We start from the raw sequence: 70,381 nt of genomic DNA, 5'->3' as shown, positions 1-70,381 counted from the left end.
GGCTGCATCCACAGCCTAGTTCATCCCCGCCTGCCCTAGTTTCCTCCTGCTCACTGTTGAGCACCAGCAGTGCTGCAGATTCCCTCAATACAGGCAGCTCTGCACAAGCTGGGGAAATTTCACTTTTATTACAGCAGATGGAGTCCAAAGCCTGATGTCCAGGAGAAGAGGAGTGTGCCCACTGTCCTCTGCAGTTACAGCTTCCGAGGGCTGGCCAGTCACCCCACCGGTCCAGGGCACAGAGCATCACTGGGCACGGGACCATCCTCTGCATCCCCCAGGGTCAACACCTCTGCTCTGATAACTGCGATGTGGGCAACCAGAGGTCATCCCCAGCCATCCTTTTGCACACATCAGCTATTCACCCTTTGGTACACAAATCTCAGCAGTATGGGATAGTGCTGCCCCTTCGGTTAGGACATTTCCAGTTCCAGAACCCCTGAATTTCCCACCTGAACTGGACCCTCTGGGGCAGCTCCTGTGTCTGAGTGGCCACAGCTGACATTGCCTCATCGCACCACTGATCTTGACCCATGGGAGCACCAACCACTATCAGCTGGATCTGGGAGAACAATGAGACAGCCTATAAAGCCTGGCCACAAGAGCCAAGAATGATAAATTCATTTTGAAAAAAAAAAATATATTAACCATCCTGGGCCGGTAGGCTGGCTAATTGCCGGCTGTGGCTGGGACGGTCACCTTGCCCTGCATGTCCCACCAGTGACTCCAGTCCAGTGGATGCTGTAGGAAAGCCATCCCCATCCCCGGCGAGGCTCCAGCAGTGGGCCGGGGCAGGCAGGTGGGGAGGAGTGGGGTGGCCAAGGAAGGCAGAGGCAAGGGAGCAGAGGCAGCATGATGATCCTGCTCTGCCGCTGCTCCCCAGGCTCCGACAAGCACAGACCACTCACGCTGGCTTTAGTGTGATGGCTGGGAGAAGGATGAGCCCAGGGAGCTGCAAGGGAGAGTGTATGTGTCAGAGAAACCCCTGGCCGCTCGCTGTGTTGTGCCAGCAATAGCGTGTAAAGCGCTGTCTGCGAGAGAGGAATCGCGTGTCAAGTGCTCCCCGGGGCCGCGGGATCGCTGCCGCCTGCCCCATCCCTGCCCTCCCCACAACGGCAGAGCAGCAGAGCGCGGCTGGGAGCCGCATCCCGCCGGCAGCCCCCCTGCCGGGCAGCGGGACCGCAAAGGCTGCTGCGGGGAAGGGCTGCGTCCCTGCGCACAGCCCAGGCTCTACCAAACCGGTGGTGTGCTCCCAAAAACAGCCACCTCAGGGCAGGAGAGCTGGTGGGTTTGGGGTCAAGAGCTGGGTCAGTCCTTTGGAGCATGAAGAGCTGAAGTCAGTGCGTTTAGGCTGCTTTACTGTGCCCCAGCTCTTGGCCCATTGCTACTCCAGTTATTTCAGCAGAGTGGGTTATACCTGTTGTGCGTTGGAGGCCACTCCTGCTCCATCGTGTTGCTTCTCCTTGGAGCGTGGAAACCTCCGTGTCCTTGGTGAAGGGGCAGCACAGGCACAGAGAGCTGGTGTGCGCGATCCACCCATATTAATGGTGCCACTACTATTCCTCAAACTGCACCCAAGGAGTCATGCCATGTGTGGACTGACAGAAAAATCAGCTCTGGAGCTAATTGCACCATCTTCTACATTCCACCTGTTGAAGGTGAATGAATACCTGGGTGTGTGGCTGTGATTGAAATCCACGTGTAAGAAAGGACACGGCTTTTCCCAGAGCAAAGCAACACCAGGAAGGATGGGCTGGATCATTCCAGCAGGGAAAGAGCAAAACCACATGGCCCAGAGAGCTTGAGTTGCCAGGGCTGTTATGAAATGAGGTTCAGCCAAAGATTTGGGCTGGAAGGGCTCTGTGGAGGTGCACAGTTCAGCCCCCTGCCCTGAGCATGGCCGACTTCAAAGTCAGATCAGGTTGCACTTGGCCAACTGAAAGCTGAAAATCTTCACAGATGGAGATTTTTTGGCCCCCACCAGTACTGTCTGGGAAATTTTACGCGTGCACATGATTAACAGCACAGATGCAATTCAGAGATGCAAAAGGCAAAGGGAAAGTTTTCAGCCACAAAATTACACAGCCCTTTCCAGATAGTCAAGCATTTAATTTTGCCCAAAGTTCTGGTGTCTTTGATGCCTCCCGCAGCTGCTTGTGCGGGAAAGAGACAACCAAGATCCTGCTGAGCATGAGCCGCGTGCTCATGTGTGGGGACGAAGCCAGGGAGGAATGGCTGTGCTTGCACAAAGAAAGCTGAGGCAATTTTGGATGCACAGTTTTAAAGCTGATGGTACATGTCAGCTTCAAGGTTAACTTGCAAGAACCCAGGGACAGAGAGGCAGATGCAATACAATCTTTCCTGTGTCCCCTTCTCCCTGCCCCACAGAGCAGCTCTGGGGAAGCCCGTTAGCACTCATGTTGTCCCAGATAACTGAAAAATTTGAACAGTAGGAACGTCCTTGCTAGGTACAATTAGCTGCCTGAAATAGCCCAGCTGAATTCTCAGGAGCCAGGCTTATTCTGCAGGCCTGGTCATTAGGAAAATCATCAAGATCTTGCTGAAGAGAGAGCATTTATCAGGCTGTTCAGGAGCATCTGAATCTCTGCCTCCAGAGCAGAAGCAGAAGCTGCATCCTTCACACGGGAGGTACCTGATCACACACCTTGACCTGTGGCCTCTGCACCGGGCAGGGTCCGACCACCATTTCCCTCAGCAGAGCTGTTCTGTGTGTGGCCCCATCACATTGTGACAACCGCTCTGCCTTTGGCATAGGCAGTGCCAGTGGCAAATGCCAGCCTGGAACGAGGGAGACAGCCAGATGCTGCAGCAGCAGCAGCGAGAGCAGGCTGTGGGCAGCAGGGCCACCGCGGAGCGGCAGGAGGTGGCGGGGGACAGCGGTGGGCAGGGACAGGGACAGGAGGGAGGGAGTGGACGGCCAGCCCGCAGGAGATGCAGGCAGGAGCAGCGGCAGGCAGCGGGAGGTTAATCAGCCGTCTGCTTCCGTGACTGAGCTCAGAGTTTGCAGCAAAGAGCTCCGGAGAGGAGAAAGCCTCTCGCTCATGAAAGAAACATCAGTGCTAATCGAATCAGGGTCCGGCCCAGCAGCACGCGACAGGCCGCGGCGGCTCATTCATATTTCATGCTTTGCTCCACTTCAGCAAGATAAAACCCAGTGCTAAAGGTGCAGGAGTCCTGATCGGCGTGGGTGGGACCCCAGGGCTGTGGCAGGTGGCCAGGGAAGAGGAGAACCAAGCGCTGAGCTTGGCATGGGCTGGGGTCGGGCTGTGGGGAGGTGGCTGGGACTTCCCGGCGAGTCAGTGATGTCTCAGGTAAGCTGAAGTCAGCGCTTGCCGGCTTTCAGGTTCTGGCATCTGAAGTTCAGTAAAGCAAGGGGGTTGTGTGGGGCTTTTCTCCATCTCTTCTGTGGCTGCTGGAGGTTTTTCTTGGCCCCTGGTTGAGGGGCAGTTACTGCTCAGTGCTGCCAGTGGTGGGTGGCAGCCCAGGGAAGCACAAGCTGCTCATGGCCAGCAAGATGAGGAGAAGACAGCACCCATGGCAGACAGTGATTAGGGTCTGGGTGTCCCCAGAAAGAATCTCTTTAGTGGTTTTGCCTCCAAAGCCCCTGCTGCTGCGGGGTGGGGTGCAGGTCCCACCAGCAGGATGCGCAGGGCCGCTGCCGGTGCAGGGCAAGCAGGTTGCACACAGGCTTCTCAGCCCGCGTCAGGAGATGAACCAAGGTCTCTGCTGCAAGAGTGAGGGGATGTGAGCGGATGTGTGGGGTCCTTCGCTGCAGAGCTCCCTGCAGGGACGGTGAGGGAGGCATGCAGGGGAGGTGAGGCAGATGGAGCCAGTGATTAAAGCTGATAAGCAAGAAGAGATAAAAACAGGATTAAAGGACAGGCAGGCTGGGAATTAAACAAATGGGTGGGCAGCCATCCACTCCTCTTGGAGATCTGGCTAGAGGGACAAAGGACCAAGACAGGAAACTCCCATATTAGATCCAGAGACTTGGCCCTTACTGGTGCCCATCCCCAGTATGACCAGACCAGTACACCAGCTGGCAGCAGCTGGTGAGCCTGTCACTGGGGAGAGTCGCCTGCCTTTCCCTTCCTTGTGCCAGTGTTCCACGTCCCAGCAGCACTTTCTGCTTTGGCCTTTCACAGGACTCAGGGACCTCGCATGGAGAAGTTTCTGGTTTTGGTGGGGATACCACTGGTGCTGGCTCAGAGCAACCTATGGGTGTCTGCAGGACACTCTATCCCTCTCATCACCCCTCACTCCCTGCCTCACTTCCACCCCTTCTCTGAGCCCATCGGTTCTGTCAAGAGCACACAAAATAGCAGCAATTCAGAGATTCATGCAGGTTCAGTAGCAGTTGCTGGGTCTTACCCTCCATGAAGAATTACTTGGCTGCGAGTCAGCTGTCCTGACTGCCCAGGCTGCACTCCAGGAGGGCACAGGCTGCCTGCTGCTGCCAGACCGGTGGTGCAGACTCCAGCACCAGAGTGTAGGCAGATGCCAGTGAAAATATGGGGGCCCCTGCACCTCCTTGCAGGCAGCAGACACTGCTGGCTCCCTGGGACTGCTCACACTGTATCCTGCTTTCAACCAGAAGTAATCTCCTGGAGAGAAGTGTAGGGGAAAGGGACCTGGGGATCCTGGGGACAGGGACAGCAGAATGACCATGAGCCAGCACTGGGCCCTTGTGGCCAGGAAGCCAATGGTGCCTGGGGTGGGTTAGAAGTGGGTGGTCAGTAGGTCAGAGAGGTTCTCCTGCCCCTCTGCTCTGCCCTGGGGAGACCACACCTGGAATCTTGTGTCCAGTTGTGGCCCCTCAGTTCCAGAAGGACAGGGAACTGCTGGACAAGAGGAGACTGAGGGGGGACTCATTCATGGGGATCAATACGGAAAGGGGCAGTGTCAGGAGGATGGAGCCAGGCTCTTCTGGGTGACAACCAGTGACAGGACAAGGGGCAATGGGTGCAGGCTGGAACACAGGAGATTCCACTTAAATACCAGAAGAAACTTGTTCCTGGTGAGGGTGTCAGAGCCTGGCCCAGGCTGCCCAGGGAGGTTGTGGAGTCTCCTTCTCTGCAGCCATTCAAACCCGCCTGGACCCCTTCCTGTGGAACCTCAGCTGGGTGTTCCTGCTCCATGGGGGGATTGCACTGGATGAGCTTTCCAGGGCCCTTCCAACCCTGACACTCTGGGATTCTGTGACCTCCTGGGGTCCCAGAACTTTTCACCTAAACCTGGTGAGGCACTTTGGCATCAAATAAAGAGGTCTGGAGGCATTGTCAAGCATCTGACCCCAGCCCTGTGGTGCCAGCAGGGTCACTCGCAGAGAAGATGCATCATCCCCAAGCAGACCTGTTCTGTACCAGGAAGATGTGGAGGCAGGGACATGGCTAATCCAGGCTCAGGGGCAGAAGCAGAGCAACGCACCACGGACAGTAAAGAAAAGACTGGCAGCTGAAGTTGCTGGGTCTGAGGCTGGTCAGGGTTGTTATGAGGCTGTGACACCCTTCACCTCCTACAGGGTCACAGAGGATCCTAGAACATCCCGGTCTAATGACTGACAGGGTGAGACACGGACTGAACCCATCAGTCTCCAGGTATCCTGCAGGGCTGGTGTGTGCGGCGGCATCTTACATCGTTCAGCCTGCACAGCCATGCGCAACCAGCAGGTCCCACGGTGGAACCTGTGCCTGAAGGAGGGTCTGGACCCAGGGGCCACACATAGCCTGTGGCAACAAGGGGCTCACTTGAGGGCGAACCCAGCCTCCTGGATATGACCTGGGTGAGGATGTACCTGTCTTGGCCACCACCTCCTTGTCTGTGCATACAAGAGAAGATGCTGAAACTGCAACAGGAAGAAGAAAGGTTTGGGGCAAACAAGCACAAATATTAGCAATTTCTTGCACAGACCTTCCAGATAGAGACCTGTCTGTCTGTTCTTACAGTCAAGTCTGGAGGGCAGGACTGAGACCCCATGCCCAAGGAGCAGCACTGGGGGCTTGGATGATAAAAGGAGGATGTGCAAAAGCTGAGGATCTTGTCAGTGGTGGGAGAAGTCCTGGGAGAGGATCGAATTGAAGGCGCTGCTTTGTGAGGGCAGAGTTGGCAGCCATGGCTGTCAGCACTGACCCCGGGGGAATTATCAAAGCACAGAGAGCCCCCCACAGCCCACCACAAGCATCGCTCAGCCCAGCCACGTCCATCTGTCCATCCTGTCCTCCTGGAGGTGGGCGTCTCTGACAGGCACTCTGCAGAGACAAAACAAAACCCAGGCTCCCCCAGCAGCTCCCCCAGCTCAGCGTCCCTCCCCGCTCCCCAGGGTGTGTGTGCCGGGAATTTCAACGAGGCTGCTACTCTGCTCTTCCCAGGAAGGAGCTCTGTGTTGCCACCCTCTTGCAGACAACACATTGTCCCCATCACAGCTGTCCTCCTTGGCCACTGCCTTACACAAAGGACATAGACAGGGGAGTGAAACTCCGTGTAACCCACAGCTATGAGCACCATGAGATCCTCTTGCCACCGAGGATGCTTCACCACCCTGCCCATTGTCCTCACAGGCTGTGGGACCAGCCCAGGCGGGCCCAGAGGAAGGTGAAGGAGCGGTGATGGAATGATTTCAGGGAGCAGCTGAAGACAATGTCAGGAGAGCAGGGGACAAGGGTTGTTTGGAAAACAAGATCACGTGAGCCTCGGAGGCACTTCCCTTCCTCAAGGCTCATTGCAAGCTGGAAGCAAAGCCTTGCCTGCAGTGGTCTGCCACAGGTCCCTCTTTCGTGCCATCTCCCGGACACATGTAGGCACAAGCTGAGGCTGCCACCGTCTTGTCTGCGGGGGCACTGCCACATCACATGCTCCTTCTCCAGCTGTCATCTGTTTCCACAAAACCAGTGGAAACACAAGCTCTTCTGTGCTCATCGTCCTCTGTCACATTTGACTGAAACCCATCTCTGCTCAGGGAGGGGGAAAGAGATGCAGGACAGGTGCAGGCTGTAGGGGGGATGCTGCCCATGACTGCATCACCACATCCTTGTTGGTAAGAGGTTCAAGACCTGGAAATGTTTTGTGAAGCTGTATCATAACATTTTAGTGCTTTATGTACAGCGTTTACTGATGAGATCCACTGCCTAGAGATATTTCGCTATCAGGAAATCCCACAGGATCCATCAGGGCTGGTGGAAGGGACCTCTGGGTTGTCCTGTCCAGCGCCTTGTTCACAGCGGGGCTGTTACCTGTCACAGATCAGCTTGTCCCACAGCATCACGTTCCCCTCAGACTGCTCCGGGGATGTGGTGTGTCTTTGCTGTGTGTGACCGGGGTCCTGACAGCCTCTCCTGCTCACAGGACCTTCTGCTGCCTCCCTCCACCAGCACCAGCCACCAGGGCTCTCTGAACAGCTAATCCAGGCCACTGTAAGCACAGATGTCTGGTGGCACCTGCACAGACACAGTGTGGGCAAAGGACCCACAGGCTGGAGATCTGAGCTCTTGGATCAGGCATGGGAGCAGGACTCGGAAAGGACAAGGGAAACTGAGGCAGGCAACAGCTCTGAGGAGACGCTTCATTTCAGGCTGGATGTCTCTTATCCCAGCAAAACCTAGGAGAGGCGGTGCTGGGAACCACAAGCCATGTATGTGCCTATTCCCTTAAGTATCATACGGTTGATAAAGAAGTGAACTGAAGTCAAACTGCCTGCAAAAGCGAGGATGTAGGGAAGAAGGTATCAATGGGAGCAAGGGATGAGAACGTGCACAGAGCTGTGCTCATGGCCAGAGAAGGGGCCACACACCAGCAAATCCAATTCTGGTTTCAGGTCTCTGAGCAGAGAAGCCAAAGCTGCAAATATTTGGTTCAAGATTTTTATTTTCATTGCAAAGTTTAAGAAGTCATTGCCTCTAGTTACAAAAAAACATTTTCCACACCAGGCAGGGCTTGTCCTGGCCTCGTATTTCGGCTCCTCGCTCAGACATACCTTGGCTCCCCTGTGCTCTCAGCTCACCCCAGTTCCTCCTCCTGCTTCAGCTCTTCTTCAAGTGTCTCAGTTCACCCAAATCTGCCATAGTCACACTCCTTTTCCCACCACGCATCCCCCCATCTTCTCTAGAAGATCCCCACCCCCTGCACAAGATGCTCCGGTAGGATGCTAACACATCGCGGCAAGGCTCAGCCACAGAAGAGCATTGACGGAGCTGGAAGGACCCATCTCTCCTCTGGAGCATCTGGAGTCAAGGAGGCTGTTGCTTCTCTCCCCAGGACCCTGCAGAACCCAGAGGTTTCCAGCTCCCCAGGTTCATTCCTCCCTGCACCCCAGCAGAGTCACATCAATGAGCACACCCTTTTGTTTAGGCCTGTTCAAAGTTTACTGCTAATTTTTGGTATGCATGAAACGGTGTTTTGGCTCATGCTCATTCCCAGAATAAATGCTCATTGCATTGCTCTTAAATGATTGGAGACCTCCAATTTTAATCTTTTATTCATAATCTTTTTTCAGCTCAGACACAGAAAAAAACATGTAAATTCAAAACCTGCGAGAATTGAAAATTTCATAAGTGCTGCTGACCCTTTGCTGGCAACTCTGAATGTGAGAGAAATGAAGGAATTGTAATGAGGAGCTTCAACTTCTGACAACAGGTTTAGAGGAGCCCAGCACTGAACAGGCTTCATCCCTCCCTGCTGTGTGTCCATGTGGGATGGGGTCAACCCTGCCGGGCACAGCGGTGCGAGCTGCTGCTCCTGCCTCCCCATCTCCTCTGCTCACCGTCTCCCCTGCACGAGGTGTGGGCTCACCCGCTGCCGCTGGAGCACACCCAGCCCGCGCTGCCGCACACACCAACCCCGAGCTCCTGCCCATCAGTGCACCGAGGCACAAGCACCCGCACTGCCTCCATCAGCCGTGCTCCCTCGGTTCCCGTGCACACACGAACAGCACCGCTCACCATCCTCTGCAGCGTGTGCCCTCACCTCTCCTGCTCAATACACCCCGGGTGATTTACACCCGCCTCTGTGTTTGGGAAGGACACAGACTGCTGCTTGTTGTCTGCCACAGCCACACTCTCTGTCCCGCTGCGCACTCCTGACAAGGGTCACTTTTCAGGACGACTTTGTGAGGGGAAGATGGGAAGGTGGGGAGAGAATGAAATGTAATAAGAAATCTATATGAATGAAGGACTGTGGGGTCAGGAAGACATCAGTGAGTGCCTGGGAAAAAGTTCATGTTCTTTCAGCATCAGCAGAATGAAAATCTCTAACATGGCACAGATGTGATTCTAGATCAACTGTTTTCAATGAGCTTGTCCTTTTCACAAGTTTCCTATGTATTGTGCAACTCCTTAGTCTTTAACTCAGTAAAAAAATTCTTACATTTCTTTACTTCCAAGAATAAGCAGCATGGTGTGTGAGGGAAGTGTTGGCAGCTTTGCATGCAGAAATCTTTCTGGCACCTGCAGGTGATCTGCAGTTCCCTTTCAGAAGGACCAGCATAAGCAGGAGATGCAACAACTGTGCACTTGGATTTCCCAAGAGGCAATTGCCAGGAGTTTTCATACAAGATATTTGAAAAGCTCTGTTGTTTGTCTGAATATTGTAGGTATTTGATAGCCTGCTCACAAGCACAGGTGTAACTGTGACTGGGTTGCTGGGTGAGGGACCCGTAAACTGACGAGAGTGCAGAGAGCCGAGGATCCTGCTGACGGGCTGCACAGCAAAACCAGCACCCCAGGTGGTGTGGGGTGGGTGGTGGGTCCCTGGGGAGCTGGGCTGTGTGCGTCTGGGGATCCCCTGCTGCTCCCCTTGAGTGAGATGCTTTAGGTTACACCCCACGGGTCGGTGGGACCGCCCTGGGTGCAGGAGTGGGACATCTGTCATGTCACCTGAGGTTAGGTCAGACTGATCAGTCCAGGTTCTCCTTTACAGCCAGCGGAGAGAAGGAGGCACCGGCACAAAACAGGTGATGAAGGGCCATTCTTTTCCTCCGTTTCCCACTCACTACATCAGACAACTGCTTGGGAGGAAACCTGGCAATCCGAGACTTTCTGCGCTGGAGCCTCTCCTGTGTTCCCAGCCCTGCAGCAGACGTCGGGGTTGCTGTGATCCTGACTCATCCCTCCCTGCCCTGAGCACAGAGCAGGCACTTCTGTCAGGGACAAACTGTGCTGCTGTCTCACTCCTGGATGGTGTTTTCCAGTGTGTTAACTATGGGATGCCCATGCAGATCTTAACTCATAACCCTTGCAAGGGTTAAAACCGCAGCTGTGGATGATATTTCTATCTTACATCAGATTATCCTGAGTAATTTGCTTGGACACGATGCACTTAGCATGACTGTGCTAAAAGCAGAGAGAGAAGGTGGTTTGGGAATACAGCCTTCCTTGGCAGACTGAGCTGGTATGTGATCAGACAGGAATCATATCAGTAAATACGAGGCAGAGTTCACCATCTGTTAACACCATCCACGGAGCGCGTCTGACCCCCGCAATCCTGCGCAAAGTTGGCACGACTTGCGCGTAGGTGCGGAGCTGAGACGGGGGCTCCATGCAGGGCTCTGCAGGTGCTCTGCAAGTCCAGACTGCCACCTCCAGGCACACAAAGCTCGCAGAACCTCATTCGTTAATGGCACAGACAAATCTGGCCTGGACAGCTGTAAATGAAATGCTTCGGAGATGGCTTATTGGTACCTTGGGGTAATATTGAGTGTGACTAGAAAAGGAAAGCTGTTTTACTGAGGAAAGACCAGGTCCTGAAGGTCCAAGTTGGAATAAAAGTCTCTTGGGGGGCATTTAAGAAGGTGTGGAAATCCTGATAGCTATTTTGTTACATGAAGGGGTACATAAAGGGGGGTGCAGAGTGCAGGGCTTGTGAGCTCAGCCCTCAGGGCTGGGGAAGCTGCAGCTCGTCCAGCCCGGGGGCTGGTGCTGAGCACCAGGGAGAGCAGTGAAAGGGATGGGGAGAAAGGATGCTCTGGGGGGGCTGGCAGGGTAACTCAGTAGCACATAAGCAGCTGGTGCAAGTAGGGCTGGGGTGCCTGGGAGAACCGGGCTGCACAGCACCGGGGCAGCCAGGATGGCCTTTCCCCACAGCCGGGATGCAGAGCAGGGCTGCACTATCTGGGGACCATCATCTCCATCCCTGATGGACTCCAAAGGCTGCAGGAGTGCGAGCAGGTTGTGGTCCCACCCTGTGGGGTTTATATGGCAAGAAAAACATGCTTTGTTCCTACAAATGCTTGTGTTGTCTTTGTCCCTGCAACTCATATGCGGGCAAATTCTTCACTGGAGGGCAGCTGAAACCACAGCTAAAAGCCTATAAGAAGGGTGTTGCAAGCTCACCTACAAGAATCTTCAGCTCAGACTTCAGGTGATGAGGGTCGAGGTTTTACTGGAGGGTTTTTTACCTTCTTGTTTTTTTAAACAGAATTTCCAAGATAGGACAAGTATGGGTCTGGGAAAACCTGCAGTAGACCCCTGAGGTTCAGAGAAGCTTCTGCGCACACCATCTCCTGTGCTTGGATGAGCTGTTACCCTGTGTAGACCCAAACAGACTTGGTGGTTTTGGGGTGGCTTTTCCTGGCCCACAGCACCCCCGCACTGGGACTCTATGAACTGTCAGCTTCTTGGCCACCCTCTGCACACAAAGGTCCATCCTTCACCTGCGGGAGGTTTTCTGGAGCAGAGGTGGCTATTTGGCTATCCCGTGCTGCCCCCCCATGTCTGTGGAGCAGCCATGGAGGCCCCTGCACCCTCTGCAAGTGAACAGTTTGCAGCTCAGGAACAAGAACAGGCAAGGAGACGGCTCATGGGAAGAAGGAGTTTTATTGTGAGGTGCACACTCTGAACATAAAAGGGAAACCCTGCCCCTCCATCTTCACATCTGGGAGCAGCCCAGTGACCTCATGCTGCAGGATCTGACCCATGAACCACCTGGAAAGGGGCCATCTGGCAGCTCCCAACCTCAGATCCTGCAGACCACGTTACCAGGGTTGCCCAGCAAACCCCAAGGTCTGTGGCACCAGCCTGACCTTTACTGTCCCTAGTTTGTCCATAATGGATTCACCCTCCTGGGAGACGCAAGTGTTGGGAAGAGAGGACACGGCCAGAACTCACGATCCTGTGCTGCAGGGCTGGGACCGACCTCTGACACTGTCTGCAGGGCGGGTGTGTGACAGGTGTGAGTGCAGAACGCAGGGTGCAATACAAATTTAACAACACATTGCATCTGTCCCCCATTACAAAGAGCTTCCATAGGAAGAAGTAAAGTGCCCGCCACAGTCAGAGAATGCATCAGGACATAAATGCCCCGGATGGAAAGCTAAGCCGGCCCCAGAAAGGCAAGTTTAGCCAGGATTATTGCAGCTGAGAAATGGCTTTAACCCTCCCCCCACCCGCGTTGTGCCCAAACGGCACTGACAGGAGCAGATCCAACCAGTACCTTCACTTGCGTGATGCTGGATTTACCGTGCCAGTGCTCAGGAGAGGGTGCGTGGGCCAGGCCGGTCCCTCCAGCAGCCCGCCTCCCCAGCCATGTGCCCAGCAGAGTTTTTTGCAGTGAGTTCAACCTCATGACTGAGGTTTCTGTGCTTGAGACCACTTTTGTGTACTTAACATCACATTCCAGTAAAACACTTCCCAATCCCATAGAAAATTGTATTTACACTCAAAGGAAACCTTCCCACCCCCAGCCTGCCCCCTCCCTGGCACATCTGCATCTCTGCATCCAGCTCAGCCCCTCAGACCAGCTTCCACAAGGCTTTGGAGGCCAGTGCTCTGCACCAGGCAAGGTCACCAGAAGAGATGCTTCTGTGGAGGAGAGAGGGGAGCTGTGGAGGGAAGGCCAACCTCCCAGTCACTGGGCTTATCATCTGGATAGTGCCGAAAATCCTCTTTGCCCAGAGCCCCTGTCTCCAGCTATACACTGTGTGACTGCAGCTGAAGGTATTGCTCAGGACCCCTCTTCTTCAGATGACATGGCAGCCCTGGCATGGGCAGGTAACGTGGTGATGGGATAGCTCTCGGGTTTCTCTCAGGCAACATCAGAACAAAGTGCAGTTTGGCAGAAGCCCCTCTGTCCCACCATTACGTGAGGCGGGAGTAAACTCTCCCATCACTCTCTGCTCTGGTAAAGCTTTGGTGGAGGCCAGGATGGTTGTTCTGCTGGGGGAGAAACCTGAGCTTGTAGTCCTAGAAAATGTGCCTGTACTGCCCTGGTGTGCCTGTGCTGGGTCTGGAGAGGAGCAGTGCTGGTGGGTTCAAGAGGTGGAGAGCCTCCTGCAGCACCCTGAGACTTCTTGAGGCTCCAGACAGCAGATCCTGGCCACCCCTTCTCCATGCTGAGGAAGTCTCTGCACACAGAGCCAGATGTTCCTGGCACTGCTGGCTTGTACTCTGTCCCCTGGTCTCCTGGGTTTGGTAGAGGTGACCACGAAGTCACCTGCAGGCTGGTGCAGTTCAGGAGGTCCAGGCTGGAGTACACTGGAGCTGGGAGGTGCTGGGAGCAGGGTTGTCTCTGCTGTGTGGCAGCCTGTGGGGGCTGCCTCAGTGCAGAGGTGCAACAAACTCCCCAGCTGTCAGGTCCAAAGGAGCCGTGTGCCACGGCAAGGCCAGTCCCACTGCTCCTGGTATTGCTGTTGTGTCTGATACCCCTCCACCTGCAGGTGCAGCTGGGGCCATCCCGCTGTGTGAAGGGGTTACCACCTGTCCTGCATAGTTGTGTGGGGACCCCCAGTCCCACAGGGATACAGTAGAGGATGGAGAGAGGCAAGATGTGTCCCCAGCCTGCTTGGAAGGCTGCTCCCCCCTTCAGATGGGGGAAGGAGGTAGCAGGACCATCAAGGTGTCTGGAAGGCAAGGTTTCCACTGACACTGAAATCAAAGAGATGCTGGAGGAGCTCCAGGTCCTGGTCTGGTGCCCCTTTTCCTGCTCACCACCCTGCTGCCCCTTTGCCAGGGTAAGTGTTAAGGAATGCCTGGTGCTGGTCTGCAAAGCTGGTGATCAGAGATGCCTCTTAGGGCCATTTGTATTCAGTAGCTGGGATCTCATGGCTTGGATGCTGCTCAAGATCTTCTTCTGGTGGCCCATCATGGTGATGCCCAGACTCCGAACATCCCTGGAGAACAAGGACACTGTCAGACACCCCATGGGCTGGACCTGTGCTGAGCCCCAGAGAGACACTTGTCCTTTGTGTGTGTGCGCCCCATGGACCAGCCCAGGACCCCACACCCGACTCCTCTCTGCTTGCCCACCGCCACAAGGCTGCTGCTGCTGAAGGTCCCTGCGCATCCTGCCAGGGACAGAGAGGCTGCCATTCGCTTGGGCACATCCTCCTGACAGGGCTGCTGTGACAGCCCCAGGGGAAGCAGGAGGGGGATCGCTCCTGACAGATGAGTAGGTGACAAGATCGATGCTCTGAAATTGGATTCAGTTTTAGCAAGATGCTCTCAGATAACCCAGTCAGAAAGACAGATGGATGATGAGCCTTCCCCACTCAAAAGCTTCCCCAATATACATGAGAAACAAGGATCAGTATCAGCTCAGTCCCAAGTACAGCCCCCGATCAATGCACATGACAATGCTCTGCCTGTGTCTCTCCATCTTCCCTTTCACTGGCTACTTCTCTACCTGCCCCACCTCCACCAGGGCGTGCAGTGCCACATCCTTCCCGAGCCATCAGAACTGATGTCTGGCAGCCTCTTGGCTTTGAAAGAAAATGAGTCTTCTCAGAGGCAGCAGAGTTTGTTGCCAGCCCTGGCACTAATGCTAGTACAAAGGGAGGGGGAATGTAAGCCCAGGGTAGGAGTGGGTATAGTTGCTGTCCTTTCTCGTTACACTTGGAGCATCAGCCACCTCAGAGAAGACTGGGGCAGGTAACAGAGCAAGCTCCCTACAGCAGGAGGATGAGGATGGGTGGTGGGACACATCTTCCCAAGCCCTCCTTAATCCAGCCTTGGTCACTTCACTATGACCTTTTATTCACACCAAGGCCCTGGATGGTGTCTCCCTGCCCAGCTGCACTGAACAGGGAGGCAATGCCCTGCACAAGGTCTGAAGAAGCTCTGAGGTGCCTTCTAGCTCCTTTTGTTTCAAGGTGATCCCAGAGAAGATGAGCAGTATGGCCCAGCCACACTCTGTTCCAGACATGCCTTTTGCAGGGGACACAAAACTAAGGGGAGACAGCGACACCATATCTGATCTTGCTTTGAGCAAGAGTTTGGATTAGATGACCTCTCCAAGGACCTTACAACTCTGAATTATCTGTGACCCTGTGATGATGTTGGAGAGACACCAAAGAGCACCAGAGGTGACTCGGTACTCACACCCTCTCACTATGACTCCCACACCTCATTTCAAAGGTTAACACACCCTTGGGCATCACCCCAGGTCTCAGCATGAACCTCATATGGGCCAAACACTGTTTCCTTAGGGGTCTGTCTCTGCCATGGGAGCTAACTAGGCTGAGCGAGCCAAGGCAGGATGACCACTGCCTGGGGCTTGTGGGATGGTGCAGGCAACCCCATCAGTGCTGTTTGTTCTCTGTACTCACTCGATGTTCATGCGCATCACCATGCCCAAGGAGGAGTACCCTGCCATGGCAAAGTTGTCCCGGTAGTGCCCCAGCCGGATGGACTCCAGCCAGTCCTCCACTGTCAGACAGCTGGACAGGTCAAGGAGACTCCTGTCGAAGCGCGTTTGGGTGAACCTGGGAGCAGGACAGAAGGGGTTAGCCCAGGACGTGCTGGTCCTGGGCGGCCAGGCTGCGAGGTCCATCTCAAAGAGCCTGTGACCCCACAGGTGAGGCCAGGACAGAAAGACACCTCACAGGCTGGTGGAAGCAGACATGTTGCTGCCTGGGCACTGCTGCACGTGTTTCACCAGACGCTGGCATGCGGATACTGTAGTGGGAGCAAGGCAGTGAAGTGCAGGATGGTCCCCACTGCCCACCACAACGTGTGCCCATGGGGCCTGTGCATGTCCATGATTGCAGGGAAGCCACTGCTGCTGGAGCTGGACAGAAATATCCCTTATTCACTGCAGACCACATGCTCTGCCCAGCACCACCTGTCAACTCCTGCTATTGCAGCAGCCATGGAAGCTCTTACCGGTTCACGGTGGCCGTGCACTTCAGGTTGTCAGGGTTGCGGATGAGCTTGTCCAGGATGCCCACGATCTGGGAGAAACGTGGTCTCTCACCGCGGTCCTTCTGCCAGCAATCCAGCATGAGCTGGTGCAGGGCGGTGGGGCAGCCCATGGGGGCGGGCAGCCGGTAGCCTTCCTCCACCGAGTTGATGACCTGCAAGGAAGCCACAGGCTGCACTGAGTGGGATCCCCACCCAGCCCCCAGCACCCGGGGTGGCAGCACATGGGGAAGATCCCTGGTGTGTGAGCTGCTGGGGCCATCAGATGGGGAAGCAGGGGTTGTGCACAAGATCCACGCTAAACCACAGGTGAATTGCCAGTGAGCTGTGCGCAGTCTCTGTGGAGAGCTGGAAGCAGGCTGAACACCATACACACACAAGAAATCACTGCTGTGTCAGCAGGTTTATTAAGTGGTCCAGCAGGCCTAAAATATTGCAGCTTCCCTCCAACAGACAAGCCACGAGAGCTGAACTCACACTCAGGTGTTCTACAACCGGGGCTTGCAAGACTGGAGGAAACCCTGCTCAAAGCAACTGTGTGAAGGAGGCAGTGTAACCCCTTCATCCATGCCCTGCTGTCACCAAAGCCACTTTCTAAAATAATAAAAAAGATAAGGAGAGAGGGGATTCTTAGGACTCAGAGCAGGGAGAAGGCAGATAGATTTGTAGTGCCTGTAGGAAGAAAAAATGAGTCCTCTGGTTCTGCAAAGTCAAAATATTCATTTTTTTTTGCCTCATTTTGGAAATTTTGTTCTCAGGTTATAGTCAGGAATATAACCTACGTTTTCCTACAGTTTTTATGTTATTCTTGAGGTAAGAGTGGCTCCACATAACTCTGACAAGCCCAAAGCTTCCTGCCAAGTGGTGCAAGCCTGGGGCTCTCAGCAGCCCCACGGGGGCAGTGGAAGGGATGAACACCACGCGCGGGGTGCAGGAGGGGTGGACGGGTGAATGCAGGGGGTGCAGTGATCCCGGGGAAGCCCTGACCCCTTCCAGGGAATGGGAAAAGTGACATAACACATGCTGAAGCTCTCTGGCCAGCAGAAAGGCTTGTGCAGGGCAGCAGAAAGGGATGGGGAGACACACAGTGCCCATAGCCAGGCACAGCCATGAGTCACCATGCTGCAAAAGGACAGGCTGCCTGGCGCAATGACAGGCAACACACTGATGTCCCCTCTGAGGGGACAAACGTGCTGTGCACAGCCCTGCAGGGATGTGAGGAGAGGCAAGTGCTGCTCTTTGGGTCCCTTTTCCCCAGATCCCCTGGTTAGGATGGCTTGGGTGAGGCCAGAAGAGGCCACCACACTGCTCCGCGTCCACTCACGTCCCGGTTGGTCATGTTCCAGTACGGGCGCTCGCCGTAGGCCAGCACCTCCCACATGACAATGCCGTAGCTCCACACGTCACTGGCTGAGGAGAACTTGCGATATGCGATGGCCTCCGGAGCAGTCCAGCGAATGGGGATCTTCCCCCCCTGAAAAAGCGAACAACGGTGGAGGCTCAGAGCATGCAGGGCTCAGGCATCCCTAACCCTCTGCATTTGGGACAGTGATATGCTGGGATGGCATCTCCTGGTGGAAAGGACTGAAGAGGCACAAGGTAAGCCTAGAGGTGTACCTGAAGAATGACTTTAAGGTATTTCCAGTAGAGAAAGAAGAAAGCTGTGCTGTTTTATAAGCTCTCCTTCATGCACAATTCTGGCCCTCAGTGTTCAAGAGAGAGGAATTCAAAGTCATGAAGCAGAGCCAAGGGCCACCAGAGCACAAAGCAGGGAGGTGACCCTGGGTGCAGGCAGAGGTCAAGGACTTGAGCAGATAAGAGCAATGGCACATGCTCCCTCTCCATTAGTGCTTTGGTAGACAAGCATTGAAGAGGAGAACTTGGTGAGCTAAAGGACCATTCTGACAAAAATCAGCAATATACAGGCTAAGAATACACTTAAGGTAAAATTGTGATGGCCAGCCATGGGAAGAGGAAAGTCGTGGGACATGGAATGTGGGATGAGTTCCCCAGAGCAGCTGGGCAGGTATGATGTGCCTGGGAGAGTTGCTTTCACCAAACTGTGTCCTGCCTCCTCTGCCCCGCTCCCTGATGGGGACCGAAGATGAATGATGTGTCCTTTGGGAGAGCCCATTTGGGGAAGTAATGTCCTGAGCAGGTCAAGAACAACAGTGGAGGAACACAGGATACCACCTTGTCACAAGTTTCTGAACAAGAAAGCATCGTCATTTTCAGGATAACCTGACCAAGATCTCACCAGAGACCTCGTGCTCCTGATCCTGTCACTGCATCCTCACAGTTCAGCTCTATCCAGACTCTGCACCTAGTCTTCCTCCAGAGCAAACATCTCTGGTGGGTTTCACTGTGCCAAGATGCCTCGAAGCCTCTGCTTGTGACATTCCTGGTGGCTGCTCCATCCTCTGGTGACCTCCCTGCTTGCATTCATACTGGGGACATGGGACAGTGTCTCTAGAAACTGGGCAGGGTCAGCACGTAGGTCAATACATGGGTCAGCCAGGTCACTGACACACTGTTTCCGGAAATTTGTTCACAAAGATTAAAAGCACTGGGGGAAATCTCAGAGACTGGCTTGGTGGGAGGAAGGCCAGCCTGTATGTGTGTCTATAGACCTGGCTTATGCTGAGCCCCTTCTTACTGTTCCTCTGAGACCCCCAAAGCCAAGATGCAGAAGAAGCTGTACCTGAGCCAAGCAGCAGGAACCTTACCCAAAATTCAAGGATCTGAAACATCAGCTTATTCCTTGAAAAATCAAAGGAGCGTCTGAACACAAAGACACACATGGGATACATTCTGGCTCACTTCTCCACTTGACTGAACCCAAGCCAAGAGCACGAAGGCCATGTTCTCCAGGCTGGGCCACTGTACACTCATGCCTCGGAACTGCAACCTCTTTGGACCCTGCTCTTCAGTGCCATGAGCTATCCCAAACTAGCCTGAGGCTCCTTCTGATTCTTTAGTCCTGGTCCTTCTGAAAAGTGGTGCTCAAACTCCTCAGCTGCAGCTCCAAACTGGCCTCCATAGAGAACTGCCATGTTTGCCCTGCCAGAGGTGTGCCTGGGGAGCACACTAATTCCCTTCATGGCCAGAAAAGTGCAAGAAGAGCATGTTCCCTAAATGCATTTCAATTGCCCTCTGACGACCTCCAGTGGAGGAGCACATCAAGCTCCAGACCTGTCAGGTTGGCCAGAAAACCTTAAAATGACTTCACAGAGAGAAGTGTCCCAGTTTAAACATAATCATCTAGGTTGCAAAGCCAATTCCCACCCTGAATGAGGCACCGTCACGTGGAAAAGTGAGTGTGTGGCCACTGAAGAGTGAACCATAGTGCTACCTGATGGCTCTAGGACAACCACAAGACTGGAAGGAGCTACGCAGTCTAGGGAAGGACTCTAACAGGGACATGGGAGTGTCCCTGTGTGGTGGGCCACACGTGCCCACGGGAACTGTTGGCTGTGGAGATTTGATCACCTCCCTGCTCTCCTACCCTGCTTCTCTTTGTTCACTCCACACTTCCATTCTGGGATGGCTCTGTATGAAGGACAATGCATTAAGGCCCAGAAGCATTTTGGATTCATGCTCTTGGCCCAGATATCAGCGGTGAGGTGACTGTCTCCACCCCTGCCCTGCCTATCTCGACTTGCAAGTGTCTAACAGCTGTCAATGGCCTGAGGCAATCACCGTCAGTAAGGATCAACGAGACTGACGTTAGGAGCCACGCACCGTGGTGGTGTATGCAGCGTCGGGGTCGTCCTCCAGGATGCGGGAGAGGCCAAAGTCAGACACTTTGCAGACCAGGTTGCTGTTCACCAGGATGTTGCGGGCAGCCAGGTCCCGGTGCACGTAGCCCAGGTCAGACAGATACCTCATGCCTGCTCCAATGCCACGCAACATGCCCACCAGCTGGATGATGGTGAACTGCCCGTCGTGTTTCTGGAGAGGAAATAACCCAGAGTTCATTCATTATTTTCGCCAGCAGTGTGTTGATGCTGCACTTGTCAAATTAACCCCGCAGTACCTCTCATCTTTGGCTTAGTGCCTCCTCTAACCCCAGTGGCTCTCTGTCTGCCCAGCCCACCTCCTGCTCTCCCAGTGCCTCTGATGCCGCTCACACAGGTGTCCCCATCTTTGCAGTGCCACTCTGGGGGACCGCAATGCCCCGGAGCAGGTGTCTGCTGCAGAGGTGAGAGCCTGGAGCACACCACTGTCGCAGTACCCGTGAGGCTGAGGAGCAGCAACCAGCCTCTCCTCCAGTTGCAGCCCAGGGGGATGTGCAGTGAATAAAAATACGAAAGAACTCCTTACCCTGAGGAAGGTGTCTAGCGAGCCGTTCTCCATGTATTCAGTAACAATCATTACCAATTTGCCTGCAGAAGACAAGGGAGGTCAAGTTAGCAGAGAAGTCACCTTCCCCCGAGAAGCCCAGTGCCACACTTTTACTGGGAGAGACATGAATCCAGGCCCGTGGATGTCCTGCAGCCCTGCGGAGCAGTCTCACCCCTGCACCGCACGGGACGGGCAGGACAGTGGGGATGTAGCAAGAACCCTGACACTCACCCCTCCCTCCAGGTGCTATTGATGTGGCTAGGTCAGCTTCCTTATCCCGCTGAAATTTGCATGCCATTAGCATAACGCTTTGCATCAGAATGTGCCTTTTTGAAGGAAGACTTCAAATTATGATTCAATACAGGCAGCCTTTAAAATAAACACTAATGGACAGGGCCTCTCCTTAACCAATAACCTTGACTTGGAGTGCACTGTGGAGAAAGGTAGGGAACTGCTGCATGGAAAGTTTGTTCTGCAAGAGAAGGCAAGGGGGTGGGATAAAGGGGATCCAGGGGACAAGCGACAAGCGAGCAATTGGGGCAGCCAAAGGATGGAGTGCACCCAAAGTGATTCCTGACCCCCATCTCCCAGGGTGCCCACAGGGAGATACATCCCAGCTCTGCCCCAAAATAGCGTCCTGTCCCCACTGGCCACATACTCCTGGTCACCACCCCCTCCAGGTGGATGACGTTGGGGTGGTCGAACTGTGCCATGATGCTGGCTTCGCTCAGGAAGTCCCGTCTCTGCTTCTCCGTGTAGCCTGCTTTCAGAGCCTTGATGGCCACGGGAATCTCCCTCTTCCCTGGCAGCTTCAGGCGGCCATAGCACACCTCTCCAGACTCCCCTGCAAGGCAAGGGAAGGTGAGGGCACAAGGAGTTCCTCCGCTTCTTCCACCGACCCACCAGCATTATGGATCACCCAGCCTGCTGGCACACTCACAGCATGCTGCAGCTCTCAGGAGCTTGCTCATTGCAGGAGAGTTGGACTAGGTGGCCTTTGAAGGTCCGTTCCAACCCAAACTGCTCTATGATTCTGTGATACTAACTTCTTGGCTCTTTGTGCATCGCTGCCTGTGAGTACAGAAAGGATTGCCCATCTCTGGCTTCCAGTGCCACCTCTGGGAACTGGGCAGAAACATCAGAAACCAACTCTCTCTGATGCCTTTTACTAAAGGCAGTGGGCCAAGAGTAGTGATTAGTGGCACTTGCTTTACAGTTTCTAATGAACAAATTTGGGAGTCTCTTACATCAGCAGGGGTGTCTTTCAGTCAGGTTTCCAATGCTGCTCTGGGGGTAAACCCTTGGGGTGCTCCTGCTGAAGTTCTAGCTCCATCTCTGCCCCCTGCTCTCCTGCAAGCCCCTGTTCCTATGCAAAAATCCTTTTTGTTCTGAAAATGTACAATTTGATTTGCAATTTCATTTGCATCCTGACACCTCAGACACTTGCACCAAGGTTTGAAAGCAGGGTGGCCACCCACAGGGGACAGGCTGAGCCATCTGCTGTACCAGCCTGAGCCATCAGTGCCACAGCAACACTGTGCACCAGGCTGCCTCAAAGAGTTTATTTCATGCACCAAAAATACCCCACTTTAGTCATTATTTTGATCTTGAAAGGAGAAGGAGTAGATGAAGCCCTGGCTCAGCACAGTGTCAGTGCTGTTGTGGTCCCACAGGGATGGTACAATCTCAGACCATGAACTTCCCTGAGCAGACGCAATGCAAAGAGACAGCTGGTCTGAGGACTCACCAGATCCAATGACCTTCTCAATCTTGATCCGGGAGGCCTCAATTTCACGGGTGAACTCATGTACAGCTTGGCAAGGGTCCTCATACGTGTGGGGGTCCACGTAGAACTTGGACTCAGGGAACTTCACTGTCAGGTTTCAAAGGGGAGAGAGGAGATAAGTTCTTTCAGGCAGCCCTGCAGAGAAGGAGGGGGACCCAGCAGGCAGGCGTAGCACGGGCAGGGACAGCGCTTCTTGGGCTGACGTGCTGAGGAGCCACAGAGGTTGCAGCCCCAAGGAAACCGAAGGCACTCTGGCATAGCAGTGTCCTCAGAGCAGTCCAGGACCTGGCTGCCCAGGTCTCCTCCATGTGATTATCCCCCTTCATCATCCCCCCAACTCCCACCCATCCCCTGTGATGAATTTTGCACTCTTCTGGTTTGCTGCTGTCTGGGATGAACCTGCCGCAGTCCCATCTCACACTGTGCAACCCTGCAACCTCATTACCAGGATGTTTCTGGGATCAGAGTCCCCGCTCAGCAATCCTAGAAGACTTCTCCCCAGAAGCAGGCAGTGGTCAAACCCCTTCACCCCAGAAACAACAGCAGTGCTGGGGGCACGGTCCAGCTCCCTGCCCATCCGCAGCCTCGAAGTCCTTCACACCCCAGGGGCAGCAGTGGGGAGGGTCCTACCTTGACCGTTCTGATAATGCATCTTCTCCTCATCAGAGTCCTGGAAAGCCTTGCTGTACCCGCAGTGCCTGCCACAGGGACACAAGTGTCAGTGGAGGTGCTCCTGTCCCACAAGCAGTCCAAGGAGAGGGTGGAAGGCAGCATGTGGCAGGGCTGCAGGCAGCCCAGGAGGAGCTTGGAGATGGCACTTGGCCCTCCACCCACTGCATCCCTGCGTCTTGCTGGATTGACACTGTGGCCTGGAGCAAGGCACTATCCAGGTGCTCTCCAAGGCTTGGCCGTGCTAAAAGCTGCAGTTCTCTTGTCTCCAATGGGCAGTGGCATTTGTGCTCCGTGCACCTGGCTCAGTCATGCTGAGCTGTGGCAGACACAGCCTCCCTCAGACCCCTCTGTTGGAGAAGAGTTCACTCCTAACCTACCCCCCAGCCTGCCCAGTCAGCCCACGTACCAGTATTCCTATGGCTCTTCCTATTGCTACTGTGCTTCAACCTGATGGCATGAGAGGAAGGGCTGGAAACTGGTTCTGCCTCAGGGAAAGTGGAGGTGGGGTGATCCCTAAATCTCTTGGTTGCTTATTAACCCCTGACCTATGAAAACGCTGGGCAAACTGAGAGCAGAAGAGTTGCATCCAAGTTCTCCCATCCCTTCTGCCCCACCTGGTGACAAGCCACACTGACCTCCAGAAAACACTCACCTCTTCTTGCAGATTAGGACCACCAGCAACGCGACGAGGCCAGTGATGAGTGTCAGGCAGATCCAGACAATTGTCATTGTGTCATACCGGAGAGAGACTGGAAGAAGCAGGGTAGGGAGGAGGCGAGCTGGAGCAGGGAGCACTCTGCTCAGCTCAGGAACTTCCCTACACCAATGGGGTCACAGTCTTCAAAGATATAGCACCATCTCCCACCCAGCCCCAGCTTTGGGGCTCTCCTAGTGTACAGAGGTCATTTACACATGGGGAAACCAAAGACAGGTCTGGGAAAGCCATGGTGATACAGTAAACCAGCACAGAGAGAGGTCTGGAGCCTCAGGACTTCACCAGATCTTCCCTGCCCTATCTGCTACGTCCCTCCTCCCTCTTCTTTCTAATGTATAAGCACATCTCAGGAGGGCAACATCAAACAAGGCCTGCAGACTGAAACCTCAGGAGATGTTCCTCCAGCCTCCCTCCCTGTGTGGCAGAGGAACAATGGCCACGAAGAAGGGCATCACCATCCCCCATGTTCCCTGCCCTGCACATCCCACATCCCATGGCTGCACACACTCACCTGGCTTCCCCGTTTCCACCTCCACGGTCTGACTGAACCTCCCACAGCCAGCGGAGGTGCGAGCTCGAACCTGGAAAATGTAGCGGGTTGCAGGCTTGAGCCCAGAGATGGTGGCAGTGGTGGCCTTGGATTTCAGAGTCGAATAGCTCTGCATTTCCTTGTCCTGGGGAAAAACAGCATCAAAAACCTTGCTGCATCAGCACAGTGACCACAAAGGCTTCCAAAATGCTCCTTTATGCAAGGCTGGGTGATATCAGCAATGGATTTAAGCTGAGCCATGCCCCTGTCTAAGTCTGCACCCTGGGACGGGTTTGCAGCAGCAAGCTCAGCGTTACCTTCTCGTAGTACTTGATCTCATACTCCAGGATGATGCCGTTGGGCTGGTCTGGCTCCTGCCACAGCAAGGTGACGCTGTTCTGGCCCGTGCTCTCCTGACGGACGACCACCACCTGCGACGGGGCTGGGGACGCAGAGCACAGGGTGTTACGTACCTGCTGCTGGGGTCCTGCACGGGTGGGGGCAGCAGGACACAGCAGCGTGGATGAGTGGAACTGGAGCCCCATGCGGAACCGCAGTTTAAACCATGTTTTTGTTTTAATTAAAGCCATTTGGAGTTGAGTGCTGTGAAGGGGCTCACAAACCAGCTTTTGTTCACTTCAGTTGCATCAATCTCTTTCCCATGGAGTGAGCAGGCTCTGAGGAGATGAAAGAAGAGGACATAGTCCCAGCATGGGCAGGAGGGGACATTAGTGCTTTGCTGTGATCTGGAGCCAGGAAGGAGAAGGGGCTGCAGCACTGGAGGTTGTGGAGACCCCTACCAGGACCCTGACCTCTCCTGCCCCACCTGGGGAAGGGGGAGAAAGACAAAGAGGGAAAGGGGGGATAACAAATGTCCAGAGGGGTGATCAGGGCCTGAGCATCAGTCTAAAGGTGCCCTGAGGGTGTTCTCCTGCCCTGTGGTACCTGTCATCTGCCTGGTCCTGAGGTGGGAGCCTGTGAATCAGTCCTTGTACCTCCCATGCCTAAACTGGAGCTGTCACAGCCGGAGGAGCCAGCTCACCAGCCTCTTTCCCCACTAAGAAAATCCCCCCTGGAAGAACCCCAGAGAGTGTGGTGGGTGCTGCAATGGCCAGGGGCAGCCACTGGATTCATCTCATGGGAAGGTTCAGGCATCGCTTGTGACCCCAGCTGTCAGATGAAAAGTGGGATGTGGCATCTCTGAGGCAGATGGAGCTTCTGTCTGCTGTGGCTGCAGCACAGGGGTGTCCTCTGGAGCAGCACAGAGACCAGAAGAGGCTGCAGGGGCTGTGGCAGAAGTGGGGCTCCCAGGGACTGAAAGGCACCAGTTTTAGCTCAGTTCATCTTCAGGCTGGCTCCTCTGAGAAGCAGAAATAACTGTTGGGACACAGGATCCCAGAGAGTTGGGACAGGGTGGGATGGTGCGAATCTGCTAAACCCCACAGGCATGTGTAACATCATCTCTACAAACAGCCCCAGGTGACTGGGGCCGGGGAGACAGGAGTGACCAGCACCCAGTGTGAACAAGCCACCCAGCAGAGCACCAGGGGTCCCTCGGCCCCTCCTGGCGCACAGGGATGCTCCGTGATGTGCAGCAGCTGGAGCACCACGCAGGCACGGCAGCTAAACTTCAATCACTACCACATTCCCAACCCTGCTGATTTTGCAGCACCTGCTCCATCTCCACTTTCCAGAAGAGAGGTTGAAATGGGAACATGCAGCACATCCCAAGAACATCTCCCTCCAACACATCTGGACAATGCCGCTCATTGGCATTTGGAGGCATCACGCAGTAGCGAGCCGGCAGGACTGAGCCATCTCTGCGTGGGCTCAGCAGAGTGCTGAAGAAGAGCTATGGGCAGGTGTTATAACAAAACCCCTCTTTCTCATGCCAGTCATGAGATAATCCCATGAGGGCCCCCAGGTTTCCCCTGCTGGCACCACCACCATTAGAGCAGAAGGGGCTCAGCACCACGGGAAAGTTCTGCAGGTTTGTTTCCAACAGGGAGGATTAACAAGAAGGGTCAGTTCCTGCCTGCAGCGTGGTCCATGGAAGGGGGCTCAGCTGGGCTCTGCTTTGCTCTGGGTAAATGCCCAGGTAAGCCTGGAGCGAGATCCTGGCCCACCTGGGCTAGAGCATTGCTCAGAAGGGTTTCCTGGGGAAAGAGTGTTTCACAGTAAGGGATTTGCAAAGCTGAGACATGCATGACAGAGACTTTTCCCAGCAAAAGTTGCTGTTACCTGCCAGGGCCTGGCCTTGGTGTGAACTAAGAGCACAACATGAACTGCTGCTTGGCCCTTTGGGAAGAGAGAGGAGGCTGGAGGAGCAGCCTGAAAGATTCATGCTCTACTTAGTGTTCCTGTTAACAAACAACTGTTCTCCGTGCCCTCTGTCTCCTGCAGAAAAGGAGCCTCCACCAGCAGCTGCAGGCTGAAGTGAGGGGAGAGGAAGGTGAACAGGGATACCCTGAATTAGAGAAGGGTAAGAGCAGCCTTGAGCAGCAGCTTGTCTCCAGCCCACCCCAGGTCCCTGCACCCAGCTCCAGCAGCAGAGAGGATAGCGGTCACACCTCCTGGGGGTCCTATGCCCATCTCCAAGCCAGTCACAGAATCCCAGCCTGGCTGGGGTTGGAAGGGACCTCTGGAGGTCATCTAGTCCAACCCACCTGCTAAACCAGGTTCACCTGGAGCGGATGGCACAGAGAGGTGTTCAGGCAGGTTTTGAGTGTCTCCAGAGAAGGAGACTCCACCGCCTCTCTGGGCAGCCTGGTCCAGGGCTCTGGCACCCTCAGAGTAAAGAAGTTTCTCCTCATAATCATTGCGCATGAAACAAGTTTGTATTATATAAGAAAAACCAGACTTAATGGGTCCAAGCCCCCTTATGCACACACACCCCACAAATAGTTACCCTGAATACAATAAATTAATTTAGGATAGAAATATTTTGTGCAGAGACACCGGCATGTCAATATTCAAACTCAAGTTATCTACTAGGGGCATTGAAGGTGAAATCACAGAATCACGCCTATTTACTTCTCACATCGTGGCCTATAGAGGGACTTCTTGTTTTGAAGCTTCAAAACCACATGGGAAGCAGAGAAGCTGACTGTTTTTCACTTGACCCAGGCATCTTGTCACTGGGACCCTGCCTCCCTTCCCTTGTCCCTGACCGCAGGGGATTTCCTGCCAACACTCGGTGTTTGTGCCCAGAGGCTCACACCCGTGGTACGTGGCCTGACGCCTCTCGCTGCAGCCCGCACAGCCAAAGCCTGGGGCACGTCTGCTCCTCCTACCTGCCTGGTTTGTCGTGATGTTGGCGACTGCGGCTCTCCTGGACTCCAGGCTGAGGTCGGAGACACCATTGACGGCCTCCACCCAAAAGGAGTAGTTGGTGTGGGCCAGGAGGTTGGTCACTGTCAGCGCTCCCTGCACCAGGCTCATCTGCTGGGGCACGAAGCGGATCCCGCTGCCGCACGCCTCGCACGGGCCAGCGTCCCCCGCGCAGCGTCTGCAGACCACGTTGTACACAATGTCAGCGCGACCCCCCTTGTCCAGGGGCGGCCCCCACTCCAGTGTCACCGAGGTGCCATTTACACTGGAGATCAGGTTCACAGGAGCAGAGGGGGGACCTGGAGAAGAAGCAGAGGTTCAGGTAGAGCCAGGACTGCTGACGTGTGTTGGAACTGGTGGATCATGAGACCAATGGAGAGGTGCAGCTCGGGCAGCAAGTACCTGCATGTACAACTTATGCTACTGGGAAGAAGGAGCTGCCCAGTAAGGTAAACGCTCCAAAAAGAAGACAGCTAAGACACGGACAGCTGAAATGCCATGAAATGCTCTGGATGCGGATGCCAAGTGCCAGGCAGGCAGGAGCTGATGTTTGCTCTGGGGAAAACAGGAAGCAAATGGGGATGCATGAAGCTTTTGGGGAAAGAGCCAAGGTGTCAGTGGGCTGGAGGGTGGAGAGCAGGACCTACTCGTCTAAAGGGAAGGGCAAAGTCACATTTCCTGGGGAGGTTAACAATCCTGGGTGGATGGATAGGCAAACACAAGCCAGATGTTTCTGACCTGCCTTTCACCCTGGCTGCAGCAAGCAGCTACGCATCTCTGCCTTCCTGGACCAACTGCAGAGAGGAGAGTCCTCCTGGGATGCTCTTGTCCCCTCTTAATAGCACCAGACCCCTCAAAGCAGCCTATTTTAGAGAGCTGAGCAGTAACTATATAAACAAACCTGGTGCCTCCACCCACCCCAGCAAGGGAGAGTGCAGCAACACTGTGCTGATGCACGGCCTCCCAGGGGCTGATCACCCCACACATTTCTGCACAAGAAAGCAGCCAGCAAGTGCCTGGCACACCGGTGCGAGAGCGGGCAAGCTTGCCGGCAGAGCCATGGTCTGATCCTGCCCCATTGCGGGAGGAGCCCTGGGACGGGAGCAGACTCTGGGCACGGATGTTTGGAGAGCAGCAGGATGAGACAGCGGGCAGTGAGGGAGCACAGCTCATGGGGTCTGAACTCATCTGCCAAAGGGAGACGTAGGGTTGAAAGGCTGCTATAGCACCTTGGGCAGCATGCACAGAGACACGGGTGCACGATGAGCTCGGCCTGGAGCATCTGCTGTGTTGAGGATGTGACACCTGCCCGCTGCAGCACAGCCGGGGTACTCACGTGTGCAGGCAGCCGAGGGGGGGTCCTGCACCGCCCTGTAGAAGCTGCTGTCGCAGCGGCACACACGGGCCGCCCGACTCTCCGAGTGGCTGTGCAAGGGGCACTTCGCGCACAGCTGGTCCCCGGGGGCTGACTTGTAGAATCCCAGCTGGCAGGCTGCAGAGGAGGGAAGGGCAGAGGTCAGAGGGATGCACCTGGACGAGGAGCACCCCATGGCTTGGTGAATCCCACCAGCACAGAGCTGGACCCCACTCTCACCCCCATCCCAGTGCAAGGGAAACCAACCCTTCTCCCCCACGCCCTGGTGAGTCCTCCTCCAGCTGCCCAGCTGGAAACTGGGCTCTGTGAACACTGCTTTTGTCTCCCCCCCCAGTCAGTACTTACTACCGTCCTGGTGCCCGTTCCCCACTGTCTCACAAGCAGACGTGGGTGCCTCTGTTTTTCGTGAGCTGCCTGCAAAGCCCACTGCCCAGAGCTCCCCCCGGAGCAGACACCCCCTGAGCCACCGCCTGTCCCCAGGGCAGGGTGTGCTGCAAAGATCAAACCAGGCAGATCTGGAAACCACCTCATCAACTATTCTAAGAACTATCGTTTATGGGACAAATTTACAGCACAGTCCTCACTTCACAGTGGTCGCCACACCACTAATGCTGTGTGTGCCCAGGTGACCAAGAGCATCCATGTCTGTGGTTTCAAGAATTATAAGCTTGGGACATAGCGCACGTCCCTCTGCAAACCCCTGTTGTGCTGCTATACAAAGCAACAAGTTTTCTTGCACAAAACAAAGGGGAAACACCCTCTCTGGTTTCATGCAGCAGCAAACCAGCAGAGCACGCAGGCTGCCTGCTCACCACAGAGGGACAGCAAGGCCAAGGGAGCCAGCCTGAGTTCATTCTCACATCACAACCGCCTTCAGCTGCTGTGCCTGCTCCCGGTGCCGGGGCTGTGCGGCAGGAGCTCATCCCGCGCCCGGGCTGCCATCGGCCTGTTCCGTCCTACCCCCGCCTCTCCTGGCAGCCCCTCGGGTGAATCATTTGTCACACAAACAAACAACTCATCTCTCGTTAGAGAAATCGATTAGCTCAGGAGTGACATGTGGCACGTCAGGTATCTGTCTCGGGTGGAAGGATTTGTCCTTTCTTGCAGATTTCGATTCCAGATAAGGAAAAACAGGGTCTGTTTGTGTCCCCGTATTCTTCTAGAACCACTTCCAGTGATTCAAGCATTATTCCTGGCTCTGACTCATTCCTTTTTTTCCCTACTGAGGTAGTAATACCTTAATTTTCCCATGTTTACCCCCAGTGGTCAGCTCTGCATACAGCCTCAATTTTTGCTTCCAAACATGTAGAAGGATTTTGTTTGTGATCCAGCATCCCCGGTGGTCTCGGTCCCTCCCTGCTGTCTGTTTGTTCAGCTTCTAGGTGCTGATTTGTTTTCTTATTAACAGCACTCCTTTCCTTTCCACAGATCTCCCTGGACTGATTGCTACCAACATACATACCACGTATCACACGCTGCATGGTGATAAAACGGCCTCTTTAATACTGAGCTACTTCCAGCAATGGCAGCTGAAGGCAGCGCCCCAGCCACACACTGCATTCCTCGCAGCTTTCTGGTCCTTCTTCAGACTCCATCACCAACTTCTGTGTCAGTTTTGCACTGAATGCTGCTTTAAAGACAGGGAAGCAATATCACCAGCAGGATGTACACATGCTGCACATGCCACAGATGTTGGCATTGCAGGTTGGTACCACAGCTTGGTACAGCAGGCCGGAAAAAAAAAAGCTCCAGAGTTTGTTCCTAAATTCCTGCTCCTCCACTCCCCAAAGGGCATCAGAACAAGCAGCAGAAATGCCCAAACTCAGGGATGCAAGGCAAGGCAGATGTGACTCACGAGCAAATCACAGCAGCTCAGAGCTGGCTTCATTCCTCTTCGCTCTCGACACCTGTCACCCCTTCAAGGGCATCAGAAGAGATAAAAGGGGAGGTAGAAATGGGAGCACAGGTTTGCTGCCCCCAGGCATCCACACTAAGGACAGCCCAGGACATTTACCAAGCTCTGGTGCTGGCTGATCCTCATGGTGCTGCACACCCAGAGAGCCAGGGACTCTCTGCCTGATGCTGCAACACCCTCCAGTCTGCAACCCCTTGGTTTTGGGTGTAAGACAGACAACTGCTGTTACACCCTGTTCCCAGGTGGGGACAAGATCGTGAGATAGTCAGCTGGAGGGGAGGGAAAGTCTCTAAGAAAGAAAAGTTCCCAGTTTTTCCATATGGGAAAGGATGAAGACAGGGCACGAGCATGGCCAGGTGGGAGCTGAGCAATGGGTCCCTGCTGGCCAGTGTGCATTCCAGGATTTGCTGCCTTCATCTTGTGTGAACCGTCCCTTAAACCTGCAAACCACCCTCATCTCTACCGATGCAGGAACCAGGTACCGGGAACACTTGATTCAAGAGGCACTGGAGTGATTCCCCTCACCAATATTTAATTAAGGACAGAGAAATCGGTGCTATATCAGGTGTGGAGAGACATGCCAGTGGGAAGGATGAGGACACGAAGCACAGCAGATTTGCACCAAGCAATTGCAATTACTTAGCATTTAATGCTGTAAAAAAAAAACCCGTTAATTACCTATAGCAATGATTCACAATCATTTTAGATGCACTCGGGGGGAAAATTATCCTAAATGACAAATTACAGGTGAATTTGTGCACGGTGCCGAGCCGTTGGGAGCCACGTCCCAGCACCTGGACAGCACAAGTATGTGAGGAGACCTGGAGAGCGACTGGGGCTGGGGCAGGCACTGCTCTGGGTGCCATCACACTCCTCCGTGTGCCTCAGTGCTTGCTTGGATGCAGGCAGGACTCACACGCAAAGCCTTTCACAGGTACGGGAGGCAGGGCACCAGCTTGGAACCTGCACAAGATCTGAAATCCCTACAGTACAGGGTGACAGGCATGTCCTGCTCTGGATTGAGCTCCCTCATTCCACGCCAATGATGTGTGTAAGAGCAAACCAGCGGAGAAGAGGCCAATGAGAAAAATTAAGTCAGGCACACCAGGTATAAAATCTACAGGGCTCCACAGCTGTGGTTGTAGCACACATTGAAGCCACCGAAAATCTGAAGGCACCCGCCAGGAAGGTGCAGAAGTGTCCTGCTGTCTTCACTGCAACCAGCTACTGCCACCCGCCCCAAGTTCCCTCCCGGGAGCCCTGCAAAAAGTGGGGATTTCCTTTTTCCTTATTAATTTATGTAGCTGGTACCTCTGTGTCTGAGGATCTTGGATCCTGCCTCTTTGTGGACCTGCTACCAGAAGTGTCATTCCCCTCGCGAAGCCCATCCAAGGCTGCCTGTCCTTGCAGTTTCACCCCGCAGTGTGGTTTTGCAGTGCACGTGGGGCAGCAGAAGACCTTCACCCACAGCCCCGCTCAAGCCTCGCACATCTACACTGAGCTTGCAACCCTGACGCTTGGCTGGTCCCAGTGTCACAGGCAGAGCCTACACAAACCAGCACTAAACCTGTGCTTGGCAGAGCGGATCTCCAGACCTCCTTGATTATCACCCCAGCCTGTCGGGGTCAATACCATGTGGCTGCAACTGATCCCATCCCCGCATAGCACATCTTGTGGGTTTTTCCCAGCCCACTGCCCCACTCTCCTATGCATCACCTGCCCACAGGGCCCCGGAGCATCAGGCTTGTCTCAGAAACTGCGAGTACAGGGAGGGCTCTGTCAGCCATCTGTAGCTCAGTCCATTTGTTTCCCTCCCTCTCCATCCTCTGGGAACAGGACAACATCTGCTAATAAGCTGGCAGAGCTCAGGAGATGATAGATGAACCTGTCGAGGATATGTTAGCCAGGAATGAGCCGTTCTTCTGAGTCCGAAGTCACCATCTGGGACTTGTGTTCTGCAGGTGGCCCCAGAGGGACCACCAAGGGCTGCTCTGGTGAGGCTGCAAATATGAGCGTTGACCCTGTGTTTCACCCTCTCAGCTTCTTCCTCAGCCCATGAGGTCTGGGCAGGGTGAGAGTGCAGTCGGGAGGGTGCATGGGGCAGCTCCGCGGCACCAGTGCCACCAATTGCCCCCACCCCTGACCCTGCAACAAAGCTGGGCATCAGCAAGAACCAGAACAGCAGCTGTTTGTCTTCATTTTAGTGGTGCTGGGAAGAGATAGAGCTGGAAAGAAGGGTGTCAAGCCACTGTGACAGACAGGGACAGGGACAAGTCCCAGAGTCCTGCAGGCTGTGGGAGAAGCTAAAACACAAAATCCCAGCTTCTTTCAATCTGTTTCAGCATGATGCCTCCAATCTCAGCTCCCATGTGACAGACATGGAAACAGAAGCATCTCGTTCAGTTATGTCTTCAAAAAAATGCATCAGTCTCATTGCCCCAAACCCTGTGTTTTTGCAAGGCTGTGCTCCCCTTTTCCTGCAGTCCCAGGTCAGCCCAGGCTGTCCCCAGGTTGGCTGGTGATCTGGAGGGGGTTTTGGGGGCTGGCTGGACTGGATCTCACAGGTAAACCCTTATTCCCCAAATCATGCATTGCCTCACAGCTGATGCTTTGCTCATCCTTTGAGTTCTGCTGGCCCCTGCACTGTCTCGCACCCCCGGTTCCTGCCTTACCTCCTGCACCAGAGCACCACCTTACATCCCTTCGCACAGCCCAGTTCCCACCTTGCACCCCCTTCTCACAGCTCCCAACCCTTCCCATACCCAGTACTACCCACAACCCATCCCACTGCCCTACCCACTTGAACTTGTCTCATACCACCCCGGACTCCCCCTCACCTCACTGCTTGGTCCTTCTTCCCTCAAGTCACATCATCTCACACTCCTTCACACCCCTGGGTATTACAGAGAGGAGAACATGGGGAATTTTCACCCATGAAGATTGTGCAAATCCGACAAAACACTGCACATGAGTCTGTGAGCAAATGGCACATGCAGCAAAAGGCGGTGTGCACAGCTTCTTGCTCCACACACCAATTTCACAGCCACCAGGACAGGTATGTAAGGAGGACTTTGCTCTTCCAAGTGGAGTAATCCAACTTGTAGTGCTGGGCAAACTGAAACCATGGTGGTCCAGACTGGCTGCATCCCAAGCTGGGCTTCTGCTTGGTGCTGCCATAGAAAAATCAGCAGGACTTGCCTCTTGCCTTAAAATCAGTTCTGTTGAAAGCACCCCTGACTCTGCCCTGCTCTTCCTCCCTACATCCTTTAAGAAAGGTGCAGATGTCCTTCTGTGGGAGGGATGTCGAGGTGACACTGTGCAGCCTTATATATGTGAGACAGCCTGGCACGTTCTCGGAGTGAAGGGTTTTTTATAAAGCTTATCTGGGGAAATGCTACAGCTTTCAGGAGTCAGATGGAAACAGGTGGCCCAATGCTAGAATTAGAAAAAAACTGTTTCCAAAACTCAGACTTGTCAGAGGGTTTTAGATAGAACTATCCAGGCTTGTGAAAAAAAACCTGCAGCTTTCACCAGACCAAAAACAAACCCAGAAAACAATGTGTTCAGGAAGGAGCAGGGCTGAGCAGGAGCCACCCTTGCAGGTATCCTTGCTGCAAGGCTTCAGGGATAACAGATATATAAATGAAGAAAGGACATAAAAACCACCTTGGCTCAGCCCCTGTGGGAACCAGCATGCAGTTCTGGGGGGTTTGTGAGCTCTCTCACCATGTGCACATAGCTATGGATATATACAGGGGCTGAGCTTTAGCATAAGGGTGCCCAGCACTCCAGCAGAAGCAAGAGAAGAGCATCGCGGGGGCCAGCGCAGCCCTCGCCCCCACACAGCTGAGCACCACCAGCTTTTGGATCCCTTCCTCCTGCACAGACAAGTGTCAGCAGCAGCATCTTGTTTCCAGGAAGGGAAAGAAGTCATCACCCAAGAAGCAGCGACATGGGTGGGATGCTTATCTCATGCCAAGCACAGAAAAATTTTGGGCACAGACCTACTGCTCTGTGGGAATGAGGAGCACCTTCCCCATGCAAGGCGATCACACCAAGACTCTGAATATGCTGGTAGAGAATTTAAGGTCCCCAGCCTGCCATCGCATGGCACCATCTCCTTTGTGAGTACAGGTGCAAAATGCCAGATCTCTCTTGCAGACTTCTTCTAAATTCCCCAACAACAGCTTCCCGAGCACCTGCACACTGGTCATCCAGTGTTCACGATGTGAACGTGGCCAAATTCCGCAGAAGAGTTCAAACAGAATAACCCAACAAAACAACTTTCCAAAACTGGTGGAGGTCTTTGAATGCTGCCAGATCCATCCATCAAATTCCAGCTGCTCTTTGGTAGTTCTTACAGGGACTATAGAGACCTACCAAGAAAAAACAGAACTTGTTTCATCCCCATCAATACCCTGAACTCCAGCCTGGCATTGTTCTCACCCTTCTGTGTCAGTGGCCAAACACAGCAAACTCAGAGGAAAAGTGGCAAACAACAAAATATTACAGCAGGCACAAAAATGTTCTGTTGGTGGAGAAAGGGCAGCTCTGCAGTCATCTCTGTCCTTTTTTTTTGCTTCTAACCAGAAAAAAAAATATGGTTTTAGGTCTTGGGAAAAGCTGCCTTCCTCTCTGTCTTGGTTTTGTTAAAAAACAAGTTTCTCTTTTAGTGAATTTGCCTCTCAGCTAAAGCTTCATACTAGCTGCATTTTCCTGGAGAACCAGATACATGTTTTGGTAAACATAGCAATGGAATGCGAAGTTATTGATAAGGACAAATTCACATCTTGTGAGAGAGGCAACGAGAAACCGGTGACCAAGAAACCGACCAACTGTGTATAACATTCCGTTCACGTGAATACTTCATATAAAAGTGGGAGATCACGAGCATCTCATCCCTTTTCCTTTTCCCTTTCCCTATGGCAAACATTAGAAGAGGACCTTGCGAGTCGCCCCTGCGAACCAAGGCCAGTGACAGACTGAATCCAGCTCCGGTTGGCTGCAGAGTCCAGTCCAGGACTTCGGCTGCCGGCTCTGCAGTTCCTGAGGCTTACAAGATTGGTTTTGTATATTTTGTATTATTTTCTGTATTTTATCAGTAGCATTAGTAAAATGTTTTTAGTTCTTCCAACTCTCTTCTCTCTGTCCTTCTTTTCCTCCCGATTGCCTGTCCTGAGTGGGAAGAGGGGAGAGGGAGGAGCTGAAGGGGGCAGGGGGGGAGGAGGTTAACAATACATCTGCAGCGTTTTATTGTCACCCCACAATCTAAACCCTTGACACCCTCTTCCCGCCCGCCCCTCCCCCCCTTTTTTTTCTTTTCTTTATTTTCTTTTTTTCCCTAGCAAATTCATTTGGGCCACTTCCTTGGGTTTTAGAGGTAGTGGAGGTGCTGGCAGCACTGAGATCACCTTGTCCTACACGCTGCCTTCTCCAGCGTGCTCGCTGAGCTGAGTTAGTCATGCACAGACAGCCCAGTGGACCTGGGATACAAACAGATTAATTAGCAGCTTGGTCTGGGACTATAAAACGGAAGCGCTGGTATGAGGCAAGTGTGAACCCAAGGGTTCCTTCCCAGGGCTGGATATTCCTCCAGGGGAAGAAGTTTTTCCTAAAGTCCAGCCCAAACCTTGCAAGCAATTAGTGGCTCTGACACATCTTCTTTGCAGTTTGTTCCCATCTGAGGTCTGGTATCTGGATCCTGAACAGTCCTAGCTTATGTGGTTTGGAAAACAAACTGTATTCTTTTTTATTTTTAGGGTGTGGGGCTTTGCATGGGATAAACTGGAGGCGATATAATCTTACCAGCAGTATTGCCTGTATTTTACAAAGCGGCTGACCGGCTTGCAAAGCAATAATGAAAATCTCATAAATCACTACATTTCTTTGATTTTCTTGCCCGGCATCACTGAAAGCAGATTTGCACAACTCCTATAGCACATCTTCACAACTATCGCTGCTCCTGCCCTTCGAAGGTTTGTTTTGGTACCTCCTGGCAGAAGCCCTGAGTGGTGGGCACCCAGAGCACTGGTGTGTGTGGCGGGTGTCACAGCCTGGTGTCCTGCCAGCGGCACAGGACACTGAGCAGGTGTCACCGAGGTGCAACACGGCCACCAAGCTCAGAGCTGGCACGTGTGCGGTGGGACTTGCATAGAAAGTCTCCTTGAAATCCACACCAGTCTGCAAAGAAATGTGAAATGTATTCCAACATGTTTGTCTGGAGTTGCAGTGGCAGAGTGTTCCAACATATATTTATCTGTCACCTTGATGTATGGGACAAATGCTTCCAGGCAGCACCTGAGGGAGGTGGAGCCCAGCCTGGCAATGGGTGCACTGAAATCCCAGGTTTGCGGACTGACACGGGCAAGTGTGACACTCAGGCACATTTTTAGGGGTCTCGTGTAACTCAGAGCCCGGAAAAAGGGGTTTTTCTTAGAATCAGCAAGACCAGTGTCCTGTTTCCAACCAACCGGTATGTAATGGCTGTTTCATGTGAAGACACAACACGAGGAGCTCATGGTTGCTCTGCGGTATTCTTACATGGGTTGGAAAATATCTGTTAGCAGAAAAAAGGGGAGAAAAGCCTGAGGCTTCTCAGAGCATCTCTGACCTAGAAAGGGATAAGGAGTTTGGGGAGAGAAGGGAATGGAGTAAGGCTCTGGTGGGCTCCCTTAACCCTGTAGCAGACCTCTCCTCCTCCCTGATGCTCCTCCACCCCTCCAGCACCAGAGGAAGGGAGCACAGGCTGGGGTCTTTTTGGGCAGAGACCCAGGGACAAGTAGCATCTCCACCTGCAGTGCAGGTCTGTCCCCTCGTGCCCCAGCCCAAGGAGAGCAGGTCTCATGCCTCCACCTTTCCTCCTCTTCACAGAATCACAGAATTACAAACTGCTTGGGGTTGAAGTGACCTCTGGAGACCATCCAGTCCAACTCACCTGCCAACGCAGGGTCACAGAGCAGATCACACAGGTGGGTCCAGGGGGTTTGAATGGCTCAGAGAAGGAGACTCCACACCCACTCTGGGCAGCCTGGGCCAGGCTCTGGCACCTCCCAGCACACAAGTTTCTGCTCATGTTCAGATGGAGCCTCCTGTGTTTCAGTCTGTGCCCGTTGCCCCTCACCCTGGCGCTGGGCACCACTGAACAGAGTCTGCTCCATCCTCTGACACCCACCCTGAGATACTGATCCATGGATCAGATCCCTCTCAGCTTCTCTTCTCCAGCTCAACAGCCCCAGCTCTCTCAGTGTCTCCTCATCACAAAGATGCTCCAGAGCCCTCAGCATCTTCGTAGCTCTCGCTGGACTCTCTCCAGTAATTCCTTGTCCTTCTGAAACTGGGGAGCCCAGACCTGGCCCCAGTTGTGCAGATGGGGCCTCCCCAGGGCAGAGCAGAAGGGGAGGAACAACATCCCTTGACCTCCCTCTGACACGAGCATCTGGACCACATCTGTTCACACAGCTGAAAAGGTTTGCTGCTGGGGCTGCAGGTCATTGCCCAGCACAGCCGGTGTCTGCGCCTCTGACCTGTCCTGCCCTGCCAACGGCTTCTCCTGTGTCATTTTGTCCCCTGGTGATGTTATGGCTCACCCTGACCATGTGTGGCCAGAGTTGTGCCCACCAGATGATACATGGGTGATGGGGCACAGCTGGATGGAGTTTTCCTCTCTCTCACAGCTATAGCTCTGCTCCCACCCTGCCCTGCCAGCTAGGACGCCAGTCTACACTGACTTTCTTCATAAAGGTCCATGCATGCAAAACTGTATTCACAAGCATATAATTACCAAGCTGGGTGTTTTCTCCTCTTAATTAACAATGCTGTGGTGCTTTAATTGCTCAATTAAAGTTGCCCACGAGGAAGGTTTAAGGTACATTAAATTCGCTTATTGGTTCATCAGCATGAATCCCACCAACTGGAAAAAAAATAACTGGCTTCCAGATTTCCAACCAGACTCTCCAGATCCATTTCCATCAGCTGTGTGCTGTGGGAGGCACAAGAGAGCCCAGCACCAGAGGGACTCATCCATGAGGGGCCAGCAGTCCTCCCCACTTCCCATCTTTCCTTAGTTTGGTAGCTGGATGGGAAAGGGCCCTGACAGGCTCCCTCTCTTCTGTTTGTTTAGAGGACACAGGCCATGTTTTTGTATTAAGCAGAGCTGGTTAAAGTCTATCCCAGGGCCACATCCTTGTTCAGCTACACACATCAGACCCCTGTTTGGTAGCTGTTCTCACTCAGCCCTGGCAAGCCACAAACACCTCTCCTGATGTGCAAATGGGCTGGTGGAGCAGTAATTGCTTAATTGTCGCTCCTTCATCACTGTTTTCCAGCCAAAGGTAACAGCCATGCTGAAACCCCAAAGCACGACAGAGGGAAAGCAGCCAGAGCAATCAGGACGCTCGGAGGCTGAGATGCCTGGTCCCAAACTTTATACAAAAATGTCTAAACAGTGAGTCTCAGTCCTGAAACCCACGGATATGCCACTAAGATGTTCTTTGGGAACTGCATCTCTGCCAAAGGCTCATCACCCGCTCTGACAGCAGGGAAGGGAGCCTGTCCCTTCTGTTTTACCCTTTTCCATTTGTTCACTAAACAAAATGCTTCCTGGGAGATTCCGTGCTCCTGGACGTCTCCATGGCTGGTGGCTGGATGGGTTTATGTCAGCTCCCAAAGAGCATCACCATGATCCATAACCATGGCACTGCTACCAACAGTCCAAGCGGACTGAGTGCATGTACACCTTGCAGTCAGCTAAATAGATTTTATCCCAGCTTTCTAGTTTTTCTCACTGACAGCTGGTGACAGACATAGCCCAAAGAATAATTCAGATCCACCCTTAAAAGTTGACCCTGATGCAAGGCCCATGGTCCCAAAGCCTTGGTGGCTCAGGAGCCCAGCAGCCACCCCCAGAGAGGGGCTGTGGGTGAAGAGCCCCTGTCCCCCCTGCCTGAGCCTCTCTGCCCGCTTCTCCGTCCATCCACAGGACGTGGTACACATGTCCCAGCTCTCAGCCTCATGTCTGCTTGAGGAGGCAGCTTGTGGGTTTCCTCCCTTCCCACAGAAGCAGACCCAGGATTAAAGTGCTTCCCTTTCTCATTTCCCTAATTGCACTGACCTTATTGAAATGGGTGTCTATTTGTCCTGGACAGCAGCTGCATATAAATAAGGTGAATTATGCTGATTGTCTTCTTATCTGACAAATTGCTGGGACAGATCCTTTCCACTTACGCTATGGCTTATTCTGCTATTTAGGCAGAGCAGTTCCCATTTGCTGTGTGTATGAGATACCAGCGTGTCTTCCTGCGGACTGATGCATTGCAAGCAGGAAGGAGCAGCACATCCAACGCTGGCTGCGGATGACGTGGGTGAGAGAAGCAAAGTCCTTCAAAGCCTTGAAAATGGAGGGGACAAGTGAGTGGGACAGCAGGGCTGTGCTGTCCTAGGAGAGACCCTGAGGGGTTTCATCCATGGGGCAGCTGTGACAGGAGATGCCACAGGACTAGAAGCTGGGAATATGAGGAGCTGGCAGACCCCAGGACCCCAGCACCAGCAGTGGTAACTCACCCTCAAACCTGGTTTCTGCCCAGTAAGGCACTGCAGCACTCGTGCCCAGCTACAGCTGGAAAACAGGTCTTGTGCCTCTGAAAATAAATGTGGTGGCACAGATACAGGGGTCAAATGTCTGTGCAAGGCAGGGCTGTGACACATCTGATGCCAGGCTAGCTGGCATCCTTAGCACGGTCCTGACCTGGTGCCCCTGGGTTGAGATTGATCCCATGGAAAGTGCCCCTCATTACAGCAAACACCAGGACATCACAAGATGTGTGGGTCCCGTGGGGGTAAGTGCAAGGGGTCAGAGATGTCAGGTGCCCCGCTCCTGCCCAAACGAAGGGACATCCAAGATGACATCTGAGAGGAAAGGGGACAAGAGGCAGAGAAGTTCCCCAGGTTCCTACGCATCCTACACCATGTCCCACCTCACTCTGTCCTTCCCAGCTCTCTGGCACAGCTGTCCTTCTCCTCCAAAGGGCTGGGAACAGCTCTGGCCATGATCTGGTTTCCTGAACTGTCTTCCATCACTCTGGCAGGTCCTTAGAAAAATGAACATTAAAGAGGAGGGGGAGAAACCTCCACTGTTCAAACATCTTTAGCTTTGACAAATAAGGCGTCCGGCTGTGAAAGGCGAAAGGAAATTAATTTAGAATCACATTTTAAGCACTGCTATAAAGGCAAAGTATCTTCTCTCTAATTTTTTTCCCCCCAAGCAAAAAATGAATTTCCCTGATATTTATAGAAAGATTATTAGGGCCACAAGGAGTGATTTATATCATCTCATTCCTGTAATGGAGAATGAAAAATTGCCGGGGCAGCAGCCACTGGAATCCTGGTTTTGTCTGTCTGACAATTAAAACGGCTAATTTCCAACTCCGACAGATCCGCTGGGGTTATAAATCATTCCAGAAAGGCACTTTTCATCATGAAAAATGAACTCTGCACCAATCAACCATGAGAAGTTTAGATCGGAGATTTGTATCTGTTTGCTTTTGTGTGTAAATACATGTACTCCGGCTCCACACCCTCCAAAGGAGATGCCAGGAAGGAGGTGCTGCCCCTGCTCATTGACGCTGGGCTATCGAACTCCCGCTGCTATGAAAACATCTGCTGAGGATGAGTGGGACAGGGAAGGTAGAAGGGCAAGATGACACTGAACCTTTCCCTCCGAGGCTGGACAAAGCCCAGTGACACTTCTATCCTCTTTCTGATGCCACAGGCCCTGGAGAGCTTCACCCAAGAGCATTGCTGGTTGAGCAGTGTGGGTCCGAGTCCATCTGCCTGTGCCCACCCCATGCAGGGATGCAGGTTGGAACACATTTCCTCCTGTGCTGTGCCCATGGGTAGGGACAATCCCACCAGAAAAAGGCAGGAGAGCAGAGAATCAGCTCTCAGGAGAGAGACAGATGTGTCCAAGGAAACAGGCAAAGAGGTGAGCTGAGCACAGTATCGATGCCAGGGCTTCCTTCCGCCTCCAGGTTTTGGGCTGGTGATCTGGACAGACCACACCTCCAGCTCTCAGCTCCCTGCAGCGGTGGGGCTGCCCCCCAGCCATCCAGGTGGCCTGCGTCACTGCCCCCTCCACAAACAGCACATGGCTGGTCCCATGCACATTTCACCCCACCCTCTAACCTGGGAGAAGAAGACCCTTCCTGAATTATCAGATCTATCCCAAGATGACTTTCAAATCATTCGTTTGAGGGCAGAGGGAGTTTCTGATAGAAGCATTTATTCTGCTCGTCCTTCCCACTCCGCATAGCTCGGGACCCCCGGGGCTGGCGCAGTCCCCACAGCACCTGGATCCATTCCAGCCCGGCGTCGGACGTCCTAACCTTGCATCAAGTGTTCCTAAGACAAATGTTCCACTTGACATTTCTATGAAACTCAAACAAAAGCCCTGTACTCTTATTTGTGCTGCTCCCCTCAACACCTCCCATAAAGAAACCAAGAGCAAACAAATCTGTGCGGTGGGCTCTCACGGGGGACCCGAGCACCGTGCTCTGTACACACACATCCCCGTGCCTGGTGCACGGCTGCTGCTGGTCACCCTGCTTCCTTATCGCAGTTTGTACAGTCGCAGCCTGACGCCTGCCCAGCGGCACCGGAGGCCCCCGGGAAGGCTCCCGGCACCCCCAGACGGCAGGTCTCTGCAGCAGCCCCCGGACGGGTGATGGATGGAGGCGATAACCTTGTTTCATAAAAGCTCAATGTTTCCCTTTTTGATTTCCTCTCTTTCAAACCCCCTGGCAAAGGGAAGTGAGTGGGGTGGCACTTTGGAGAGGCCAGGTGGTGGTTTGCTGGAGTGTGACGGAAGAGGTCTGCTGGGGGCACCGGGCTGGGGTCTCTGCGCCATGCGTTCCGTGGTAGGGGAAGATGGAGCCAGGGCAGCCCCCATCCCAAAGCCATGACCTGTGCACCAAGACCCGCCACTGTCAAGCTCAAAGAAGCTTCCAAGGAGCTCCCCCGTGGTACCAACAACACATTTTGGAAGCACAAAACAGAACAGCAAAGGCTTGACAGTGCTTGGCCTCCACAGAGGCTGGCTTTCAAAGTTTTTGTGAGCAGGTATCTGTCCTCAGCCCTTCCCCAGAGAGGAAAGAGCCCCTTGCAGCCATCACTCCCCTTGCAGGCACCGTGAACGAGAAGCAGGGACTCACCTGTGCAGGAATCCCGCTGCTCTTCATAGCCAGCACTGCACACGCACTTCCCAATGGGCACCAACCATTCTCCCTCAGCACTGCAGTACATTTTGGGGGTGTCCCTCTCCTCCGAGTGGCCTACGCACTCTCCCCGCACTTCCACCAGGGAGGACGAGTCTGCCCCGGTCACAGCCTCAGAGAAGGACGCCAGGTTCCTCACCATTGCTGGGCACTTCTTGTAGTACACCCTCACCGAAACGATGGCGATGCAAGCACCTATGTCCTGGAAGGCCAAGTAGAAACCCCTCTTGCTCAGTGGCCCCACACCCCGCACCTCCGTGTTCAGCTTCAGGCGCCTCACCCCCAGGTCCACGTTGGTGAAGCTCTCGTCAGCTGCGATGGTGTCGATCTTCGTGAACTGGCTCTCCCGGGTGCTGGTGCCCAGGTCTCGGTCAGATTCCAGGTAGTACAGGTTGAAAGTCTCCTTGCAGGTGCCCAGCACGCCTGGCATGCTGTTACAGTCCCTCAGCGTGAATTTAATCTCCGCGTAGACCCGCCGTGCGCCGTCCCGTTGAACCCAGTTGGTCCGTAGCCAGTTGTTCTGGTTGGGGGTCATGACATTACAGACCTGGTAGGTGTGGATGGGGCTGAAAAATTCATCCATTTCATTGATCGAATCCCACTGCAGGACAGAGAGAGAACAGGTCATCCTGAACACCCGCTGAGCACAGGGTATGCCGTCACCCACCCCATGAAAAACTCCCTCTGCATCTGGAAGAGAGGTCACTGCCACCATAGGCCAAAGGAAAATGCTGATGATCAGAGTTTACCCAGTGCTAATCTGGGCAGCAACTCTCACACCCCACCCTGACGAAGGTGAATGGAGAGCACCCCTATTCACAGGTGAGAATGCTTGCAAGAGGCTGATCTGAGGGCAGAAACTGATGGCAGCGTGTGTTTTGAAGGGCTTCAAACCCCCCAGACCGTGTCTGCAAATCCCTTTTCCTGGTGCTCAACACGCTGGTCACAGCAGCAGGAGGAAGGCACCTGCATGATGTTCACCTGGATCTCTTCTGGCTCCTGCCATCTCCATGAATGAACTAAATGGACTGTTTTCCAGCTGGAGAATAAATTTTGGGATGCATACCATGGAGTGAAGAGGAATCATGCAGCAAACACAGGACTTCCAGCAAGAAATGGGGGTCCATGGGGCACAGACCCCCCTTTCGACCAGGCAGGACGAGGTCAGTGCTGGTCCTCAGTGTGAGCCCGCTGTTGTCAGTCCAGCATAGCAGCTGAACTGGGGGCTGGATCTGGGAACCTAAGGTTTAGAGCTTGGTAGCTCTGGATTTAAAATTCAGTGTAGCAGCAGCATCAGGGTGAGCTTGTGGAGGGTGTGCTGGGCAAAAGCAGGTGGGAGCAAGAAGGACTGTGATGGAGGGGTGGTCTGAGGAGTCACTGGGTAAGTTAGGAGGGAACAGGGACATTTGTGTCACCCAAGGGAGGGATACTAAGTGGTTTTGACTGACGCAAAGTGAGAAGGCATAGTGAGATTTTGGATACAAATGAGCTCAGTAGTTGAAGGACAAGTTGAACTTAGTTGTCGGGACCTACAGGACACTTCTGGGCGTTCACTCTTGCCTCACGTATCTTCCTTTCCACCCTCTTCAGCCCTACCAGCCCCTCGCTGGGACACACAGCCCTTCCCTTCTCTGGGAGCTTCCCACCCCCTCTTCAGCCCATGTCCCTGTCCAAACCAGGCATTGCCATCACTAGGAGGGGCCTGGGGCACCTGAATTCTTCTTGAAAGAGAACGAAGAGAAGAAGAGGAGGACAAAGAGAAGCAGAACCTTCTGACTTTTCCCTGGTCTCAGAAACAGGTTTTGAAGATGCCTGAGTCCCACCACCACGCATCAGTCCAGTGGCGAGGGGCAGCCCCAGCTGCAGCCCTGGAGAAGCTGGGGAAGCACCTGCCCCCCCCTGCTGCACTCCACGTCCTGCCTGCCAAACCGTCACCCCCACAGCCCCACCACCCCCACAGCCCCACCACCCCCGTTCCTCAGACTGCCGGCCCTGCCTGCATTGCCGAAGGCAGCTGGTGGGGAGCAGCCCCCTGGAGGTCTGTGCGTTGGCTGGGGAGACGAGCAAAGCTCCAGCAGTGGTGCACAGAGCAGAAAAACAGATCTTTTAAGTAGCCTTGAAAATACTTTAAAATAAACCTCTGGGCTTGTTCTGATGGGTGAAATTGGCATTTTTGTATGCAAGTGGTGACCCATTCTCCATTGCAGATGCAAAACCAATGGCAGCCCAGAGAGAAGGAGTCTGATGCTCAGCTGTGAGAGACAACAAGGGTGCAGATCTGCTGGGACCAGCACCCAACAGCGTCTCTGTGTGGCCACCAGCGCTGCAGGGACAGGACACAGCTGGGGGAAGGCATTGTACCTCCGGAGAGTAAAGGATAGTGGAAAGAGATTTATCAGTGATACCTGTAAGACAGCCCGCGCCCCTCTCCCCTCTCCGATGGGAAAGTGTTTCCTCATTTAACCTCCTTGACCTGGGAAAAAGGACCCTAACCCCAAAGTTAGAAGGACCCCAACCTGTGCCTTCTACTAGTGATCAGAGCAGCTGTTTCAGTGATGTACATCTTCAAAATTCCCCCAGAATCCCACCTTTAGGAGGCAACTCTGCTTCTCACTCCTAAAGAGCTGAAAGCAACCTGGAGAAGGCAGCAGTTTCAGGTGCAAACTTCAATGAAACGGGAACATGGTGGCAAAGGGTGTGAAAGCCAAGTCACTGCCAGGAGAGAAAAATGTTTCTGGTTCTTTTAAAATATCATCCTCTTGAACTCCAGAAATGCCCAGGGTCATCCTGGGTCCTGGGATCACTGGGAACCTGCTCTGCACCCCAGCGCTCAGCTAGACAACATGGGAAGTGGTCAGGCTGCCTGTGTGCCCTGCTGGAGGGGTGAGTGGCAGCACTGTTCTTGTTATCCCTCAGCTTCCCCAGACACTGAGATGAGTCTGTAGAAAGTGCTGTGACACCCAGGACACTCTCCTGCCACTTGGCCAGGGCGTGCAGGGGTGCCCTGAAGCTTGTGCATGGCAGGTACAGCACCAGGGCCAGCAGGACCCAGCCAGCTCCATGCTCTCGCACCGATGTGTGCACGCACCACGGCGCTGCAGAGGGTGTGGAAGTCGTCACAATTAATTGAGCACAAATTAACACAACATCTGTTTCCTGTCTTTTTCCTGCTGGGTTCCTGGGGGAAGCCAGGCAGAGATGCACACGGGAGGAGGCACATGGGGCATGGGCAGAGCTGAGCAGGGTGAGCTGGGATCTCCCGCAGTGCAGAGCCAGCTCCCCTCTGCCGTGCCTGGGGGGCTCAGCGCTCTCCAGTGTCCAGCAAGAGAAACAGAAGGCCACTGTGTGCACCAAAATGCCTTGGTCTCCAGCTGATGTGGTTGCTTCAGGTCTCCAGCACCACCAGACATTTACTTCTCTCCCAAATCTGGCTGAGGAGATGGTGCTCATGACCATGATAGCCCCACATCCCTGTGGCACTGCCAGAGCTGGCAGCACCCTCACTGCTGTCAGAGAGCGGGGACCTAAACATCCATCGCCAAGCTCTGGCGATGATCAGCAACCACCACAGGGGAGAACTTCGAGGGTTTCCATTTACAGCATTGTTCTTTCAAACCTGGTGCTTTCTGTGCAGCAGTTGGACTGCCAGGCCTTCCCTTGGGTTGTACCCAGCATCATGGGACCCCAGTTCAAGACTGGTCCAAAATTCCATGCCCACACCACTGGCCAAAAGGGCAAGTGTTCCGCCATCAGTGGAAAGGTGCGGAGGGAAGCTGGGGCACCTGAACGGGTGCCACAAGGCAACTCAAATCCCATGAGTTCTGCCAGGTCCGAGGAGCTGCCGGGCATTTGGGATGGAAGAACCTGCTTCAGGGATCCCCATGACTTTAAGGGTTTTTCAGTTTCATGATAATTACAAGATCTTATGGCCAGGGAGAGGAGCCTCTGGCCATCCGCAGCTTTGACGCTGGGTACCATCGGTTCACTGTGCGCGCACCCAGCATCGCCTGCTCTCAGCTGACAGTTTGAAGTAGCTTTTATTAAATGAAGCTCAGCCCGGCCCCCGCCATTGTGATAAGATCCCCTAGTGAGACGGAAATGAGGACATCATAATTAACGTGGCGAGCGCACGCACTGGGGGGGGACATGATTGCATCTGTATTCAGGGGTTTGCCTAATAGTTTAAATTAAAGTCAACACCAGTTATAAAAAAAAATTCCAGATTATGAAAGGCAAAAGATGCAAACACCAGATATCTGGGCAGCTGAGCAGGTCCTAGAAACCTCCCAGGGCCTGTGCAGTGCAGCAGAGTGGGGAGCAGGAGGAAGAACAGGGGGATGAATGCACAAGGAGAGACCACGTCCCTCTGGAGAGGCAGCTCAGGCTCCCACCGCCCTTGCAGTGCCCACAGAGGGACCCAAGGGACGAGGTCTCCCCAGCCCTGCGACGGCTTCCAGGTCTGCCTGACATCACAAAACTGCTGCTGCCACCGGGACATCCAGAGCTCTCCTTCCTCCTGAGAGCCAGCACTGAGCTACAGCTCCTGTCCAGGAGCTGCCGGGTCCCTCACTCCACTGTTACAGGGAGGGAAAAAACAGAGAGGGATGTTATTGCAGCTATAAATCTTCAGATGGGAGGGGTTAATGGAGATAATCTCCATGAAATCAGTCACTGCTGTGGCTAAGGAGGGATTTGTCAGGCAGTTAACTACCCTGAGCTTCTCTGCAGGTGATTAACTCCTTGTAGTGACCAGCGTCTGGGGAATTAGCAATAACCCAGCATTTACTGAACAAGCACTGGGAGATGAGCTTTTATCTCAATTACTAGTCTAAATCTTTATTTTCCAGTCTTCCTTTCCTACCGATCTTCTTTTTTTCAAAGAAAATTAGTTTCACCACAGTTTACCCTGTAACTTGCTGGTGTTCCTGGATCCAGGCAGAGATTCCAAACTGGAAGAGAAATCCAAGAAATGGCACAAGGACATTGAAGTGACAGAGGGCAGAAAACATGGCCCAGGAGGATGGACGAGATCCAATATCTTTTGTTAGAAAGGCAGGACCCTGCATGGGGGTGAAAGGGTGAGCACACAGCACAGCTCAGGTGGGGACAGGGGCCTTACAGGGCGACCCTGCCCTGTGTCGGGGCTGGCATGTCAGATGGGGCTCATCCAAGTCCTGAACTTGTTGTTGACTGCAGGACCAGAGCCAGGCAATAAATAAATAAACAAATGAAGTCACCTGTTGTGTAGGGTTTGCTCTGCAAACAGTTCAGTCCTGGGGTGTTTACAGGAGCACCGTACACCAGCATGAAATACCCACCACTGGTGCACAAACATCACTGGGGGAACATCCTACAGGCAAAAATTGTTGCCCGTGGTCTCAGGTGGTTGTTTAAGTGAATATGGTGCCTTTCTGCCAGTTTTCTCTCTGAGCTACATGTAGAATGACGGAAAAGCACTTCTGGCTGATTGTGCCCAGGGGCCTCAGGAAATGTCCGTTTACCAGGAGCAGAGTGGCAGAGACAGGGAGGTGCAAACCACCTCTGAAGGGTCTTTCTAGGTGCTCCCACCAGCAAAGCCAACAAGGAGTGTGCCTGGTGCTCGCTGGGCTGAGTCCAGCCCGTGCAGCAAAGGGGATGCTGTGGAGAGAGACCATGGAGGTGGAGGCAGACGGGGAGGCTGTGGGCAGCATGGGGGGCCTTTCTCCGGCACTCAAGGTGCTCCCATTATAATTAGCTTTTGCAAGGCATCATTCAAGTTCCTTAGATACGCTGTGTCTGAACAAAATCATTTCCTGTTTGACTTTGTAAATCAAAGTAGACGATACAATAATTATTAATAATATGTTGACTTATCTCATCAGCGTTTTAATTAGTCAGTAAAAAAGCAATTTGCAAAGGGGCCGATCAGGGTCCCTCTGATCCAGCAGGTCACGTGCGGAGCAAGGAGAGGGGAGAGAAGGGCACTGGGGCACTGGGGCATTTTGCTGGGGAGAGCTGGGAAACTGGAGGCACAGAAGGGGAAGGGGCAGCCTCTTTGACGGCACTGATAAGAGTTTAATTTTCAATGCAAAGGGAATTGTTCTGGGGATGGAGCGAGCTGCAAAGCTCCTGGGAGCCCTTTGAAGTTATAATTGAGAGGAGCCACAGCCTGCGGGACAGGGATGCTCCCGGTGACCCTTCCGCGTCTTGCACGTGTCTCCGGGGTGGAGCTGAGAGAGGGACGCAATTAAACCCCTGAGCAGCAATTACAGCCAATTACCCCTCAGTTAATTGTCTGGCAAGAGGAAATGTCAAAACAGGCCACACATGCCTCCCTGATGGCCTGACACTCCCCAGGCCCGATGGTGCCGCTGACCCCCGCTGTGCCCACTGCTCCCAGCCCCCTGCTCCACTGCTCTTGCTGGGCACAGCAAACCCAGAGAGGAGAAAATACCTTCCTGTGAGGCAAGTTCACCCTGCCCACAGGTGTGATGAAAACATCGGGACTTTGCAAGAGGTACCCTGCCAGTTTTGCACTGCTGATGCTTTGGACCATTGTCCAAAAAGCTCTGGGGTCTCCCAGTCCAGAAGAGGAAACTCCTGAGACTCTTGCCCTTCCTCTTGGCATCCCCTGGAGCCCCAGAGAGGTGGGACAGGACCAGGTGCTGGAAAAGCAAGGCATAGGGACCGAGACAGTGGCCACAAGTCCCCTTCTTAAGCTCCTCAGGCTGCAGCCTGGGGCTTTGTGCTGTTTGTGCAAAGATCCAACCAGAGTGACCCACCTCCCCATTGTCACCCATGCGGTGGCCCTGGGATCACACAGGGCAGGGAGATGGAGAAGTGGGTAAAGCAAAAACAATCGTAACTTCAGCTGGGGAGCCATGGTCAGCAACGCTGCCCCTTGGCAGGAGAATGTGTGACGGATGTTTCTGTCCTTGGAGGGAGCAGAGAGACAGGGGAAATCCTGCACCCTCCAGCACCCATTGCTCACTGCAGCCGTGGCTCAGGCAGGACAGCCAGCAGGTAGTGAGGGAGAACAGCAGTGGGGGCCGCTGCCAGCTTTTTTCCAGCAGGAGTATCTGAATTACGGAAATGGCAGCAAAAAATAAGGGAGGTCAAACAAAATCTGGCTGCACAGTAACCCACCACCTCCACACTACACCAGCAGCTGGGGTCTACCCAGCCCAGGGCTGCCCGAGCTGCAGCACGCTGCAGTGGGCAGGGACGGTCCCAGGGACAGCAGCAGTGCTCCTGAGATGGTGACCAGCAAACTCAGTCCCTCCCCTGGAGCAGAGATCACACCAGGCTTCGAGCCATGTGCACACAAGGTACCAAGCCTGAGTCACTCAGCATCTCTCCCACCTGAATCTGAACCCTGCTGTAGGGGATGCTCAGGAGGCATCTGCTCAGTGCCAAATCACTGAGAGCAAGTTTCCTACAGCAGCTTCTCTGAGATACCAGCACCCTATCTCACCTCCTTTTTGGTGATAGCAACTGGATCCAAGTGCAAATATACTACTCAAAAAGCACCTGGAGCTGAAGGACCAGCAAGAGGGTAAAGGAATGCTCTTTCAGGATGCTACAAGGCGATGGCCCATGGGGGAAGAACCACAGTCAAGAAAAACATTTAGAGGAGCCATAAAAATATCCAGCTGGAAAAGATACACAAAGTTGTTTGTGCAAGAGCATTGCGTTCCAATGCAGACACCCTCCCAGACAATGTCCAAGCCAGTTTTCACACAGCTGTATGATTGTACTCTCAGTAACAAGGCCATGAGTCGGGCAAAAGCACAGGGTAAGTGAAGAGTGCTGTTGCCCCACAGCTAAGACTTGCACGAGGACACAGCAGCATGTCCAAGAGCTGGGTTTGCCTTTTTTTTTTCTTTTTTTATAGTTTTTTTGGCATCCAATAATAACTCTTCTTAATAAAAATCACTAATCAGATAGAGACTTCACACAAGCACTAGAGTTCTGGAGTTGCTGGGCTGCTGTGCATCTGCTGCAGTGCAAGAGAGCAGCTCAGCGGTGACTGCCCCGCAAGCCAGCCCCGGCACCCTGTTGTCATGGAACGCATTACACGTGACAGCCCTGATGGGTCGGGACCCAGGGTTCACCTGACGGATTTGCAGATGTACAATACAAGATGCTGCATCTTAACCAATCATGGAAGTCCCTGATGTGGTGAGAAAGGGGCACCTGTAGGCTCTGGGTCTGCTTTGAGAGTGCAAGGTCCTGCCCAGTCATGCCTGTGTGTCCCCAGGGCAGCGAGCTCAGGTGGATTCATCTTCATCCAAGTCACCTAGGTGATGTGATGGATCCCATAGATGTCTGACAGCTAGTGGTGGGCCTGGGAATGTGGTAACAACAGGTGTCTGGAGAGCTGGACTCATGGTGGAAGATTCAGAAGGAGGATGGTCTTGGGCAGTCTGTGAGGAGTGGGGGGTCTGACTATGGGGAGGAATTGCTCAGGATGTAGTCAAGGACAGAGCAGTGGAAGTGGACAAAGGAAAACAGCCCTCGCTCCCAGAAATGTCCCAGAAACATCCTCACTTCCAGGGGAGCAGAGGAATCCCTGGTCCCTGATCTCCTGAACATGCACCAGGCCCCTTCAGGGTGCCAGGATTTGGAGGAAGGGCTGGGATGAGATGGCAGCAGCAGGGTGACAGGACAGGGGTACACACAGCCAAGGGCACCCTGAGAATGACCATGAAGAGGACAATATCACCTTTACCAGGAAATGGCAGAAGAGGGTCCAGTGGCTGGAAAGTTAACCAAGTCAAACCCACATAGTGATGGGGTTTTACCAGCCACGTGTTAACAACATCAGGATAGGACCCAGAGAATTTACCACCACTGACAATTTTGTAACCAAGGATGTTTTTTTCTAAAAACTGGGATTTTCTGAGATGCAAGTGAAACGCCAGGTCTGAAGGCCTGTATTTATGCAAGAGATCACATCACATTAGCTCTGCAGTCCCCTCTGACCTTGTACCTCTGAATCTATTACATTTCCAGGATAGTCATCATTGCAACAGCTAACTGCTAAAATTAGAGCTGAGTTAATGATTTAATATATTTACACATGTGATAATGTATGATATAAATCTGATCATCGCTATTATGAATTCACAGTTCTGATCCCTTCTGCTCAAACAGTGCAGGGACTGAAAGTCTCAAGCAACAGATCAATGAAAATTATGAGAGGCCTGGGAAGATTTCTGTAGGAGGCAGAATTGAAAAGATTAGGACCATTTAGTTCAGAGAGGGGATGAAAAAGAGTGGACATGAAAAATCAACACAGCAGCGAAAGCCAGGTAGGCACCCCTAATTTTGTACATGCAGCAAGCCCCACTGTGCCTTGCAGTTGGTCCTGTGTGTATTTATGGGATTGTTTCTGTTCACTAAATGAATGAACAAAATCCTTACAGCCAGGTCACCGCTGCCATTTGAAACTCACAATTTCCAGAAAGCTGCTGCGGCAGCAAAATCTGGACATGGAAATGCAAGTAAAGGGAGCGTGTGGCAGTAGAGATGTAGTAGGGATGGCAGGCTTACATGGGGGTCACCACCCCTGCATCCCTCCTGGCCACACTGCAGGGCTGTGCATTTACATCTCCATTCCCTGTAACAAACCCTCCGCAGGGGATGCTCCCCTGCCCCTCCTGCCCGGTTCCCACAACAAACTCCTCAGACTACAGGCAGCTGAGAGTTCCCCAGTCCTTTCGGACTGTTTATGCTGACACTCCCCCAGTGCAATAAGGGATGAGTTGCTTCTCAGCATGAGTGTCCATGGGGCCACCTAGCACTTGAGTTCCCCCAAAGCGTAGGACTTGGTGACAACCTGGTCCCTACCAGGGGACACAGAGAGTTAAATGGCATTTCCAAACTGGCTATATCTCACTGCTAGCCTTTCAGGCTCATATTTCCTAACAGACATGTTGTCTTTGGCCCATCAGCACTGACCAAGGCACCAGCCTGAGGCTGGGATGTTCATCCACCCTGCCCATGGGGACATGTCCCATTGGGGTCCCCCAAGTGCCAACAGCCACTCCATACTTACCCCATGTGAGGGATAAGTCATCCAGCCCCAGTCCCCCTGGATTGTTGACGTGTCAAGCAAGTTCACTGGAAAAAAACAGGAGCAAAACGCTGCGTTAGAAAGCTTTCTCCCCATCTCCAAGGGGTGAGGAACTGAGCCACCACAAACCACCCCTCCTTGCACCCCACTCACTTGATCGTCCCCTGTGCCCATCGATCCATGGGGACGCTGCCAGGGACCTGCCTGGCTGCAGCTGTGGGGAGAGGGGAGACAGCAACAAATGGTGCTCCCCAGAGCTGCTGGTTCAGGGTAGAGTTGGGGTGGGGCTCTATCAGTCCTGGCCATAGTCCTGGCCCTCAATAGAGCAACATGTCCTTTTGGAGGAGAAGGCACTGCAAATCACAGGTCAAAGGGGTTGCAGAGCAGGTCAGAAGGGATAGAAAGCAAGGAGGAACTGGAGAAACAAACTCCAGGCATCAAGCTGGCCACCAGGCCCACCCTGGGCCAACAGCAATACAACCAGAGCATCACTCCTTGCTTAGACACTTCTCCTATGGAGGCTCCAACAAGCCCTTTAGGATCACATCCCTCTCAGCATCACTGTTTTGAAGTCTGCACTCCAGCAGCTGCTGTAATTACACACTGCAGTGCCTGGCTCCAGCACAAAGTGACCCCCCATGGTCCTGGCTGACACCCCACTGGAGAGGCCAGACCATGAGGGAAAGGCTGCATGAGGAGGCCTATCAAAGCCGACTCTTCAAAAGCCCTGCCACCACCAGGAGCCCAGCTTAACGAGGAGGCATGGGCAAATCTGCAAGGAGAGGGCAGCAGCTTCTGTGTGGGGAGAGGCGAGGATGCCTTTGAACATGCTCAGGAGATTCCCATGGAAACCTGTGCAGTGTCAGCAGGGGGGGCAGGGGGTGCCACAGCACTGCTGTGTGCACAGGGTGAGCTGCCCCTGGGTGTCATCTGCTGCCCCACACCCGGATCCCTCAGCATCAGGCGGAGGAGAACCTTGCCACTGCTTGATAACCCTCTGATTTGCTCAGCACCTGGGGAAGGACCCCAAGCCCCAGCACCAGGGTACAGATCCAGAGGGATGGAGGTTGGGACAGGGGCCAGCCAGGTGCCCTGACCTTTGGGAGTGAGTGCAGTGGGCACCGACACCAGCGTGCCCGTGCCTCATCACCCTTCATCAGCACCAGGCTCCCCCAGGGACCTCCAGTGCCCCCAGCTTTCCCCAGCACTCTGATCTGCAGTCACCCAGGAAGGTCAAACCCTCTCTGGATGCTGTGCCCACTCTGGATGCTTTTCCTCACCCTCAAGCAGCACCAACATGGACCTTGAGGCAACTTGATGCAACGTCCCTGCAGCAGCGCGGGGTCTCAGCCGGTCCCTGGGCTCTGGAGGGACAATGGTCTCAGTGCAAGGCACCAGCCTGTCGTGACAGGGACAGGGCACGTCAGGACAGCGGCTCCAGCCCCAGCAGAGCCTGGCTCAGCGTGATGCCGGTCCCAGCAGCCGGAGGAACGGGTGCCACTTTCATTTACTATTACCAGGCAGGGAAGGAGAAGGGGGAGAGAGGAGTAGAGACGTGAGCTGGCTGTGAAACGCCCGGACATCATGCTCCTGACAGAGCAGATTAGGAGCTTTTGAGGCATTTATTAATGTTAGCAGAACAATTTGAAAGAATTTCCAGGGTTTCTTGTGTGACTCCATTGGCCCAACAGCAGGCCAAGCCCCTCCACTCCCCGCACGGTGCTGCTCCCACTGCTAAAGAGGCCCCTTGCCCTCAGCACGGAGTAATTACCTCGGAGATCTCAAATCCATTTTTATTTGTTATTGTTAATCTGAAGATTTTCTGCCTATTTTCCCTGGGTAATTCACCCAGCAGGAGCCCGGGCTCGGGAGTTTCCCTGCTCGCAGTGCAGGAGCACAGTCCCGGTGACCCTCAGCAGGCAGGCTGCGGGGAGGGGACCGCTTTCGCAGACCCTCTCTCCCCCCCACTGTGGTCTCTGCACCCTCTTTCCCACGCTGAGGTGCTCAGCAATGGATGCATCTGCCTCTTCCTGCTGTCCAGGCAGCATGAGAAGCCTCCATAGACTGGGGTCCAGCTGGAGCATTGCGCCGGGGAAAAGACGCTGAGGCTGGAACAGGCGTGGTGGGACACATGGTGTGTCTGCACAGCAGTGCGGGGGACCTGGAGCCATCTTGCTACGCCCCATCCCACCATGTGGACCATATGGTTGTCACCAACCTCACATAGATGAGGAGGCTGTCTCTTTTTTTGGGTTCTTTGGTTCACGAATAGCTAGACAAGCATGCATTCCCCGCAGTACACTTGTGGAGCAGGTTGCTCATGCCTCTTTGCATGAAGAGGGCTAAGATACTTATTTTATTTCTGATCGAGCATTTCAACCAAGTGCATAGGAGTTCCATGCATTAAGCCCACTGCAGTGGGCATTGCACGAATGTAAAGGTGTTGCGTGTCCAAGAGCTCATGTGTTAACTCGCTGTATAGCACATTTCTCTGTGGATGTGAGCGTCCACTGAGCAGAACTGTTACACGCTGTGCTTGGATACGAGGAGACCAATACTCACCCAAAACCCGACCGTCCATTTCAGGGAGAGGCTACAGACCCACACCGAAGGGAACCCACAGCATTGCATGCGACAAGTACCCCGTCTGGCCCCATGGAGGTGACCTCCTGGCTGTGTCACTTCTCCGGGGGCGATGCTCGGGAAAAGCCCGCTCTGGATGCCGGAGGGTGAGCGAGACGGGCACAAAGGAGCCCTTTCAGCCGAAATGTTTCTCAGAAAACGTGCCGGTTTGGGAGACCTCTCTCCTACAGCTGGGCAATTCTGTTTGATGTTATGGACTGTCTGCACATATCAGTCTCAAACTGCAAGCTCCATTTTGTTTTCCCGAGCACCATTTTGTATTTTCCCTATTCTGTGCCTTGGCCTTGGCTCGGCGTATTGAGCCAAAACACCAGGAGGTGTCAGGGGAAATTCTCGCACTGGTGGAAAAGCTGTCAAGGCTGATTGCCCATTCAAATGGAAGCACCTAGGAGTGAGCAGGTCGCTTCCCCAGCATCAACTGGGGTCCTGAGCCGGAGTCTCACGCAAGGCAGACCTACTCGCTCCTTCCTAAAGTTACATCATGTAATGTTGCGTGAGTAGTGCACATTGCAATCTCACACATGCAGATTATGCAGGAGTCAAAGACTAGGTGTATGTACACGATGAACATGTATAATTAAAACCTTTTATTTTATTTAATTTTTTTTAATCTATATCTGTAACTGTATCTCTATATGTACCCATATCTACCAAATTCTAAACACTGCTTGGGATGACTGAGGAAACCAAGGTAGGGACTAGCATCTAGGAGATGTACATTTTAGTTGGGTCCATACATCTCTTGTGCTGCAGAAAGAGTGAGCACTCAGAGACCCTTCCCAATACTTGTGCTGGTGACTGCAGCTTCTTCAGGGATATATTGCAACCCTACAAACAAAGGCACAGGCACCTTGGATCCCACATCTAAGCATCACAGGCTTGGGAATGGTGCCATGAGACCCAGGGCTGCCCAGCCCAGGGGAGCCCATGGACCCTCAGCCCGCCCGAGGTGCACAGTGGGGTGGTGGGACAAGCCTGGGGTTGTTAGCTGTGGGATGCATGAGCCCCAGCTTCTAGAAGAGCAGTGGGGGACCAAAGAGGGCTCTGAGCTCCCTCACTAATTGTTAACCCACTGCGGTCCTCACTCTAATTACTCTGCCATCTCCCTCCCAGGCAGGGGCTTTGTAGCGCAGGCGTGGGGAGGAAGGGTCAGTGGGAGCAGCCCTGTTCCCTTGGGCTTCAGTTCCTCTCTATCACAACTTCAAAGGCCTCCCAAGATTCACAGCAAGGCTCCCCCCCATGCAACAACGCCTTTTGCATTGATAATTAAACTCTTATCAGCCTGGTTAGGAGCTCCTGCTCCCTGCTACCCATAGACAGGCGGGTTCAGCCCCCACAGCCCCGCGTGGATCTGCACAGCCCACGCCAGCCCCACAGCCCCAGCCCCACTCGCTGGGGGAACGACATGGGGAGGGTTATCCGCAGCAGAAAGAGAGGGTCAAGCTCTGGGAAAGGGGAAGGGAGAGGCTCCCTGAGAGAAGGGAACAAGAGCCAGCGGCTTTCATTTCTCATAAGCTCAGGCAGGACTTTGAAGGGGCAGGTGGGGCCGGGGTGGGTCAGCTATTTGTGTCCCACCATTTAATCCAGGGACATGCTGAATAGGCAGCCACGACCTTTCCAACTTGGGAAGCAAAACCGAGCACAAAGCTGTGTCTTACTGGCCTTGGAGCATTGCAGGGGGACAGGATGGGATGCTTCACTTTCAGTTTCCCCATCGCTGGGACAATATTTGTATTTAAATCAAGAAAAATAGTCATTTATTCATCACCACATGAAGCCAGCTTTTGGGGCTTCGAGATAAAAGCAGCAGAGGGAAGGTCAGCTCTGCCCGTTTGGGAGCCGTGCGCAGGGGCTGTGCCCCAGGGATTGGGGTCAGCACCGCAGCCGTGGGGTGATGCGCCCCAGGGATCGGGGTCGGCACCGCGGCCGTGGGGTGATGCGCCCCAGGGATCGGGGTCGGCACCGCGGCCGTGGGGTGACGCGCCCCAGGGATCGGGGTCGGCACCGTGGCCGTGGGGTGATGTGCCCCAGGGATCGGGGTCGGCACCGCGGCCGTGGGGTGAGGCGCCCCAGGGATCGGGGTCGGCACCGTGGCCGTGGGGTGATGTGTCCCAGGGATCGGGGTCGGCACCGCGGCCGTGGGGTGATGTGCCCCAGGGATCGGGGTCGGCACCGTGGCCGTGGGGTGATGTGTCCCAGGGATCGGGGTCGGTACCGTGGCCGTGGGGTGATGTGCCCCAGGGATCGGGGTCGGCACCGTGGCCGTGGGGTGATGCGCCCCAGGGATCGGGGTCGGCACCGCGGCCGTGGGGTGATGCGCCCCAGGGATCGGGGTCGGCACCGCGGCCGTGGGGTGATGCGCCCCAGTGCTCTGCCGCATGAGGCCACATCCAGGTGGGCTTTGTCCAGCAGCTGCGGGTTCGCAGAGCCGCGCGAACTCCGTGCACAGCGCCGATGGTGCTCACATTGGCCCCCGCTGGCCTCAGGCACGAAACTTAGGAAAGCATTGCAGGTAGATACAAAGCGTGTCACCAAATCCAACAGGAATGTGGGATTTCCACATTTCTGGAAATGCCAGAGTCAGGCTGAAAACAAAACATTAAAAAGAAACATTTTCAGACAATTACTGCGAAAAAGCAGTGGCTGCTTTTTGGACGTGCCCTAATTCCCATTTCAGGATTTCTTCTCAGACCTCTGGATTGTTGCTCTGAACTTTCTGTATTTAATTTTATATCATTTTGTAATGCATCAGGAGCGGTAATACCCGTAAGGACTGCCCAGAGGGTCACCCCTTTTCAGTATACCAGGAGCAGGAGATACTTTGATGTAGGAAGAAAGCTTGTTTGTTCAATCAGTGCTAACAAAAAGCTGCAGTTCAGGTTTTAAAAATAAAATGATCAACCTGATCCTTCCAGACCCTGCGTGATATCGTGTAAGATAATGTGCAGCACGAGAGCGTAACCTGTGCTAGGACTGGAGTGCCGTGCAATAATGTAAAAAATGAAACAAAACAAAACAAAATAGCCTGAATAAAGTATTTCCGAGGCTGAAAACCTTGAAATTGCAAGGCAGCATTTTTTTCCCCTGAAAATCACCCATATCAAAAGCCAAACAACAAAAAAATGTTCTCTCTCAGAAATATAGGTGAGAAAATACAGATGTAAAAATGCTCGTGTTTCCAACTTGGTTTGAGTGGGGCGAATTGAGCTCGCTGGTTTAGGCAACCCAAATCAAAGCGCACACCCCACCCGCCTCCGGGGGGGTGTTACAGCCCCGGTGTGCACCCCGACATTGGGGCACACACAGGTTTCGGTGTAAACGGTGCTGTGGTCAGCTTGGACATGAATAGCTGACTGCAAACGTTAAAACACATGGGTTGTCCGAGGGCTTGAGGATGGGGTGAGCGCACGTTTCCATGTGCCCTGGTCCAGGAGCTTGTGCCGATGGGGAAGGAGTTATTTTGGGCTCCAGGGGCTGCTGGACTCGTTGTAATTCAGGGCAGAAGCCAGAGGAGGAGGTGGGAAGGCTCTGGGGACGGTGGGGGGTGAGAAAGGTCAGGGAGGGAAGAAATTCCATGGAAACATCCGATGCGAGCAGGGGAAGGGGCAGGACTGCGGCAAAGCTGCGGAGGGGGAAGCGCTGGGGAGCACCGCGGGCACCTGAAGGGTCCCTGCAGACCCAGGGGACAGCTCTGCCGGCCTGGTACTCCCAGGTCTGGGTTTGACCATCTGAGAGTCACGCGAGTCCTTTCCATCACAATGTCCCCAGCCTAAGGGATGGCAAGGTGACATGGGCTCGTCCATCTGCAGTGAGGAGCCCGCACCCTGCACAGCCACCCCTTGGCATCTCGTTTGGCTAAAGCCCCGTGTGAGCTGATGTGTTCAACTCACACACTGTCAAAGGACAGCTTCTTGCTTCTCTGGCCAGTGTCCCCAAAGCCAGGAGCTCGAAGAACAGGTGAGGGACCTGCCCCTGGACCAGGACTTGCCACTTCACAACAAACTGCAGACCAGGTTCAGGGGCAGGCTGAATATCTCATGTCACCAGTAATGCAATATTGTGACAGTCTTTAAAAATTATACTGGAGTATTTTCTAACACAAAATACACCTCTTCTGCTCTCAGTAAGCAAAACCTCTGTAGTACAGACTCAGGGAAATGCGAGCCCTTTTCAGAGAGGTTTGTGCCGTTGTCCTCACGTCAGTCCTGACTCCCTTTTCTCTTTCCTCAAGTTTTTGGGGTATAAAAAAAAAGGTCCTAATTCACTTTCATCTTTAGCTGCTGAGGTTTCTGGCTCCTGCTGTGTTTTTTGGGAGTTGAAGCTCATGCCAGGCAAGCCCCAGATCCTTCTCCCAGGGCACCTCAGCACTTCACTCCTCACCTGCACACCACACGCCTGCTCGGTTGTCTCCTGCCTGTTTGGAATTTCACAGGTTTCTTACCCCAAATTGTTACTCCCTGGTGTCACTTCAACCACTTCCCATGCCACCCACAGTGACCCAGGTGGAGCTGGTGCTGGACACCTGTGCCTGTGGCAGAGCCCAAGAGTCCATCAGCGGGACAAACCCTGCAGTGCCCTGAAAAAGACACCGTGCCCTTCCCGCTGAGTCCCGCGTCCAGCAGCCCTGGCAGAGATTCGAGTTTTATCCTCTCTGGAGGGTTCACTCGGGGAATGTGGATTTTTCCAAATGTGCTCACTTATCTGGATTATCTGAAGGGGCTTTGGATGGCAGTTTTTCAGGCTGTCAGATGGTTTTTCCCTAATTTCTCTGAGTACGTATTTCGCTCTCACACCGGCTGGCCACTCTAAACCACGCTTAGCTGCTTGAACCCCAGTGACATTTTTAAAGCGAGTTAATTTCTTTTAAAGGCAATTTCTTTGCTCTCTTAAAAATAGCTTTCTAAAATGGAACACTTTCACGGACAAAAATACCAATACTAAAAACATTTGAGAGGACAGGCTGAATATTTCTTGCCACCAGTAATGAAATATCATGAGAGTCCTTAAAAATTGTGTGGAAGAATTTCCTAGCACAAAAAGTATTGCATCTGAGGAAGGATCTGGTGCCTTCCGTGTGCCCTTGATACTGGGATGGACCTGGTCTGTCCAGAGATGTTACCACTCGCTGGCGTGGTTAAAGCATTTTAAATATGAGAAACTGGAGATAGAGGTGAAGATGCTCCGGGCACAGCCACGATACCGGGGCTGAGGGAAAAAACCACGGGAGGGGAACCCGCAGAGCCCGATCTGCTTGTGCCCAGAACGGGTGCACGGCACCTGATTACACTGAGCGTACTTTGACGGGAGAAAAACAGGGTTTTAAGTAAGAAAAGCCTAACAAGACCAAAGGGTGGTAAGGTGAAGACAGGAAAATTCGTATGAGGGTAAAGAGTCCATTTTTTTTAAGGCGGAGGCTGATGAGCCATTAGCACAAATTATTAAAGGCAGTGATCACTCTTCCTATGCTGGTGTCTGCAGCTAAACATTGAATATCCTTCTGGACAGCATCCTTGGGCCAAACACAGTTTGTTAGGCTTTATTGGTGTGGTTGGACCTGATCTATAACAGAGTTACATCCTTTATGTGGTTATTTGTGACCTTACATCTGCACAGGCAGGACGGGGGTGGCTTTTTGTTTCTTTTCAAAATAAATACGACTGCGTGATCCCGCCGCTCACTTTTGAACCGCCAGGGCCGAAGGGGTTAATTGTTTCTCTGTGACAGAAGAATAATTTTGAGAGTTGGTCATGCAAACACGCCGGGGTTAGGAGAATAAACTATCAAAACTGTCAGGGTATGAATAGAGTTATCATATGAATGGATTTGCCCCCGGAGATAAAGGCAGCACCGAAGGCTGCCAGCAAGGCGAGCAGGGACGTACGAAACACAGAATCCGAACAAAACAAAGAGCAGAGGTGTCAGGATGCCTGGATGAAACCGGCGATCCCCGGAGCCCTGCCCGGCGGCACCGGCGCGCAGACGCCCACCCCAGCGGGACGCGCGGGACGCCGCGCTCCTCCCTCCCCAGCCCGGCACCTTTCGGGGCTGCGGTTCATTTGGGGGTTTTTGTTTTGTTTTGTTTTGTTTTTCTTTTGGGTGAAATATTTTCCTTAATCATTTCTCATCATTTGAAAAAAATAGGGACTTTTTCGTTCCTGTAGCAATTCAATGGTTTTTCAGTTGTGCTTGAATTCGGATACATCAGATCTATTTCCTCTGTCACCAAAATGAGTGCCCATTTATTTTCACTGTAAATAAACCCCTCATGAATTCAGGAAACGAGAATTCAAGGAGAATGGAAAAAAATCTCACAGAATAAGCACATTTCGTGCATCGTTGTGTTATTTTTCTGCAAATTTGGGGGTTTGATTTTCTGGAAGTTTTATAAGCTATTAATATAAGAAGGATGGAAACGAAGATTAGACCGAAAACATAGTCCATGAGTCTGCCTAAAATCATGGAAGTATTCGCTTTATGTCAGCATTTTGTGAGCGATCAAAAAATTACACACCCCAGAAATGATTTATTTTTTTCAAACACATCCCAAATCAACTCCCTGTTTTAAACTAATGCTTCTCCATCCGCCTGCCACCAAAAGTCTGTGTACGAAAAACCTCTTGTTGTTCTTACGGAGAAACACGGCATCCTCGCAGCCTCTTTACAACTGAAAACGCTATTTCCTCTCCCTTCCAGAGCTTTGCTTCTCCCGCAGCCCCGACTTCGGCATTGCCACAGAAAGGGTAGAAAAGTAGTATTGAACAAATGCGCAGATGAGTTTTTACCTCTTTTCCTGTTTGTGCTCAGGGACAATTAATGAGATTACAACTGAGAGATTAGCAGGGGAGATTGTCACAAACCCTTCCCCTGGCCCCCGATTTCGGCAGCGCAGCAACCCCGCTGCTCGCCCGTGCATCCCTGTTGCAGGGAGGAACAAAACGTCTCCATCACCAACCCCATGGTGCGGGGAAAGTGAGAGCATCCCTGTGCCATCAGCTCTGCATCCTCCCCAGTATGGTCCCTGTACATCACACTGTCCCCGTCACCCGTCGCTTGCCTTAGCCATTCCTACGTGCCCTGAAATGCTGGGGCGATGTCCCCGCGTCCCCCTTCCTCGCTGCACCATGTTTCGCACCGAGGTACCGCTCAAGCTCACCCGCGGGCCACGGGTCTGTGCTGTGATGGGGATGAAGGTCGCCCACCTCGCGGACGGAGGGCAGAGCTGAGCCTGAGGCATCACCTGGGAGGCTGCAGACTCCAGCAGCAGCATTTGAAGTGCCATTTTCTGGCAGAAAGCACAATTTTGTCACCCCCTGCCCAAGCCCCAAATGTGGTAATTTCTGCTTATCTGATTTTTGTTCAATACAAAGAAGATATTTCGTATTTTATTATTTAACTTTAATTCATGGTGTCGTGTAAAATACCCGTTTTAGTATTTCTGCCTATGTAACACAGTGTGATTTTAGTCTATCACACTGTCTTCATATTATTGAAAATAATTTTTGTCCCTCCCTGCTCTAAAGCAATTTAACGATTTCAGACAAAATTTTTTCAGTGTTCCAAATGAAAATCTTCCGCATCCTGCACGTTTTCACTCATTTTGAAAAAATATGAATTTTGGCTTTCAAGGCATTTTGCAATGGCTGCCGCGCTGAAATGTGGGGATTTCCCAAGGAACGGCGATTCCCTTTTCCTCCCATTTCCAGAGCACTCACTGCACACTAGACTGAAAGGAATAAAAAATATAAGCTCAAAACTTCTTGGAACAAATCTTTTAGGAAAGAAAAAGGCATTGGGAGCTCTTAGATGGGGAAGAAAATCAGTTTGAAGCCATTTCTTCAGGTTAACGTACATCCTTATACACCAATTGCTTCCCAATACGCACACGCGGAGTGCAAAGCACACCGGCCTTAAATTTGCTTTGTGGCTGTAATTTTCTACTCTGCAGCTCCTAAACGAGCATTGCGCTTGCTGGGCAGCGTGGCCGGAGATGCAGGGCCAGGCGCGGGCCGTGGCTGCGGGAGCAGCGTTGGTCCCGGTCAGCACCTGCGCGCACCGCGGCTGCACCCTCGCACCCGCACGTGCCATGGGGTAGCAAAGCCCAGCACAACCGGTGCACAGGGGACACCAGGGCTGTGCTTGACGTTGTGCATCCCTCTGCGTTTCTAGTCCCATCTCCATGCTCGGGTGCTCAGTGATCGGCACCGCAATCGCCACGGAACGGACACTGCCATCAGCCCATCCCAACACCCCAAGACACTGGGCGCTGTCAGGAGCCCGCAGCCATATCCCTGTCTCCTGGATCCATGTTGTGGGGCCCAGCTGGCACTGAGCTGCCCCGTGCTATCGCAGAGCGGTGTCCCAATACCTGTGGAGGCACGAGGATCCTTGGGCCAGCGGACAGAGCACCACCAGCTTTCTGCAGGGTCCCGCACTTTGTCCTGATGCCATCCAGCACCTTCCACCCAGTACAACCCAGACCCATCCCTCTTGGTCTTCCCCAAAGCCCAACTCATCCCAAGCCCCACGCATCCCCCCAACCAAGGTTGTTATTGAGACTAGCTTTCCTTTCCAGAGTCCTGGGGGAAACCTGGGTCTTTCCCAAGTGGGGACAGACAGACAGCAGTCCAGCGCCTGACTGACACAGACACCGCAAAACCCACCCCAGCAGACAGTGATCTCCTTCTCAGAGGAAAGCAGAGAGGCCCCAACCCGTCTTGTCAATGCCCAGGGTTGGCCCAGCTCAGACAGGGCTGCTTGGCTTTGCAGGGCTGCAGCACCAAGAGCCCGGGGCAGCGCCAGCAGCAGCCTCACCGCACTCTGCCCAGGGCTCGGGGCACAGGGAAGTCACTGCACCATGGAGCAGAGTGTGAGCAAGGGCTGGGGATGTCGGGGTACTGGGGTCCCATCCTGCACCCACACAGCCTGTCCCCAGCAGTGAGAGTCCAACTCATCCCCCACAAGGGCAGGAAACACGATGAGGAAAGGAGTAGAGGAGTGCCAGGAAGCGGATGGCTGGCAGAAAACAGGGTTAGGATCAGCAAATAGCTGGAGGTGGGTAATACGGATGAGGAAGACTGTTTGGGTGGGAGAGGACGTGCGAGTGGGTGTTAGAAGATGGCAGTAACCTCAAGGACCCAGCCTGGTGGGGTGCCACAAAGTGCACCAGGCATTGCGGTGCCAGCCTTTGGGCCCAGCATGCCGGAAGGGTGGCAGGGATGCAGGGACAGGAGAAGGGAGGGGTGCCACTGCTGTCACTGGGTAGGGACACCAGCACCAGGACTCGCTGCAGAGTGCTGTGCTAGTTGTGGCTCTCAGGCGTAGCAGAAGGGAGGAAAGATGCTGCTGCCAGTGCCAAGGACATGCTCAGGAGTGGGAACGGCAGATCGCCGGGTGATGAGGATCAGCAGACCTGGGAAGCAGCCGTGCCGCCACTGCCAGCGCGGACGGAGGCAGGCGAGCAGGTGGGTGGCAGGCAGCAGGAGCAGCTCTGCCGAAGCCAAGGGGGGCCCAAGATGCCGGAGCAGCGCTGCGCTGCTGACAAGGGCCAGGGACGACCGCAACCAGCAGCAAAGCGGAGTGTCAGGGTGGCAGGAGCAGGCCTGACGTGGCCGACACCGAGATGTTGGGAGACGGTCCCTGGCTGCATCCCTGCTTCCCACTTAGGAAGTTTCTGGCCCTTTCCCTCATGACGAGTTCCCCACCCGAGTGCCCTTTCAGCCCCCTGCACCCTCCGCACACCCTCCTGTGCCCACCCACTCGCTCCATTGCAGCCACACCATGGGCCAGCCCGCACGGCCCTGCACTGCCGCCGGCTCTGGTGACGGGGATAGCCATGGCTGAGCTGGTGCCTGCGTCCCCGTCCCCTCTGCAGCCACCCCTGCATGCTGCAGCAGAGCCCTTGCAGGGGAGGCCAAGCAGAGCTGGCAGCACTGCTGCAGAAATCAAGTCCACAGCCCAGCTCTGAAGTTTAGCCTCCAATGCAAAAGCTCCGGGATCAGTAAACTCACGCAGGCAGGAACCGGAGCTGCACTCCCCTGGGAGAAGGGAGAAGCTGAGCCCGGCAGAGCGAGCAAGCCCATGCAGGTGCATCCAAACAGCCACAGTGATCCCGTGGTTTCCCCCAACACTGGCTCATTGTGCCAGGGCCACCCCATTTCCTACCTTCACTGGTGGTGGCGGAAAGGCAGGCAGCCAAAGCGATGACGATCGAGAGCGAGGATGTCAGATCTCTCTGTGCCCATGCCATGGTCTGGTGGGGCCACCAGTCGTGGGACAGAGCCACCTTGCTCATTCCAGCACCTCTGCGAGCAAGTGCCCGGAGCTACGGCACACGCCGGCTCATGCAAAGGCACTTTGCGCACATTGCTCGCATCCACACAGGAAAGCGGCTCGGCAGGGAGGGAGCAGCCTGCCCGTCACCGCTCGCAAGCCAATGGGGTGGGTGGGCTCTGCAGCGAGCCCCCCTTCCCACGCCACACACACACGCTGTACCCAGCCCGAGCATCGGGACAGCGGGCTCCGGCTCCCCCCACCATCCGTCCTCCCTCCCTCCTGATGCTTCAGCAGCCCCCGCTGCTTCCCACTCTCCTCATCCTTCTTTGCTGCTCTCGTCCAGCTGCTGCCAGAGTCAAACTTGCAGCCTGAGCTGTGGTCTGGTGGGGAGCTCCATGCTCAGTCAGGGTCAGGTGTGAAGGGGACAGGGTTACCCTCCAGTCCTGGGATGCATGGAGAGGAAAACCCCTTGCATGTGTTCCCCTTGTAGGTCTAGGGCCGGGGAAGACAGGCAGAATCCCTCTTCTTGATGCTTTTCATGCCACATTGTCCTGGGACAGACACCCTCTGCTCACCCTTGAGGGGAGGCAGTGGGACCAAGGAACAACACAGCCAGGGCTGACAAGACCCAGCCTGTTTGAAGCTGCACTGGCCACCTGAGACAGGGCTAAGCCCTTCAAAAGCAGAGTTTAGGAGGATGCAGCTTGTCCTGGTGGGGGGGGAATGGCAGGTGCTGGGCAAGGGCTGCCCTGCTACAGGGGTCTGGGCTGCCTTGGGAGCACCGAGCATCCTCCCCACTGCCCTGCTGAGGAAGCCTCTGCATCCTTCTTGCTTGGAGCCACCAGAATTGCCGAGCCGTGCGAGTACCTTGCTCAGCATTAAACACTCGGCATCTGTCAACAGACCCCCTACAGCAGCCACGACTGTTTCCCCATCTAAATGCTGAATGATCACTAATAACTGCCCATGGTAACCACAGATGCTGACTCCCACCTGTGCCACAAGTGGTGGGGTTGTTCACTCGTGGCCAGGGGACTGATGTGTGACTGCAGCCCTCTCCTGTCCCTAGCACCTCACCCCAGGAAAAGGCACATGCAGGAGGACAGGCAACCCTCTCTGTTGAGTGTCAGGCCATCCCTTGGATAAAGCTCACCCGAGGCTTGCTCAGTGGGCTTGGGGAGGGAGGCAGGGTGTTGCACACCTTCCATCCTGCCCTTGATCCCAGTGTGTTCCCCACAGACGCTGGACCCCATGCTGGGGCACCTCACAGCACTGCTTCCTGTGTGCTGGGGTGAGAGGGGCTCCCTGCCTGCCTTGTAGCACATGGTGGCAACAATTCCCCATTCAGAGCAGATGAGGATTGTGCCTGCAGGGACATATCTGCACCACTCATCACCAGCACCTGGGAACAGCCCAGGGTGCCAGGTCCCTCTGGGTTTTTTGCTCTGCCTGTCTGGGAAGCCGTCCGTCCAGAGACAGTGCTGGAGAGATCCTGTCATCAGTGGTATCGTGGGATGGGCTTGCAGAGCAGCTTAAGCAGGGGTACAACCATGGCTCAGGGAGGACTCTGGCAGTTCCCAAGGCAGCTGGAAAAGGCTGAGTGGTGCTGTCAGGGCAGGGGTGCAGCTGGGCAGTGGGCCTTGGAGCAAAGGGGTCGGTGCTGATGATTTCCTGAATAACACCAAACCACCAGGAAGCCCAGAGCAGCACCAATGCCATGATGGTTGAGCCCCTGGAGCACTACCCCAGCAGTCACACAGGCTCCCAAGTTCCCTGGTCCCCTTCCAGCCCCAGGAATGTGTGTCCTCCAGATCTTGCAGAGGTGCTCACGGCTACCTGATATTGCACCTCCCCAAGGACTTTGCCTTTGCTGTGACCCAAGATCCTACAGAAGCTGCAGCTGTAGGGCAGAGTGTAAAGTGGCTTTGCAGGAGCCAGGACACAGTGACTCCGGAATAGTGTGCCCCAAATCCCTCCCAGGGAATGTGAGGCCTCTCATATACACTGTCAGCTTTGGAGAGGGAGGATGGGGTGTGCTGGGGTGCCTGCAGGCAGTGGTGTGCACAGGAGGGTGCTGGGCCTTGGTGAAGGATGGTGTTGGCTCAGTGTGAACTGCATGCCACAACGCAGTGCCCGCACACAGAGCATCAAAGGGCTGCGGGGATAGGGACAGGCATCCAGGTTTCACTGGACACTTGGTTTTGTGTTCAGGATGTGCCATGTGTGCATAATTATGCATGTGCACTGGTAGGGTATGTGAGTACTTGTTCAAAGGGCCTGGGATGCTCCTGTCTGGAATCATGGATCCTTTCTGAACCAGGATCCACGTGCAGCTACAGACACAGTCACAAGGCATCCCAGGAACCCCAAACAGCCCAGGAAGTTGGCACATGGAGGGCATCACACCAGGTTTCCACACCTTTCTCCACACCTGCATCCCGTGCTCCCCACCACCTGTCCCTGGGCTGAGCTGGACGGGGCACGACACGCGCCCACCGCTGCCTCCCCCGTCTCACTGCGTTCTGCTGCCTCCTGTCCTCAGTGAGTCCCCTGCCGCCGCCACGGCCCTCAGACGTGGTCCTGCACCTGGCTGTCACAGAGATGGGGAGGATATTTATAGATGCTGCGGAGAGAGGAAAGCACATCTCAGACAGGGAGTGGAGACGAATCCAGCTATACCACCTTTTACCACAACTCAGGTTATTGTGCATTTTACCAGGGAGACCGCAGCCTCCTCGCTAACTCAGCAGCTCAGACCTGAGTGTCTATTGCCCTTTCCACTCAGCTTTATGCCCAGGGATTGCCCATCACAGCCCTGCAAGGGTGAATCTGTGCCTGGGCTAGTGGGGAAGGCGGACCCGCCTGTCCCCGTGTCCCTGCTCCCCCAGGTCAGTAAAGCGATGCCCAGGCACTTCTGCTCTCCTGCAGCGTTTGCAGGGCCAGGTGCCTCTGGGTCAGGGCTGGTGCAAGCAGCATGGGTGGCAGTCACTAAGGGAATGGCACCATCTCCAGGACCCATGTCACTCCGTGTTGGGCCACCAGCAAACCCAGGAAGCCCCTCCCACCCTCGCAAAGAAGAGGGTGCTCAAAGCAGGGAGCAGAGTTTCTGTGACCCTCCGGTGCCTGACCATCTATCTGTCCCTTGCTATACAGCCCTTGCTCAGGGAAACGAGTACTGAGAGATGACAGGGAATAGGTGCCCTCTTGCAATCCCAAGTGCATCCCTGTCCCATTCACGAGGTGTCTGCATGAGAAGGAGAAGGACGAGCTGAGCGGGTCCCCAAGCACAGGCAACACTGTGCAGAAATCTGGGATCCTCCTGGCAAACCTGTGCCCTCCTGGGGGGCAGGGACAGGAGTCCTGGGGGGACTTTCCCCACACAGATGGTCATGCACAATGACCCCTCCACCTCTGGCACAGGCAACAGTCCCGCATCTGAGAACCTTTTAAAAAAGGGATTGATTAAACAAGTCAGGGTCTTACTGCCTTTCCCCTCCCATCCCAAGCCCTCTGCCCTGGCCTCCCAGCAGAGCCCTGGGGTAGCAGGACAGGAGGTGGGTGCAGGACCCATGTGAATGGTGCATCCTCTCTCTACACTTTCACATGGCTGTGGCATCCACCAGCAAAACTTGCATTTGTTCCCGTGACCTGAGCTGTTAGCAGTAACTCCCAGTGAACTTCAGCATACCTCATGTAACAACGCATGTGGAAAGCCCTTTAAACTGGCATCTATTACATAAACATGCTGACAAGTTATCTACCTCGATACAACAATTCGTCTGGAGCAATACCTGTGCTACATCAATGTGACCGCAGGTCCTCGTGCTGTGTTGGGTCTGGGACAGATCGCTCAGCAGCCAGGTCGAACATTGATGGACCACAACTGCCATCTTCCCTGCCTCCTGGGGCAGCCTGAACCCAGCTCTTTTCCCTCCCCAGTGCCCTGAAGTTTTCACTTTACTAATGTGTTTGGCCTCTTTTTTGGCAAGGTGCCTGCCCTGGGGAGCAGCCAGACTGGTGCAGTCCCTGCTTGCCCAACACTCCCTGGGGCTGAGCAGTACCCCCATCATGGCCTGGCTGTGGAGCCAGCATCCTCCATGAGATGCCACGGTCGTTCATCCCTCACCTCGGCCAGGCAGAGGGTGCTGCATCCCTCCCCATTACTGCAGGCAGGTCCCTGGTTTCTTCCATTAACACTGGAGAGGGTCAGCCCTTGGCATCATTCATGATGAGGTATGACTGTGGGAGGCCCCTGGCCAGCTGAGCAATCAGTGCCCGATTAATTCAGGTCAAAGCTGGGGAGGCCTGGCATGCCTTTCTTCCTTGTCATTATCA

General features: G+C 54.0%; 1 protein-coding gene across 1 annotated transcript; it reads right to left on the bottom strand.

Annotated features, from left to right (window-relative positions):
- Positions 1 to 12,661: 12,661 nt before the first annotated feature.
- Positions 12,662 to 66,105, bottom strand: EPHA8 (EPH receptor A8). The gene is made up of 17 exons (XM_065854914.2): positions 65,936 to 66,105; positions 53,114 to 53,178; positions 43,012 to 43,675; positions 28,855 to 29,010; positions 27,482 to 27,817; positions 24,506 to 24,630; positions 24,171 to 24,333; positions 23,597 to 23,693; positions 22,903 to 22,970; positions 22,234 to 22,359; positions 21,145 to 21,330; positions 20,466 to 20,527; positions 19,884 to 20,093; positions 17,467 to 17,616; positions 16,107 to 16,297; positions 15,551 to 15,706; positions 12,662 to 14,116 (listed from the first exon to the last, which is right to left on the bottom strand). Exons 1-17 carry the CDS (start codon positions 66,063 to 66,065, stop codon positions 14,002 to 14,004), a joined length of 3,000 nt encoding a protein of 999 aa, XP_065710986.2. The 5' UTR covers positions 66,066 to 66,105; the 3' UTR covers positions 12,662 to 14,001.
- Between the last annotated feature and the right edge of the window lie 4,276 nt (positions 66,106 to 70,381).

This window comes from Patagioenas fasciata, chromosome 23 (genome assembly GCF_037038585.1).
Source record: "Patagioenas fasciata isolate bPatFas1 chromosome 23, bPatFas1.hap1, whole genome shotgun sequence".
NCBI lineage: Eukaryota > Metazoa > Chordata > Aves > Columbiformes > Columbidae > Patagioenas > Patagioenas fasciata.
The sequence above is the reverse complement of the archived record's forward strand: the minus strand, read 5'-3'. Positions and strand labels throughout refer to the sequence as shown.

What these genes read in the sequence shown, in the direction of transcription:
- EPHA8 (XM_065854914.2), bottom strand. Translation starts at nt 66,065, where the DNA reads ATGAGCAAGGTGGCTCTGTCCCACGACTGGTGGCCCCACCAGACCATG. An exon ending in CATCACGACAAACCAGGCAG is followed by an intron (nt 24,631 to 27,481) that starts GTAGGAGGAGCA and finishes CTGCGTCCCCAG; the next exon opens with CCCCGTCGCAGGTGGTGGTC. An exon ending in GTGATGCGCATGAACATCGA is followed by an intron (nt 14,117 to 15,550) that starts GTGAGTACAGAG and finishes CTTGTTCTCCAG; the next exon opens with GGATGTTCGGAGTCTGGGCA.